Source organism: Metopolophium dirhodum, chromosome 1 (genome assembly GCF_019925205.1).
Source record: "Metopolophium dirhodum isolate CAU chromosome 1, ASM1992520v1, whole genome shotgun sequence".
NCBI lineage: Eukaryota > Metazoa > Arthropoda > Insecta > Hemiptera > Aphididae > Metopolophium > Metopolophium dirhodum.
In genome coordinates, this window is record NC_083560.1 from 115,968,694 (window position 1) to 116,031,351 (window position 62,658).

The following is a 62,658-nucleotide window of genomic DNA, read 5'->3' on the forward strand; positions in this document are numbered from 1 at the left end:
CATTACTTTTGATCTTCAACAATGCTTGCCAACACCATTTTTGGAGACCTCTGTGGCATTCTATAAACGTTTGTACTGGACATATAATTTAACAACACACAATCTCGCATCAGGACAAGCTTCCTTTTATTTGTGGCATGAGGAAGTTGCTCGTAGGGGAGGCAATGAAATTGCATCATGTGTTTTCAAGGACCTTATGAAACTACCAGATACTATAAAAACAGTTACTTTATATTCTGATTCTTGTGCAGGACAAAACAAGAATTCCCACATGGTCAGTATGTTCTTTGCTCTATTATCAAAAAAGAAAACGTTACAAGAAATCAATCACACATTTTTAGAGCCAGGACATACACATATGGAGTGTGATTGTGATCATTCACTTATTGAAAAACAAAAAAAAAAGTCAGAAACCATTGTAGCTCATCCAAGGGATTGGGCTACATTAATAAGTTGTACTAACAAAAAAAACCATTTCATGTAGATGAAATGAAACAAAGTGAAATATATGACTTTGGTAAGATTGTAAAAGGCCCTTTAGTCATGAGAAAGACTAATGAAGATGGCAATAAGTTTATTTGGCACGATGTTTCATGGGTCAGATACTGTGCATCAATGTTGGGTAAGCTATTGTATAAAACCAGTCTAAGTGAAGAAGAGGAATTTAAAACTTTAAATATGATTCGAAGAGGCTCAAAAAATATGGCAAATATTAATATTAATATTTTAGACATTATTAGTATTATTAGTTATTATTAGCCATTAGGCATTGGCGCATAGCTATATTCGTCGCCACTCTGCAGTCCTACTACAGTCTACAGATAAAGGGTACAGATAAACAACTTGTCGGTTCAACAGGTGGAAATACGTCGAATCTGGGTGTCATGTTATACAAATAACCAGCCTATATCAATATAATATTGCTTTAATTTTATTTAATGTCTATATTTATATACCAAATATTTTGTAATTTTATATCCAAAGCTTTCTCATACGAGTATACGATTGTACGAGGCTATTACAATGTTCTATTATTACATTAATAATATTTGTAATACAATAGTTTAATAGACACACATTTTTGACACATTTAGCATTTAGCGTTAACTAATATTTTGTAAATTAAACTAAATTAAAAAAAAAAATCTAACAAAATGGCCAGGCCACCAGGCCATAGTATGGTCCAGGCCATTTGGAAAATTCCCATTTCCAGACCGGCCACTCCGCCCCTGGCATTCACTCAATAATTTATATTGAACGCTAATTCAAATTTTATGTTGTTTGAAAATCAAATATTTGATAACAAATATATTTATATATTATATTGAAAATAATATAACATATATAATTCAGGCACGGATATCCTGCAACAATATATAGTTACTGGCAGGGAGGATTTAATTTTTTTTAAGAAGGCGACACAAAATAATATATAATATTATGTATCCCCAGCACTCTTGAAAGATTTACGGCAAAAACTATAAAGTCACATGGATTTCTAACTATTTTTTTTTTTATGAGAATGTTGGGGGAGAGATGATGTGGGAGATTGATCACTTATAAATAAATAATATATATATTTTGCAGGACAAACTACATGAATTAGTTTTATTAACTCGAGTCGCGAAGTATAGGTAATATAAAACCAATAATGCAGACATATTATGCTGCAGCATAATATTTTATATTGCAGCGTGTAGTCACATTATAATTGGCAGATAGGCCATATATTTGACCCACCAGTAAATATATATATATATGAAAAAAATAAGCCTATTAAAAAAAGAGCCTTATCAAGCAAATAGTGGAGGGGGGGGGGCACCAGAAAATACGCCGGCTTCTTGTATCAGCCCATTATATGCGAGTGCATATTTTAAGGAATCTCACTAGGCGACAAAAAAATATTTTCTCAAAATGAATAATCATAATTTAGTAGTATATGCTAGAAGTATTATTATATATTTACATACTCGTTCCTATAATAATTAATTTCAAAAAAAATAAATCTCAATAGTGCTAGCATTAAATTTCAAAAAATAATAAATAAAAACTTATTATAATATTAAGTAAGGCGTCCTAATTGTTATAGCCGCTATATTATAGGTATAGGTATAATATAATAATAATTATTATTTTACAATTATAAATATATGTGCTCCCTGACACGAGAAAAAAAAATAGGTAAGGAATTTCAATATGATTATGATGATACTTAGCTATTTATATATAATGTACAATGTACATGTCAATTAAATGTTATTAATTTTTGAGGTGGTATTATAGGCAGCGTACATTCATGAATCATTATTCACGTTAACGCGCTTCGTTGCGTAACCGCACTATAATCATAGAAAAATATTGATAACTATTGACACAGAACAAACAGAAGGGAATCCTAAGGCTTATCGAAATACCGTCCGACATTTCTAGATTTTAAACGTGCTACCACGTACCGAGAAATTCTCTTTTTTTAAGTTTTCTGTGGTTTGTGGCTACACTGTTAATCTGCAATTCCACTCATAACAACAACAACAACAACAACACATGGCTAGCACGTCTGTCGATTTTCGTACTCCATCACGGTTACGTTTCGATTTTTTTGCGCTCCTAAGTCCAAACGTTTTTTGTATTTGCTGTTATTTGTTGTTGTTTGCTGTTATTTGTTTTATTTAAAAAAAAAATAAAATTAGTACTGCTTAGATTATTTAAAATTAGTGTACGTAATTTGTTTTGTAATCTTCTGTGTACCTATGCATTTTTATTCATTCATCTACTAAATAATGATAAATAAAATATGTATAGTTTTTGTTTTTCTTAGATTCTGTACTTAGATAAATGGTAAAAATGCAATTTCTTAAAAAAAAATCGGTTTGATTGTTTGAATATAATAATATATTAGAAATTTGAACGAATAAACAGTGCTGTACGATATAAAGAAAAAAAGGGAAATTCCCGGTACGTGGCAGCACGTTTAAATTCTAGAAATGTCGGACGTGGTTTTATCATCTCCCATAAGAGCCTATGTTAAATGAAATATGATTCCCTTCTGTTTGTTCTGTGCTATTGAAACGAATTTCGATCAGCTGATAGGGTTTTACGTTTACCCATGATCTGAAGTCTGGACCTAGGAAACGAGTCCGTAAACCAACATGATGTTAGATCCTTGTTTACCAGTATTCGAAAAACGTTTTCTCTTTCGTTTGCGTGGTATGACGGGTATATAAGACGTGGTATGTTACGCGGGGTCGGCTCGTTTACCATTTGGTACTATAAATATTATTATGGCACTATAATAGCAGTACCTATATTATTATCAGTGATTAGTATAATATATAAGGTCTATGGGGGAAATACAGTTATTAACATTTAAAACTATGTTATTTTTGGACGAGCGACGCCGGACGAGCATTGACGACTGTTTCAATACAGCCGATTGCGGTGTGTAGTGTGCGGATGATACGTAACGGCGACCGTGAATTGTGTTTATCGTTTTGTTCCTGCCTCTTGGACTCTTGGTTACCATTTTTTGACTTTTGGTTTTCGCATGTTATAATTTATACGTATATAATATTGTTCTGTACTTGTGTTTTGTCCGTACGCGTTATTTGCACGGAGCACAACTGCACAACTTAATTTTAAACGGTGTTGGTCGTTGGTGTACTTCGAAGTAAGTATAATTTTTTTATACTAATTTTGTGGGATTGAGTACCACGCTACAATAATACCTGCTGGTTGATATTTCAGATTTCTCCATCTATCCGTACTTTTTCGCATCGTATATTGGTTTTGTTCATCGACTTTTGTATATTACATACGTATATATATGGTTCTGCACTTGATTTTTGTCTGTACGTGCCATATACACAGAGCACAACTCAATTTAAAACGGTGTTGGTGTACTTGGAAGTAAGTATAATTTTTTTATAATCATTTTGTGGGATTGAGTACCACGCTACAATAACCTATTGGTTGATATTTCAGTTGTTTCCATCTACACATAAGCATATAGGTATATGTGCATATATTTATATATTATATTCTCATCTATATGGATAGTAAAGATTGTCTTCATCAGTGCCGCAACTACCGCCTGATGGGCCTTCCTGATGGATGCATCGGGGCCTCAGATTTATATGAACTTTTTTTCGTATATTATAATAAATATGAGCAAAATTTTAAAATATTAAAAAAAAAAACTATTAATCCTTATCAGGCTGAAATATATATGTATGTGTATATGTCTATTTCGTCTGAATAAAAAGGCTATTTTTATACATACTCGAAACACCATATGGGCCAACTCACCAATCACAACAAATTATATGATTATATTATATTGTAGTAATATTAATAAGTATACTTATTATAGCGTTTATTTATAGTGTTTATAAACACTCATCATACAATTATTATGAGAACCGTCAACCGTAACTTGCTCACATTCATCACTCATCAGTAGATTAGATATAATTACAGAAGTTATTCGTTTATAATTATTTATAATCGTTTATATTCGTTTATTTGTTTTAATCATTTATTGTTAACATTTTTTGATTTTTCTAGTGAAATTGATTTCTATTTATTGTTAACGTTTGTTTTCGTACTTTGTTATACCGTTTTGGTACTATAAATTTAGTATTTAATTATATTGTTTTCATTTTAAAATGTCGTCGAGGCATTTTGAAAGCGGTGCTTCTAAAAGAAGAAAAAAAGAATTAAAAAACAAAGAATTAAAGAAATACAGAGGATTAATGAACGGATTTGTATTCAATTCAGGTAATTTTTTAATCACTTATTTAACTATTATATAAGAATATAAGATTAACATTATAATAACTACAATAAAATTATTTCCTCCTCGTTACGCTAAAAATCTAAAATTAGGTACCAGGTACATTTAGAACTAAGAATATTAAAAACTAGTAGGTAATCTCTGTGGCGTCCGCAGGGGGGGGGGGCTAACAGGCTGAAGCCCCCCCCCCCATTGCCCCGTATTATTGTTTTTTGTTTTTATATTTACCTCGAATTAATATAGTTTCTTAAATCGTGTGTTCAGATCTAATAGGTAAAACATTGAAATATTTTATTTATTTAACTTTTAACTTAATGTTTTATCAAAACTGTTATACTTTAAGCAGTTAACCAATAGGATCCCCATAATTCCTCTTGTCTTTTTTAATTTCAAAGTTTTATAAGATAGTAATTATTTATTATCAGTTATTAATAAATTGTAAGAACTGTGATAAACTGATGAAAATAGTTACAATTTCTTATTATTATTTCTTAAGTTTTTAGTTTTCAATATACAACAAGATTAACTTTTCAGGTTTGGAGTTAAATCTAAATGATGAATTTCCAACAGACCGTGGAAAATTTAAAGAAACAATTACCAATACAAATCTAAAAAGACAAATTATAATGTTTGGGCCTTGTAAACCAAATATAAAATTTCCTGATAATTCACCAACATACTTTAATAACTCTGATTCCAAAAGACGTACATTTTCTACAGAATATTATTTTGTTACAAATCCCACTGGCATTAAAATACCAAGATTATGGCTATGCTATTCCGTTGTTCTAAATAAAGCTTACTGCAAAACTTGTTGGCTGTTTGCAGATAGAAAAAATAGCGATAACGGTATAATATTATGGGAAATCCAGGATGCGTGCGATACACGTGTCACACACACACACACACACACATATCCATTCCGAATTTCCACAGTCCGCTGCCGAAATAAAATGTTTGTAGCTTTGTTTATTCGTAACTATATTTCGAAACTTTAGAAGGTTTTTGAAAGTTTAGTTACAACAATAAACAATATTACCTACTGTTACAACTAGTAACGGCCAACTAGAATTGATTTGTACATACAACTAAAATTACTGCTGTCCCTGAGCCAGCTACTTTTAACAGTTACGGTAACCATATTTTTGTAAGTATAACTTATTTTTTTTTTCAGTGCCGCACTGACAGTGAGTGCTGCCGGTGAGGGCCCACCGTGAGCCCGCGGTATACGACCCAGATTTCGGTAGGACCACAGCTGAGGCTTACCACCGATGACGCTCGACTGTGGCGCGGTCGACGGCGGATTGGTTTCGGAGTGGCAGTAGCAGGAGCTACTTTGTGGTTAATAGACCGTACGCTTGGTGTAGGGGAAGATTGCCGAGTGAGTATCTCCTTAGCACCCACTCAGCCTATCGGTGGGGCTATATGCACCGAAGGTTGCCCGTAACCAAAACCGGAAAGCAATGAGAATAGCTTGCGACTCAACCAGGGTGGCGAAGGGCACGTGAACGCCTTATCCGAACGTACCGTACCGGGCGCACTCTCTCCCGACTTCGGTGGGAACGGGAGTTCACCCGGTGCTCGTGGTCCTTAGACGACGCGCGGCCGGTGGCCGGTGGGTGACACCGCCGTACGTCGAACGTAGACCTCCGTGGCTCTCGACTAGCGCACAGCGCTAACGTGTGGTTCACGGTTGTAGCCGAAAGGCATCAAACACGGGAGTCCTCGTGTCCGGAAAGGAAGAAGGTGAAGCATGACCTCTGCCCTCGACTTCCTTATAAGAAGGTTGGTTGCATGAACAATAAAGAAGTGGACGTATTGCTGGACACCGGAAATCATTACTCGTTCGTTAAGGCAAGCGTCGCAATACGGCTTGGCTTACACGTGAGGCCCTCCATGCGTCCACTTTATGGAATTGGTAGTACCACCATGCCGTCGGTGAAAGCCAATGGATAAGCGGAGACGGACGTTGTACTTTACGGTGTTAATTTAGGTAAGGTTTTGTTACTCGTGGTGCCTTACGCAGTTCAGATTCCCGATGTGATCGTTGGGCGGTCATGGTTGGACCTGCCGTCGGTGGCCTACCATAAGGCACACTGATACCTGTATATTTATAACGTTGAGGCGAGTACGGATGGTATGGTGGTAGGAGTCACTAGTCATACCAAAGAGGCAGACTACTTACACGTCGTGGAGGTTGACCGTGACCCACCGGTTCCACAGATGTTGGAGTTGAGCGAATTTAAGTATGTCTACTCGGATGTGACCTTTTAAACCTCGTTAACGAGTATCGGAATTATTTCGCCAAGAACTTAGACGAGCTCGGCTGCACACCGTTGATGTGCGTCGATATACGGGAGGTACCCGGAAGTGGTGTGGTGAGTGGGACCACTTCACCGTATGCAAGTCCTGTGCTATTATAGTCAAGCAAGCGGGCAAGAACAGGTTGTGCGTGGACTATCACTGCCTGAATAAACACATAATACGACAACACTACTCCTTGATAGACATGATGGAGCAGTTGGAGTCGTTGGCCGATAGTCAACAATTTACCCAACTCGATTTGATGAGTGGGTACCAGAAAATCCCGATGACAAGAGAAGCTTCCGAAAAGACAGCTTTCATTACCGCCGATACAACGGGGAAATTTAATAGCATATATGTCACGGGGTTTACCAAGGTCATGCAGTAAGTGCTGGGTCTGCTTCAAGGTCTCCACATACGGAATTACCTCGACTGCATGGTTGTAAGGACTGGACAGAAATGTTGGCAAACTTGGAAAAATACGTGAGGCACAGCAGTCGCTGAAGCCGTCAAAGTGCTCGTTCGGGGCCAAGTGCATAAAGTTCCTTGGCTTACGAAAGAGTGCCAGGATGGTCGCTTGTAAACTATTAATAATATTCTTATTTTAATATCAAATTTTCATAAATGTACTTTTTTCATATCACAATAATAAGTTACCTACCTAATAAACATAAAAGTGATACAAAACAAAATTTGGACTTGATCACTATTTAGTATATTATCATTATTTGTTATTTTAATTAAAACACATTTTGTTTACAGTGCAGAACTTATACCAGTAGCTAGTAATTCGGTTTTACAATGTCATATTAAAGGCCGAAATTTGGAAAGATCGTTAATTATAAATGAACAAGAAACAAATGATAACGTAGAAAAATTGAATCTGTTAAAACCACATTATGTACTTAAGCTTATTTACAATTATAGAGATATGAACTGATTTCTGTTGTGATTGTTGTCAAAAAACTTGGGTCAAAACTATTACAATATGAACCACACTACATCAGAATTCGATCTAAAACATATAAATATTTTTGGGATAATGTTAGACAATACAGAATAACTGGTAGCAGGTGTTATTCGTACAACGATACACATATAACTTGAATCTTCGAAAACCTTCGAACTTAGGTGGGTACCTTCCCATGTAGGAATAAAAGGTAACGAAATGGCCGACAAAGCAGCCTCCCTTGCTTCTTAAGTTCTACGCAACAGCACCATCGACAAAAAACCATCCTATGATATTTTCACGTCTGTCAAAAATTAAATCCTTTTATCATGGCAACACCACTGGGACTCCATTCCACCTACCAACAAACTTAAATCCATAAAAAGTTCTGTAAAACAGTGGTGTATTCCTCCCGACCTCCGTCGACGTCATACTCCAGGAATACCCCACATATGAACTGGTACGCACGTCTCTCAACTTTCATAACATCAAGGAAATCCTCGACGAAGGACAAACTTTGAATATTATCAAGTTCATCACTATATGCAACCACATCAACAAATTCCGATTCATTCAAGCTATCTTGTAAACACAATTAATAATTTAACTGTTAATACGTAATTTTATTTATCTATTGTATACATACTTAAATATCAAATGTTTTGATTTCATCTGTTGCTCTGTTACCATCTGATGCGTTTCTTGCATAAGACGTTTCATTTCATATTGGTAGTCTTGATAGTTATACTGAGGTTCTGACTTACGACTTAGATAATTTGGTATTGATAACGGATATCCGTACACGACTTCATGTTGTTGAAACCCTGTGGAGTTGTGTACTGAAGAATTATAACAGTACATGGCATAAGGAACATATACATCCCAGTTTTGCGGATTTTTTCCAGAGTAGTTCCACAAATATTCACCAAGGGTTCTATGACTTCTCTCTAAACTACCATTACTCTGAGGATGATACGGAGTAGTTGATGTTTGAGAGATCTTCAAGAGTTTACATACGTCTTTAAAAACCTTACTAAGGAATTCGGTTCCACAGTCCGTCACTACAGATTCTGGTTGTTCATGCAGACATACAAATTGAGTAACAGAATTATGTGCGACGGTGTTTATTTCATGATCCTTCATGGCACACACCCAAGTGAACTTTGAAAAATCATCGATCAGAGTTATTTATATACGAATTCCCGTGGTAAGACTTGTTGAGAGGCCCTACGATGTCCATGAATACTTTTTCGAATGGTTTCGAAGCAGAAGTTGTTATCACCATAGGTTCCTTGATGGTGTGGTTTGGAGTTTTATTGATCTGACATACAGGACATTTCTTTATGTATTTCCGAATTTGTGCTCTCATGCCCTGCCATTGGTATTGTTGTGCAATTTTGTTGTATGGGCGCGTTACACCTTGATGTCCACCAAGAGGATTTTCATGAAATTCCTGGATGATCTGTAGTTTGCTATCTGCCGTTAACTCATTGCGGGTGTATATCTGAATATACACAGGAGAGTCACGGAAGATATACCTTAACATATCTCGTACGACTTCCCACTTCAGTCCATCTAGGTCGCAACCTAGACGTGGACAAGTGAGCTGTGTAACTTTATACTTGACACAGATTGACTTGAGGTTCTGCAGACTTTGAAAGAGAATTTCATAACTTGTTTTTTGCCAGAAAAATTCTTTTGTGATTATATAAAACACCTGATGATTGTTCACATTGATTGTTGCAATCTCTGTTGTTTGGCATTTTTGTCGACGAAGTTCATTAACTTTTCCAAATCGGTTTCGGAATTCAAATGCAATTCCTTGATAACCAACATCACCTTTGCCCTTCGATTCTAAGTAAAGGTATTCGTTATCTACTAATTGTAAAGAGGTTCCTTGAGTTTCTGTAGGTTCTGACTGGGTATGATGTCCCAACGAAGTTTTAGCTCTCGGTTAGGCTCTCTCTTTGGTCCTAGTTCCATTTTCTTTAAGCTTTTACATTTTCCTTCAAAAAATTCGGGTGGTCGGCCTTTGAGCGTAGGATGCATCGTATGCAAATGCCGCTGTAGCTTTGCTAGTTTCAAAGCATCGTTACTAAGCACAACAGTACATATCACACACTGAGGTCTTATTTCTCGATTTACTTCAATTTCAGTGAATCCATATTTAATATAAAAGAAATTTGAAAGAAATTAAAAGTTTATAGTTTGGTTTTTTTAAGTGTTATTTTTTTGAAACCTAGTCGGACTTAGTCAAGAGTATGTCACGAAAGAGGAAATATGATGATAGTTATATTAAATATGGATTCACTGAAATTGAAGTAAATCAAGAAATAAGAACTAGGACCAAGTGGGGCGAATGTCGCATTATCACAGCAAGTGCTAACTGCATCATTTGAAATCTCCCAACTAATCAGTAAGTAAAAAAAAGCACACAGTATCGGCGAAACATTAATTAAGCCTAGCTTGCTAATAGCTGCGAACATTTTCGGTGAAGATGCCAAGAAAAAGATTCAAAATATGCCACTGTCCAATAATACAATAAAGGCACAAATTGGAAAAATGTCATGCGATATCGAAGAGCAACTACTAGGTAAAATTAAAAGTTCCCCTTACTTCGATCTTCAATGTGATGAAACTACTGACATTGCGCAATGTTGCCAGTTATTAGTTTTTGTGCGGTTTTTAGACATTGAGGATAAGACCATAAAAGAAGAGTTATTGCTGTCAAGTGTAGGTACTTGAGACAACGTCGAAAGGGATTGATGTAATGCAAATCATTAGAATTTATTTTGAAAATCATGATTTCAAGTGGGAGAAACTAGTTGGCTTTTGTACGGACGGAGCTCCAGCTATGCTAGGATGTCGTTCAGGTCTTGCAACATTAGTGAAAGAAAAAAATCCGTCAACTTTAGTAAAGTTTAATAATTATATATAATAGTACAGTAAAATAATAAAAATTGACATTTTTCGATAAATTTTGTGTATTCTTGTTAATGAGCAAAAAAAAAAAAAGGTCTTAGTTTGCGTAAAATTGAGGTGGTCCGCGACCTATAAAATATTGTCGAAGTGGTCCGTGGTGGTAAAAAGGTTGGGAAACACTGCCTTAGACCGTGTGAATCTGCCTATTCACATATTAATATGCTTACACACTATCATAATATATTATACTATTACTATATCTCATACAGCGTGTAGCATACAGACAGGGGTTCACAACAGCATACTTTACCTAAAGATTTGTCACAATTAAAATGATAATTATTTTTCTCCATTTATTTGAATTTTTTGTTTCACCAATCATTGAATTTAAATCTAACTTTATTTTTTGCTAAACATGTTGAGAATTTTGTGCGTGAAATTTGTGCTAAATTTGCCTTTTGTCAACTCTCGATGCATCTCCATAAAATCCACAAGACATTCCTTCTGCGCAAGAGTAACGTCCTTGCCTTTAATTTATTTTCTCAGTACCTACTCATAGTAATATTTACATATTATTGTTATTTTTGCAGTAGACAATTAAATACGAAATAATATGTTTAAGAAGTAAGCACGTAACAGTGTCAAACAAGTTCAAATTTTAAATTTTGTATCAGCAATCACTGTGATAACAACTGAAAATGTTATTGACAAAACAATGGTTTTATTCGATAATCAAGAAGTATATCGAATAAAATAATATTAGACATTCAATATTCGATAGTTGTTTGAGAATACGATTGATCGAATGTAATGGGTAGAATAAATATTAATGATCGAATATTCACAATTGAAAATTTTATTCAACCACTGCTTTTGATTATTGTTTTTACGATCGCAAATTGTCGTCTTTTTATTATATAATATTAATATTAAAATCACTAAAATTATTATTGTGGTGGGCGCGAATCGCCACTATTTTTATATTCATTATAATTATCATTGTTACGGGCGCTAAACGCCCATATTTTATTTGCATATTGTATTATTTAAGTTACGGGCTCTAGAATTTATTATTTCTACACTGTTGGGCTAGGAAGCCCAAATATTATTATTATATTTTTGTATCATACATTTTGCACAGTTATTTATTATAGCATAGCTACAGGACCAGCTGCCAGTCTGCGCTCCACAATCTGTGAGTTTGTTTTTGTCTTTATATTTATGTTACATCTCTAATAGCAGCCTTGTATCATTATTTTGTTTAGGTACGTATTATCTTTAGCAGCTCAAATAGCTTACCATATATTTTATTATTATACTGTTGTATTGTGGGAGCCTAGCAGTTTAACATTCATATTTTATATCAATTGTAAATTTGTGTTGCTGTGAGATTAGCCTATATTTTGTACCATTACTATTATTACATTTGTGAATTATACAGTAACACAATATACAACCTTTTACCATTTAATAATTAGAGTTACCCCTTATCATTAGTTTTTAAGCACACACACAAACACATATACACACCTTACAGATCACTACACCACATAGCTCGCTAGTATTTGCGCAGTGAACCCAACCAATTCTAGCCAAGCTATAACACCATTACACACAAGCTAGACAGGTCCGTCGGTGTGTGATAAGGTCAGTGCTCAAATTGGAAATATAAAAGAAGGGGTGGTGGTACTAAAGGACTTGGCTACAGAATCTGTTATATTAAAATATTATTACATTAAATGTATCATTTTTTTATTGGCCTTAAGGTCCATCAGTTCTAATATTACTGCTTTGTTTTCAGGTGTAATTTTCCTTTGATTAGGAAGATAACAATATAATACTCGGGAAATTTCATGGTTATAGTCTTCAGTAATTTTAGTAATCTCGAAAGATTTCCCACCATCTGACACTTTCAAGTAAAGCCTCACAGCCTTGGCGCATTGTACTTCAAACATTTTAATATTGTAATTATCTTACTTTTACAACTTATTAATTTAAAAAGAAAGTACTTACAATGTCGTTCGTTGATCAAGGGCGAGTTTTTTTTGTATGTTCCTCCGTGCACTCAACAAAATGTAATGTTATATTATTTTAATATAACAGATGCCATTCTGCTATTGAGATATTTGGAATTAATTGATGCCAATGTCTTGCAGACTTATATGAAAAAAATCTACAAAATTGGTATCTTTGTAGACCTTAAGAGAACTTTCAAATTGTTCAAATGACGTAAATTTGTGTCCTTGCTTCATTTTAAAATAAAACACAAATTGGTAAATTGGAAAAATGGTAACTTGTAAACTGAATAACTGAATAAACTTTTAATTTTAAAATTAACAATCCCTAATAAATGAACTATTATTATAGCTCTAAAGACACAGCGTTTAAGATATTTAGTGATATTTTAGTGATTAATACCAAGTTTGAATTAACAGTTTAAAACTTTTTTTTTGTTTTCTTAATGATAAAGATTCATGTATTTTGCCAACCCTATTAACATTGTTAGTTGCACATGCAAAAATAAAAATAAATATATTATACTAAATGCGGTGTTTGGTAGTAATGTAAATCTTTTTTAAAGTAATTTACCCAATACTGGTTAAATGTTAATATTATATATTAAAAATTAATAATACTAATATTAAATGTATAAAATAAACATAAATTTGAAGAAACATTGTTTATTAGACCAGTGTTTCTTAACCTTTTTGATATCACGGAACACCAGGCAATAATATTTTTTTCATGCGGAACCCCTCTTAAAATATCTTTAAAAAAAGAAGGGTACACAAAACATGGCGATAAGTGTCAACATTCGCAATGCACTAAACCTTAGTGATTAAAATACTAAATACAGCAAAATACAATTAAATTATTTATTTAGAATTTAGATTTTAGATTATATTTAGAAGTAACATTATATTATATATTTTGATTAGATTAAATTTTTATTAGATTGTAATAACAGAAAAAAATAATAATACAATTATTGCATGAAACTTAATGGAATGGTTGCGCTTGAATATGACTGCATATGTTATCAATATCTGGAGTAAGGTTTGTTAATGAAAGTCTTAGCGTCGGCGTCACATTCAATCTATTTCGATATTTAGTCTTGGTTGCAGTGACTGCTGAGAATCCACTTTCACATAAGTATGTTGAAGGAAAAGGAAGTAGGACTCCCAACGCCTTTTCACTTAACACGTTAAGTGCGATGCGGCCGCCGGCGGCCTTACTTAATGGTATTTTTAAAACGTTATCGGGTTTTTAATGTTGACATTCGTGAAATGCTATCAGCATTATCTCGGGAAGTATTTGGTCTAAAAATATGATTCCAACATTAGATTATTCAGTTTATCATGTATGTTATTAATAAAGTATAAAATAAATAAGACCGCCGGCGGCCTAACGGCGCTATGGTAATATTCGTTATCGCCATACGCCACTTGGCAGCCGGCTGTCGTAATAGAATGTTTATGTTATACCGCGGTTCGTGTCAGCAATAAATTACATTTTTGTCATATTTCTGAAATACAATTTTTAAAATGAATACTCGTTCAAAGAGAATCAAACTCTCGGATGAAAATGTTGTAAGGCAGTTACTAGAAGAGAGTGACGATGACAATAGTAGTTTGAGTGACTTCGACGACTCAGATGAGGATGGAAACTACGTACCTGAAGAATCTGAAAATTCATCTAGTGGTGAGTAAAATTACTTATTAATTTAATTCGAGCAGCATTTATAAAGTTTAATATTGTAATAGGTTTTGGGGATTTCATACTAAAGTCATGTCCATTTTAATATTCCAAATACACTATGTAGTGCACTACTATAAAAATAATAAAATAATAATGGTATGACGTGCAATATTTGTAAACCTATCAAAAAATGCATAACAATTGATTATAAAAAAATATTTTAATGTAAACAATAAAATAAATAAATATTATAACAAGTATTAATTTTAATTTATAGAAAAAAGTAATGTCGAAGATTTAGACGAATCCATATTTGCCCAACAACCTATTCCTTCCGTACCAGAATGGTGTGACGTAACTTGCAACAACCAAAAAAATATCGTTTTTAATGGCAATCCCGGGTTAAAAATCGATATTTTGCCTAATGCAACGGTTTGGGATTATTTCAACTTGTTCATTACTGATGAAATAATTGATTTAATGGTAATAGAAACAAACCGAAATGCTGATCAAATACTAAATGGTCGGAGAATAACTAAAGCCAGCCGATATTCAAAATGGACCCCTACTGACTCGGATGAAATTAAATTATTTTTGGGCTTACTTTTATGGATGGGGTTGGTGCCATTGCCCAGTATAAAAAATTATTGGAGCGTTAAAACTAGGTATAAGAATCACGTGGCTAGTAAGATTAAGTCTAGAAATAAATTCGAACTTTTATTGAGGTTTTGGCATTTTTCAAATAATGAGGAAGCTCCGGAGAGTGATAGAATTTTCGAAATCAGAAATTTAGTAGTTAAAATTGTTGATAATTTTCAAAAAACATTGGAACCTGATAGTATGATAGCAGTAGACGAAACAATGGTACCATTTAGAGGACGATTGAAATTTAAACAATATATTCCAGGTAAAGCCCACAAATATGGCGTAAAATTATTTAAACTTTGTGGAACTGACGGATACACATATAATATTCAAATTTATGCAGGAAAAACTCAAACTGAAGGAAAAGGTTTAGGATGTAGAGTCGTTTTAGATTTATGTGACCGGTATTTAAATATTGGTAGAACAATTATTACCGATAATTTTTATACGTCAATAGTTCTAGCAAATGAACTTTTAGCAAAAGATACAAATTTAATTGGTACATTGAGATCAAACAGAGTGAAGTTATCAGAAGTCACAAAAGCAAAATTATTACCTGGTCTAATTGTAGGGAGAGAAAATTCTAATGGAATAGTTGTTGCTAAATGGCGTGACAAACGAGACGTAACAATGCTATCAACATGTCATAATTTGAATATGGTGGACACTGGAAAGAAAAATTGGATTGGACCAACCAAAAGGTATTCAAGAACATATAACACCACCTAGAGGCTCGATATTATTGAAACACAAATTTCAAGAAACATCCGAAAAATGTAGCCGAAACCGTAAAATACGTAAAAGGTGCACTCATTGTTATAAAGAAAATGCTGCAAGAAACGGATCAGTTCAGGCTTGTAAAGATACAAAGAGAGTAACCACTCTCTGTACCAAGTGCGAAGTTTATACATGCTCCGATTGCTTTTTCAAACATCATGCCAAGTAAAAAAGAAGCGAAGGCTGAAGGTAAAAGTATACCGAGTATGATAAAAACAATTTATATTGTAAAAGTATGACCATTTTTTTAGTTTTAATATGTTTGTATACTCAAAATATTAATTATAAGTAATTATCATTTTCATTTTTATACATTTTTTGAAATTTTTAAAGCATTTTGATTAAACAGTAAAATTTATTGTAGAAAGTTAAGAAAAATAAATATTATGTTTAAATTTTCGTTGCAGAGCAAATAATATATCTAACCTATGGTAAATTTTGTCCTCTAAGTCCTAGTGCTATTTTCAAAAGCATAACTACAGCGCCAATCATATAAAACCGGTAGGAATATACATTGGTTTTGAGGCAGCCCGCGGCCGTATGGCCTCCTAGGAATAATATGGTGCGGCAGCCGGCGGCCTAAAAATCGCACAAACATCCATACGACTTTGCGGCAGCCGGCGGCCTCATGGCACTTAACGTGTTAATACCTCATATTCGCTGTGAACTTCTATCCAAAATTTATCTAGAGATGAATCGTTTTTTAAGTTTTTCAACGTGACGTCTGAGGAAAGATCTGCCAACATATCCTCTTCATTCGTAGATAGAGTATTTGTTGAGCTATTGGCACTGAATGGATCTAAAATCCATAAGAAACCATCTCTTGGGTCTTGATTTGAAAGGAAATAATCTTCAAATTTAAGAGACAACATATTCAAATGATTAACAATAATCAGTTTAAGTTGAGTAATACTGTAATCTTCATTATTCTCGTTCACCCCACTCATGAACTCCATTAAGGTGCTGAACATTTCAAAACAGTTGTTTTCAATTCTTGTGATCCACAGCTTAAATTTTTTCTTTTGCCCTTCTATTTTACTGTAACTGTGAAACATGGTTTTCTGTGGTCCTTGAAGAGACAGGTTTAGCTCATTCAAAAGTTGAAATATGTCTGCAAGATATAATTGTCTGCAAGACATAATTTCATGTTCCAATCTATGTCTTTGAAGTACTGAACCAGGTCACAATTTTTGCTTGATAAAAATATTATTATTTCTTCTCTAAGTTCACACAGTCTTTTTAATATCCGACCTCTCGAAAGCCAGCGAACTTCCGCATGCAATAATAGCGTTCTATGTGCGGATCCCATTTCATCACACAACATTGAAAACAGTCGTGAATTAAGAGAGCTGGACTTAATAAAATGTACTGTTTTGACAGCTGTTGTTAGTACTTGATTAAACTCGGCACTCATTCTTTTACTTGCTAGCATTTCTCGGTGTATCATACAATGTGTGCTACTATAAGTTAAAATTTCCGAGCAAATAACGCATTAAGGGCAATCATCTTTATATGTAAATCCGAATCTATACCAAATAAGAGCGCACCGGGCGGCGCACAAAAACCGGTCATATCACGCGCATGTCAGAGAGCGCTACCGTCGTGCGTTCCAGCGCCACCAGGGTCAACCGCTTATACAGAGTGTGTTATATTGTCACACCATTTTAACGGTCTTTAGCGGTAACACGTATTTTTGTTTTTTGTGCGCATTCGCTGTTTATTGAATTTTTCTTGTTGTTGTTTAATTTTCACGTGACACTATGGCAAATGTTTCACCTTCAACGAAAAATCCTATGGGAAAGGTTAGTAAAAACATATACACACATAATGTATTATTATATACGTATTATAGTTTTGTCTGTATATTATACATTACTTAACATGGTTTTTTTTGTTTTTTATTCCAGCCAATTTCATCAGGTCAATGCATCATGATTGTAAATTCATACAAGATGGAATTAAGAAAAAATCCTAATATAACTGTTCGGGAAGCTAGGATTTATATATCGAAACAACTTGGCATCGGACAACGAACAGTTTCAAATGTCATCAGCGAATATAATACTAACAAAACTGTCACCTCTCCGTGCAAAACTCGCATAAGAACATCATTCAAAGATAAGTTTGACGATTTACAGATGAACACAGTACGTTTTCATGTTCATTCATTCTGGTTTAATAAAACTATACCCACATTGGACAAAATACTACAAATTATTAAAGACGACGACACTTTGCCAGATATTTCCAGAATGAATTTACATCGTCTGTTGAAATCCATGGACTTCGTTTACACAAAACGCAGTCGCAATAGTGCCCTTATAGAAAAGGATGAAATTGTTTTGTGGCGTAGACGGTATTTACAAAATATTTGTAAATATCGTGAAGAAGGGCGGCATTTATACTATCTTGACGAAACCTGGGTCAACGCAGGCGACTGTACCAGCAAAACGTGGGTAGACAAAACAATTAAATCGCCTCGTGATGCATTTTTTCAAGGTCTCTCGACGGGGTCTCAGAACCCATCTGGCAAAGGTAAGAGGCTAATTGTTCTCCACATTGGGTCTGAAGATGGGTTTGTGCCAGGTGGCCTATTATGTTTTGAGTAAAAAAAAACGACCGACTACCACGAAGAAATGAATGGTGATACATTTTACGACTGGATGAAAAACGTAATACCACGACTCAAAGAGAATTGTGTCATTATAATGGACAACGCCCCGTATCACTCGGTGAAAAAAGAAAAAATCCCAAATACAACTACAAAAAAAGCAGACATCATAAAATGGTTACAGGACAAGGGCGAAGTAATTGATCGACGTATGGTGATTCCTGAATTACTCGATAGAGTACAAATACTAAGACCACAATACGAAAAGTATTTAATTGACGATCTGGCTGAAACACACAACAGGACAATTTTAAGACTCCCTCCATATCATTGCAAGTTAAATCAAATAGAATTGGCGTGGGCTAACGTGAAAGATCACGTGAAAAAGAACAACACCAGCTACAAGTTGAGTGACGTCAAAACTCTTTTATTGGAAGGTATAGAGAGAGTGGATGAGAGCATGTGGAAAAATTTTATAAGACACACTATGACCGAGGAAGAAAAATTCTACAAAATCGATTTCATAGTAGACGATTTGTTGTCTGCAGAAACAGAAAATCTGACAATGACGGTTGGCGATACGTCTTCGGAGTCTGAATTCACTAGCGATGATGAGTAATATTAAATATATTTTGTGTTTTTTTATTTTTTTTATTTTTAAATTTATTTTTATTTTTGTAAATAACTTTGACAATGTGTAAAAACTGACTGTGTAATTTTGACAATGTGTAAGAATACAAAACAAAATGTGTCCTATTAAATGTTGTTCTTTATAATCTACCCTATCCTATTGATATGAAAAATTAAAATATTATATAATCAAGGTGCATATGAAAAATAAATAATAAAACGTACACAAATAAAAAAAAAATTGCAGTAGTATCGGTAGTAAAAACGTTTGTAAACGTTTGTGTTCAATATTTTTAAAAAAAAAAAAACAATAAAAAGGTCTATTATTTTACTATGTAATACGCGATAGCGCATTGTTACTACAATTTCCTGTATGTACGGCGGCGTCGCCGACGGCGGCAACATCGTCGACGACGCCGATCATAGCCGACTAAGGCGACCAATCACAGAGCTAATAGACCCGTCCAGGGGGGTCCGGATGTCGCTCCGCGATTCATTTGTATGCGCCAGCGCGGTGCGCTCTTATTTGGTACAGACTATAGGTATGAGGGATCGTACTTACGAATTTTCGGTTTCTTCGGTTTTGGTTCCAACGAAGATGTGACATCACTCGTTGATGGTGTTGGTTCCTCAGCAGTAGTAATAACACTAGTATTTGGATTTTTTAAAAAGAAATCCAACTTCTTTTGTTTACTCATATTTTAATAAATTGCCACACACAACTGACGAACAACGGTTAACGGACAACTACGAATGGACGAATACGTACTGAAGTACAATATTGGTAATATTATACTTCGTAAAATAAAATTTTATAATAATATACGATAACATGTGGTTATAAATAATTATTCGATACTGTCATGCCATCGTCGTTGCCCTCATTAACAATTTAATAATATCTCATACAATATATTGTGCACGTCTAACGGGGTTTCCCACTAGCTGCCTCTAGAATTCTAGCTTTTTTCTATTTTTAATATTTTGATAAAAACACAGCACAGCACTTTCGCGGAACCCTCAAGTGATCTTCGCGGAACCCCAGGGTTAGGTTAGGTTAGGTTAAGAAACACTGTATTAGACTGAGTGGGTTTACTTTGTAACGAGACAAGGCACCTGCTAATTAAATATTCTCATAATAGTTAATTCATGTACGCAACCCAGCGCGTACAGTGGTAAAACTTATAAACACGTCACCGCCGCCCGTAGTGAACGTTGACAACGCGCCGAGTACGACTCCGACGCGCCACCAGAGTTATCAACGCATATACATACATTGAATATGCGACGTCGGCACGCACACTAGATCGCACGCGCAGCGGCCCTTATTACGCAGTACCATGTACCAGTAGAATTCTGGTACAAATATAAAGAATACCGCCCGTAGGCGAGTTTATATCATACCATAACCAACAGGGCCGGTGCAACCAGGGCACCTGCACAGGGCCCCGCGCAAATGTAGGGCCCCGCGGAAGCCGGCTCACTCCAGAAAAACTAATCATTACTGACTAAATATTATAAATATTATAAATTTACAATTTAAAATAATTATGGGCATTTTCGTGGTATCGACTTTCGATAATCGATTGCATACTACGGCCAACAAGAGTCCATATGTGAACCAAGCATCGATATAGTAATACGCGACGTCTTGTCTGTTCTCTCCCACCATGGTGCCATTCCCACTATTCGGCATATCGCATAGAGTAATAATATGTAGAGAAGCTTTACCGTATATTACACTACATACTGATTTGAGGCAAGCAAAAGGGCGAGCATCAGTGTCGCCACAAGCTCATTATAAAATTAACGTATAAAGCGGTCCCTACACGATCAATAATATTGCACAATAATCGATATTGCGCAATATTATTGACAGTCTAGTATAGATATTGAAGGATTGTACAATATATTGAAGAAATCAAACTGGGTTGGAAATTTTTTGTACAATACATAATATTATTGAACGTTTGAATATGATATTGTGCAAAATTTAGTATCCTATCATATCGGTTGTGAAGCCACACGTGTTGTGTCGTGTTGCTACAGGTTTATATTTTTCGTTCTATCTTCTATTGATACACTATATCATTTTTCTATAATAATAGACATAAAATATTAGTTGACATAATTCTTAAAGACATAATAAGAATTATGTCAACTAAAATGGAAGAACGTTTGTTTATAATTGAATGTATTAATTTGTATCGAGATCTGCCGGCACTTTGGAATGTCAAAAGTAAGGATTATTCCAATCGTAACAAAAAAAATGATTCCTATGAAACGTTAGTAACGAAATATAAAGAAAAATATCCACAAGCCACTAAGGAAGACGTTAAGAAAAAAATGAATGCATTAAGAACAAATTTGCGTAAAGAATTCAAAAAGGTTAGTACACACAATATATATACATAACTATATTATTATATTTTATTATAGACTTATAGTATCTATTTATATTGATGTCTGATATACAAAATGTTCAAAATTCAAATCTATTTACGTAAGTTTGGATAATAATATAATGTTAGTAAAACAGTATATATAATATATATACATTTATTTATTTATTTATATTTGTTTAATCATAAACACCAATCAAAAACATAAAACAATACCAAAAAGTATACATGATACTCCTCCAAAATAAGCATAGATTGTGTTTAGAATTAGTGAGTTCAAAAAAAGTCTAATAAAAGATTAACAATGATACATGTTTTTAAAAAAAATATTATAATAATATATATTATTATGATAGTGGTAAAATAAAAAAAAATATGTAATTAATAAATAATAATATAAAGTACTTATTTATTATAATAATTTCATATTGTTATATTTAAGTTACTAGGTTAAAAGCTCGAAAAAATCTGGTGCTGGATCGGAAGACATATATGAACCATGTTTATGGTATTATAATGAAATGTTATTTTTACAGGACCAAGAGACACCAAGTGACTCAATAAGTACAATGGAAAGTGATATTGAAAATGACGAAGAAATCAATCATAGCACAGTTGATGTAAGTATTTTATTATTTTATTATCATTACCTATTTACATTTTTTATCAATACACATCAATTATTCATACAATAAATTTGTCTTGCCATGGTATTTTTCCTTCGTTATTAAAGTATTGACAATAAGTATTTCTTATATCTTTAGCTAACTCTGTAGAATTTCTGTTATTTCCATGTTGTAAATTAATTAATGGCTCCTGAGTTCTCCAAAACCCCTCGATAATTCTCCCTTCTTCTTCATACTCCATGTCCATTGAACCTTGGCAAATATATGATGCTGACTTTCTTAAATAATTATGTAGAAAACAACAAGCCAACACAATTTTTTTAGCTTTATCAGTATCTACTTGTATTGGTCTTTGGAACACACCAAAATGCGAATTCAAAATTCCAAAAGCGTTTTCAACAATTCGTCTTGCCCGACTTAGACGATAATTAAAACTTCTCTGTTCCTTGGTCAAATTGGTTTGACTATAAGGCTTAAGTAAATTTTCACTCATAGCAAATGCATCATCTGCTACAAACAAATATGGGAGTGTATAACTTGTATTAGTCAATAAATCTGGTATTGGAATATTTAATGTTTTATTATTTAACATATTTCCAAATTTAGTATAGGGGGAGTCCGGGATACTTGAACAGGGAGGAGACTTGAACCATCGGTCATAACTTTTTTAAATTTCGCGCTAGTGAGATAACAACTGATTTATAATGTGCATTACCGCGTAATAAACTCACCCATGTGGCAACGCTGTATTTTGAAAGTCCGTTCGATTGTTATCAACAAAAATGTATTTTGAGGTTGTCAGAGTAAAAAAAAATTGTTATCGTTGTTTGTTGATTTTTTAAGGTACGTATATACTGTTATTATGAATAGCTTCGCAATTTTGTGTAGTTTTATACAATATTAATTAGTTATATCAATAGGGTTTCCATTTTTGTCCATAATTTATCAAACTGATTAAGGTAGTGGGTGGGATACTTGAACCACAATCTGAGGGGAGACTTGAACCATGGTTCAACTCTCCCGACGTAGTGAAAACGTTTATCACACCACTCTTTTGAATATTAATTTTCAAATTATATTTATTTATAATATCAGTAGGATTATAAAAATTAAGAATTCAGAATAACTATAATTAAATAATTAATATTGTTATTAATATTTAAATAATAGTTCTAGTATAAATTTAGGTAACATTAATTTTTTATCCATTTGTATTCAGACAAAAAAATGCCTTTTAAATACAAACCAAAGGCAAGCGCTAAAAAAAGGAATCCTTTTACCAAACAACAAATGGCCGATGCTATTGCAGATGTTCAAAAAGGAATGTCATTAAGGAAGTCAGCTATGAAGTATGATGTTGATAGAATTACTCTAAGCCGGTACGTACAAAATAAAGAAAAATTAACAAAATTTGATGAAATGGGGAGTCAGTACAAAGCTAATCAGGTATTTACACTTGAAGAAGAAAAGGTGTTGGTTGATTATTTGCTAGAATGCAGCAAAATGCATTATGGCTTATCGAAAGTATCAGCTATGAAGTTAGCGAGTGACTATGCAATAGCAAATCACAAAAATGTACCAGAAAGTTGGATAAAAAATAAATCTACTGGCAAAGATTGGTTTCGAGGATTTCTTAAAAGAAATGCACAACTAAGCTTAAGAACACCAGAAGCGACCAGTCTTTCTAGAGCCACAAATTTTAATAGAAAGAACGTACAAGACTTTTTTGATAATCTAAGAGAGGTAATCGAAAATTATAATTTTGAACCACAGAATATTTACAACTGTGACGAAACCGGATGTACTACGGTGCAGAAGTGTCCCAAAGTAGTTGCTGGTAAGCAGTGTCGTCAAGTTGGTCAAGTAACGTCAGTTGAAAGAGGAACTCTTGTTACTGTCTGTTTTGCTGTGAATGCCATAGGGAATGCTTTACCACCGTTTTTTATCTTCCCACGTGTCAAGTATAATAGTTTTTTTGTCGAAAATGGGCCATTAGGATCAGACGGTGACTCATATCCAAGTGGGTGGATGACAACGAAAAGTTTTGTGAAGTTTATGGTACACTTCATAAAATATTCTAAAGCATCAAAAGAAAATCGAGTTCTTTTAATTCTTGACAATCACGAGAGCCACGTCAGTGCAGATGTAATTCAACTTGCCAAAGATAATGGAATTACCTTACTTACTCTTCCACCCCATTGCAGCAATAAGCTTCAGCCACTGGATATCACTGTGTATGCTTCATTCAAGTCAAAATATAATGCTGCTCTTAATAATTGGATGTTGTCAAATCCTGGTAAAACTGTAAGTATTTACAACATTCCTGCTATTGTATCACAAATTATGTCATCGGCTTTTACACAGGCTAACATTGTCAGTGGCTTCAAAAATTCAGGTATTTATCCCCTTAATTCTGATATATTTGGAGATGACGATTTCTTGTGCTCTGCTGTTACTGACAGAGAAGAAAATTCTACACCTCAGTTACCAGAATTATCAAGTATTTCACCAACAACTTCTTCAAATAACGCGATTACAACATCATCACCTGTTTTTACAGTATCAATCCCTGCACAAGCGTTTCCATCAACATCACATAGTTTATCAATACAACCAACATCACTCACTTCATCTACTCTATCCACGCGAGCCATTGATGTCACACCCAAAATAATAAAGCCGCTTCCTAAAGCTTTACCACGTAAAACCACCCGACGCGGCAGGCAGCCTGGAAAGACTAAAATATTGACGAAAACACCGGATAAACTAGATGTGCCACAAGAATCTTTAAACCAGTGTGAACAATATGGAAAAAAGAAAATTATTAAGAAAAATAAAAATCAGAGGTCGAAAGTACGAAAGCAAGTTTTACAGTCCAGCGATAGTGATAGCGAAAAAGAAGAGGAGTCCCTTATTCAATATGCTGACAGCTCAGACGGGCCTTTAGAGGATCTAATAGAAATAGATGAACACTAGTATTTTTTCGTGTGTAAAGGAGATGAAATTTTAGATATGCGTCTTTGAATTCATTGCAAAAGATATGTTCACGAAGTATGCGTGGGGCTAACTTAAACGATACAGTTCCATTTATTTGTTGTGAATGCGAATAACAAAGTTTTAAATTTAAAATAAAATGTCTTTTGTTAACTATTTATAAAAATATTATAATAAGTATGAACTAAAAGTCTGAAATATGTGATTGTATTACTAAAAATTAAAATATTAATTTGTTGTTTTTAACTATTTAAAAAAAAAATTAACTATAAAAAATATGTTACAATAAGTTTTAAATATAATGAAAAGTGTTTGTTATTAATAAATCTAAAAATTGCTTTTGTTATTGTTACCTATTTATAAAAAGTATTTATAAAAATGTTGTAACAAGTATGAAACTAAAAGTCTGAAGTGATTGTATTAATAAAATACTAATATTAATTTGTTTTTTTAACTATTTTTAAAAAAGTAGGTATTAATTATAAGAAATATGTTGCAATAAGTTTTAAACATAATAAAAAGTGGTCGTTATTAATAAATCGAAAAATTGCTTTTGTTATTGTTACCTATGTATAAAAATGTTTCATAAATAACAAAATATAGTTAATGTTCCTAGAACTAAAATTGCTGTGCCTTAACAAATATAATACCTATTCAAAATTTCATTTATATTTGTTACATTCATGAACTTCTTTGTTATGTTCATGTCTCCCAGTCCCATGGTTCAAGTCACCCGCACAACCGGGAGATTTGATCCACTTTCCAACTTTCAGAAAGATGGATGTAGCACTCATAATTATATATATAGAACAATCTGGAATTTATTATAGGTTACTATGAAGTTATACTTTCTGTAGACATCAATTCCATTTCTCTATGTCGATTACGAAAGAAGTTAAAATTAGTTTTCTACGAAGTGGTTCAACTATCCCGGACTCCCCCTAACTAATAACACCCCCATCTGATATGCGACCGTTTATGCCAACATCAACCATCATAAATTTGTAATCTGCATCAACTACAGCCATTAGCACTATACTAAACGTATTTTTATAATTAAAATAGAATGATCCGCTGTTTGGAGGTTTTCTTATTTCAACATGTTTTCCGTCCAGTGCTCCTACGCAATGTGGAAAATTCCATTTTTGTTCGAAATCTTTTGCTATTTGCACCCATTCTGCTTCCGTTTTTGGAATCTTTAAACAAAAAAGTTATTAATTATTTTTTTATTTAGGAAACTGAAGAATTGTTTACAATTCCAAAAGTAAAAAGAAAACATCAAAAGCATCAGTCGCCACAGGAAGAACTTGTAGGATTAGCTTGTAAGCGTTTACGTCAGACAGAAGATAGTGATGAAATGAAAATAGCTATTGCTTGGGCATCGGAACTTCAAAAAATGAATGCCCAACAACAAATGTTTGCAAAAAAGGCTATCAACGACATTTTATTTGAAGGTCAAATGGGTGCATTACATCGAAATGTTATTCAAATAGTACCAGCTTCAACTAGATCATCAACCCCGTTCTATAGTAATACTCCAACACCCTACAGTCTTTATTCTTCAACAAATAGTGGCCCCCCTTCTATTGAAACAAATGACATGCCATGTACTTATCAGACATTGACTATTGATATTCCAAACAATTATTCTACAATTGAGAATAAAACCTCCACAGCTTCAGATTTTTTTCAAACATTTCAATACCATAAATTTAAAGTTTGTTAAATAAAGTTTAATAACATAAAATAAATGTATGTTTTTTATATCAAAAATGTCAATTGAATACATTTAGTTTGTTAAATAAAGTTTAATAATATAAAATAAATGTATGTTTTCTTACCTTAATATATGTTTTCAAAATAGTAATAATAGCTTGACAAGTTTCTAGTACAATACTACTGATGGACTGTGGTGAAATTGCACTCAAAAATTTCAGGTCTTCGAACGTATTACCAGTGGCAAGGTACCGTAATGTTATAGATAGTCTCTCATTGACAGAAATAGCTTCCCTCATTATCGTATTGTTTTTGGATATGTGGAGTTACAAGCTATAATGAATAATACAATTATTTTACAGTTAAGTAAATTATACTTATAAAATATGGGTAATTCCACGTACTTTCAATAAATTCTCATAAGATGTAGCATCCATTCGTAAAAAATTCCTATAGTCATCTGGTTCAGTCATTCGTAGACAGTTTAATAATTTTTCATGACTATATTGTGCTCTCTGTTTATACCACTCTTTCATCCAACGTCTTCTTTTATTTTGTTTGGGTTTTTTTTGGTTCAATCCAAATGCTACTGCGATGCAAATTAATTCGGTATCGTTAAGATACATATTTAAAACTATAATAATATAGTTATAATATAATTTATAGCAGATGGTAAATGATGTTTTAAACTGACACAACGTAAACAACGTAAACAACACAATTGGTCATACACAGCGGTACTACACCTGACCTGGCCAACGAATTCAACTGAATATTGTGCAATAATATTGAGAGGTTTGGGTGAAATTAATATTGAACAAAATATTGACACAATTTTATTGACTCAATATTATTGAACGTGTAGGGGCCGCTTAACACTTGATGTCTTATCATTGAGTAATAATAATACCGGTAAGATAATAATGATAATAATATTTTCTGTATCATCAGTTTACAGTTTAACAAACATAGTATAGACGTAGTATACCCGTAGTATAGACTCATAGAGATATTAACCGAAGAGTATAAATAGATATGTCGAATGTTGTAATGTCGATTATATTATTTTGGTATCTCAGTACTTATCTGTGCCTACTGATATTATTCTTTCATTTATGATGTATCGGTTATCCGTCATTCGGTGTTGGTGAGTTGTGGCCCGATCCCTAAATAACGTACGAATTGCGGCCCGTGTTTATGAAACAGACGTGCGAGTTGCGGCCCGTGTTTATAAAACAGACGTATGAGTTGCGGCCACATTTTACATTTTATTTAAATTTGTTTTTTTTTGTAAAAATGGGAAAAATGGCAAAATGTATGGTAATTTATGGTAAAATTAATTTTAATATTTATGTAAAATATGTAAAAATGTAAAAAATATTTATTGGTTGGGCAAAAACTTAAAACTTAATGATTTGACGAAATAAAACTGCTCTATTTCTTTTTGTGCTAGCATTGTCATCTGTTGTCTTATAAATGCTTCTTTTTCACATATTTTCTTCGTTTTTATTCCATTGCTTCTACATTTGATATACGTTTCTGATTGAATTTCTACTAACACATCAATAAAATTATAGATGTTAGGATGACTAGAGTAGAACGATGAATTTAGGTGTGAATGAAAACTTTCACAGCCGTTAGTGGTACGGTTACAGCTAGCAGAGAACTGTGCCCAAATATTTGGGGGAAACATAGCATCCGGGGATATATAGTTTTCGAAAACATAGTCGGTAAATTGTACAACCCGATCATCTTTAGCGGGCAGTATTGCTAAAAAGTCATCCGTGAAACAATCAATGACGTTGTCAGAGTCCAAAAATGGCAAACCAAAAAAAAATTTTAAAAAATAACTTTCATCTGTATTTGTGTTATACATTTTCGTGAGTCCTAAACTTTGAATTTTCCTTCACCAACTTTGCCCTAGGTGAAATCGACATCCACTTATTTTAGCATTAGGGAAGACTTCCGCTACAGCACTGTGGATAGCTTGTTCAAAATCTATAACAACTTCAGTAGGAGAGCACGTTAGACCAATGGACATGGAATGGCAAATTAAATGTTGAAATGCACACTTGTACGTGGTATTACACTTGTCGGGTAGTAAAAAAAACACTAGAGGTAAATATACATCATTTTTTAGGCCATGGATGGTAAAAAGTTGATAAAAGTGTTTAGGGCAGCTTTTGAAAGTTCCATCTACGTAAAATTTATTTACATCGCACAGCACTTTTATGTTTTGTATAGTAGAAAAACCAATTATACAATTTTCTTTGTCGTTGATAAACAAAAATGGCTCACCTATATTAGTTTTGATATTCATAGACTCTAAAGCAGCATGTAATTCTTTAATGCATTTTGGCAGAGGGGGGTGTACAAATGAACGGGCACGATGAGCATTGTGTCTAATTAATGATAAATCATTCGTTGTCAAAGTCGATATATCGCCTTTCTTCAATTCTGAACGAATTAATTTTGAAGGTTTGCAAGAAATGTCTTCTATGGCTTTTCTTTTCAGAGAATTACTTAATATTTGCCTATTCAGGACTTTTTCGTCGTTTTTATTGTGGTTATGATTAGTATTACTGTCAACTATTTTATTTAAAGGAGATAATTTTAAAAAGCACTTACAACTTTTGACACTGCAAGGCCACCTCTGTACATCGTGTTTTAGTGTTTTGTGGAAACGAAATTTGTAGCCTTCGTAGAGAATAATTGGTTTTGATTTTTCACTATTTACGAACTCCATAACGCACTTATAATAAACTGTATAACACACTCAAGTGGTGAACAGACTAATATGTACACAGTAATATTTTTCGTTTGAACTATTGACGTTATGGTATCTACTTTAGATAAGATACTGCCGATACTGCCGGCACAAAATTGAAAATAAATAAATTTCCCGGGCCGCAATTAACTTATTGATAAAATATGACCGGGCCGCAATTCACCGATCTTCAACACGTAAATGACATGTCGGGCCGCAACTCACCTATAGCCCCGTCATTTTCATACACGCGTTACGAGAGTACCTATACGGGTTACGAGACAAGCAAATATTATAATATCCATGCAGCCGGCATCCGTCATAGGTAAATAATTTTTTTTATTATCAATAATATATATATTATTAATATGATTTAATTTGTTTAGTTTATGCTACAGTAAATAAATGTATTATATCAGTGGCTTCTCGTGTTTGTGCCAAGTGCACGTGCACTACATACCCAGTTAGAGTGCATATTACCAATTAAATTGTTTTCAACGAATTATTTTGGTCGAGCGTCGGCATTATAATTAATTTTTACTCTCACTCGTTTATTATATTCCGATTACCAACTAAAAATGTTCGTCAATCATAATATTTTTACTTGTGAATACCAGAATACTTATATACAATATACGTATAACGTATTACATATAATATTATAATATTACATATTATTATATTTTTTATGAATGTGCACTATTTCATAAAAAACCCACGAGCCGCCACTGATATTTTAAATTTTCTATAAGAAGTAAACATTTGTTTTTTTTATGTAACTGGAGTGTATTTATGTGTTTGTCACACTTTTATTTATTGTTTTATTTATTCATCCTCTTTATCTAGTTGAATAATTATTTTTACTCAGACTTTTATAATTATATTGACTACAATAAAAAACGTGTATTATATAATTTATGAAGGTATAATTCAACAAAATGTCAAATCGAGATCGTGATAGATTCAGATCATATGATTCGGGTTGTAAAAAAAGAGAAAAGAAAAAATTAAAACAAGATTTTTTAAAAACACAAGAAGGATCATTTAATAAATTTTTAAGTTACAAAAATGATAAGTTTGATAGTCAGAATGATGTAATACTATCTACTAAAAACTCAACAATTCCCCAAGTTAGCTCTGAGGCAGAAAATGTAGAATTAGAAAGAGAAAAATCACTTGAATTATCACCCATTTATTTCAAGTCTCCTAAAGCGTTAGATAAAGATTTTGAGTTACCACTAACAATAATAAGTAATTTTAAAGAATCAAGTTCAAGTAAATTAACTTCAAATGAATCAAATAAAATATTTAGAAAAAAGAACTAAAAAAATTGAAAACTGACAATGGCCGTAAACAGCTCAAAAAGAGTCAAAATATTTTCAAAATTTTATGGTGTATAGAAAATGTTAATATAAACATTCTGTCAAAATTTCATGTCCTTACGGTCATTTGTTTTAGAGTTACACCAAAAACCAAAATCGATTTTCTCGAAAACAGATTTTGCGTAAAAATTCCCGTTTTTCCTTAATTTTTCTTTTGTTTTTCATGTCGCTTTTGAAAACTACTGGGAAATTTTTACTTTTGGCCCCCCAAAAGTACCAACTAGAATCACTTTCCTATCAGAAAAGTTACTGTTGAAGAAAATCCAAGCACTTTTACTGTCCTAAAAGGTGATGACAGACACAAAAATAAAAAAAAAACACACATCATTGTAAAATCAATACATTCATCGCTTCGCTCAGAATCTAAAATTAAAAAAATCCAGACTAATAAACAGTCTCCGCTCAGACTCGCTTTTTTTATACAATGATATTATATCATTGAATTCAAGTTTAATACAATCCATTATACATTGTCCCACTTGTAACCTACCGTACAGCAGAGTGACAATCAGTATTTCTAGCTGAATTTCACAACTTACAAGGCCACAGCTACACAGCAAGTTAGTCAAGGATCTAAGGGCTGTATTAATTGGAATCTATTGAACAATGACCATTAATTTCAATAACCTTTTCAATAGAAAACCTGTACCCTTGTACAAACTCCCTATATATCAAAATTAAATTACAAGAACCTATAATTTAATATAATATATCGAGGTAGAGTTTGTAAGGATTTGGGCTTTTTAGTTCCACATAAACTACCCACGAAGAAAGGGGAACACCTGATAGCCGCACCGCGTGAGACCCGAGGTTCAAGTCGGTTGAATTCACAGACTTTGATACACGCGTGGGGTATTGAAACTCCAAGATTTATTTTGGGGAAAGGGTGAATCGATAAAGACATAATAAGTTATGATTTTAAGGTAATCACGTGGGTGTATTTTACATAAGTTTAAATAATAAATAATTTAATAATAATATTTTCATAATTTCGTTACAATAAGTATAAGGTGGCACATGGCAAATGCACAAAATACAGTATATGGTGGCACAGGGCAAATACAATAAGTATAAGATGGCACATGGCAATGTCGGGATTAATATAATAGGGAGTAAGAATCTGAATAAAATTTAGGAGCCTGTCGCAAACAATTGTTTCAATATTATAATAAAATTCGGTGGCATGAGTCGACGAATTTGCCCACGAAGTTCACGCGTTTTTTTTTTGTTTGGTGCTCGAGTGAGCGGCTTGCGACAGCTAATAATAATAAACAAAATAAGGGGTAGGGAAGGAAAAAGAAAATGAAACTGCGTCTTGCGACGCCTACAAATCGTGCTTTGAAAGGGGGGACCAAGGGGAAAATATAATTACGATAAATGGACGTGACTGCTGCTGACTGTATTGACGTGGGTGACGGGTACTTCGCCCGAACATCGGGCCTGGAGTCGTGTCTCAGCCCATCATGTTGTAGAACAGTGCGTCGATAATAATGTAAAGGTGTCGTTGAACTGATTCAGGGCCGTGGAGCGAAAACTGGTCACGAGGTGATGTATTGCCAAAAAAAAAAAAGGTGGATAAGTGGATGTCGCTCTGCTGTACGGTAGGTTACAAGTGGGTCACTGTAATGGATGGTGTTAAATTTGAATTCAATGATATAATATCATTGTATAAGAAAAACGATTCTGAGCGAAAACGGTCAGTCAGCCTATGATTTTACCAAGTATATTTGATGATATTATTGTGAATAAAGTAATTTATATATAACCTATTTACGTGGAGCCTTGTTTTAAATTTTCAATCCTTAGCCATAAAAGTTAAAAATTTATAAATTTTTAACTACAAAATAATTAATAAATTATAAATTTGATAAATGTTGTCAAAATTTGAACTTTAAATGCTTATAAAAAAAAATTGTGCCTATGTATTTTTAATATTTTTCAACTGCTATTAGAACAATATATCAGGAGCCTTATATTAAATTTTCACGCTTTTTTACCCAACAAATAAAAATTTATTGATATTTATAGAAAAAAAAACTAAAAAAATTGAAAACTGACAATGTCCGTAAACAGCTCAAAAAGAGTCAAAATATTTTCAACATTTTATGGTGTATAGAAAATGCTAATATAAACATTCAGTGAAATTTTCAAGTATCTACAGTCATTCGTTTTTTAATTACAATAAAATAAGAAAATTGCTACATGAGAAATCGAGTAAATATCAAATGTTGTAAAAATATAAATTTCAGACGCTCATAAAAATTTAATTTAAGTTTCTTCTAGACATTTTTTTTTTGATAATGGTAGACAAACTTATGAGTAATCTTATATTACATTTTCAAATCTTAGATTTAAAAAGAAAAATTTTTATGAATTCTCATCAAAATAATTTGCTATTTTTCGTGATTTTTCCGTATTTTGTCAAAATTTGAACTTTAAATGCTTATAATTAAAAACTGTGACTAAGGATTTTTAATTTTTTTCATCTGCCTTTGAAACAATAACCTGGGAGCCTTCTATTAAATTTTCAAGCTTTTTTACTCAACAGATAAAATTTTATTGATATTTATAGAAAAAAAAACTAAAAAAATTGAAAACTGACAATGGCCGTTAACAGCTTAAAAAGAGTCAAAATATTTTGTAAATTGTATGGTGTATAGAAAATGCTAATATAAATATTCAGTCAAAATTTCATGTCCCTACGGTCATTTGTTTTAGAGTTACACCAAAAACCAAAATCGATTTTCTCGAAAACAGATTTTGCGTAAAAATTCCCGTTTTTCCTTAATTTTTCTTTTGTTTTTCATGTCGCTTTTGAAAACTACTGGGAAATTTTTACTTTTGGCCCCCCAAAAGTACCAACTAGAATCACCTTCCTATCAGAAAAGTTACTGTTGAAGAAAATCTAAGCACTTTTACTGTCCTAAAAGGTGATGACAGACACAAAAATAAAAAATTAATAAAAAAAAATAAAAAAAAAAAAAAAATAAATAAAAAAATAAAAAAAAAACACACATCATTGTAGAATCAATACATTCATCGCTTCGCTCAGATTCTAAAATACTTCGGAGGCCGATCGGGGTAGACTTCCGCTTCACAGGCCGTGCGAAAAAATAAAAGTGAATAGACGGTGAGTACGCCGTCAGGCCGTTTGTCTGGTCGGAGCTTTCTTGCCGTGGAGTTGTCGTGGTGGGGTGGATCAGTGTCGTATTGATGCGGGATTTGTTACATTATTGGTGTATCGAGACAGTACCGGCGGACGTGACAAAAGCGCTGGTGGCTATGGTTGGCGGACAACCGTGGCACGTCGACGAAGGGGGAAATGGGGAACAATTATTGCATAACACTGTGGTCATTAGTGCATTAGCGCGCGATATTACGTTTTATTACTAATGGTTATAATAGTAAAGGTGCGTTGACTTGTCAACAACGTTAACAATAGGTGTGTTCGGAGAATAATATTATAATAAAAAAGGCTAAAAATTCCGTGACGTTACAAGTTCCATTCTCAAGTGTTGAGTAATGTAATTGGTGATATGAACAACTACAAAGTTGTTCACTTGGCCAAATGCCCACACACGCATCATACATAGTTCTAGGCTATTATTTAAATAAAACCACATTTTATAGAGACCATTGAGTATTTCAGTGTTTGATTGTATCAATGTATACGATGCACTGACTTCCACTTATTACAACGTGATCCTACCCTATTTTTTAAAATTTGTTTTGGATGTTTTTAAAACAAAATTATAGTAAACTTACTAAGTCCTTTAACCCATACTATAATTTGATTTTATCATTTTAGATAATATATGTACGAAGTTTATACTTGTTTTTTTTTACTTTTTGAAAAATATTATACATTCAAATACCGGTATTTACCGATACCAGATCCGAAACCTTAATTCTGTAATTTTAAGAGCCGTAACCGAAACCGGTACCACCCACTTATTTCTTATAAGATGCAAATTTTTATGAAAGTCATAATCATATTTATTTCACTCAAGTTTGATAAATTAATAATATGATTATAATCATTATTGTGAACATAACATTTGCTATATTATGATCATTGCCAGAGAGAGTGAGAGAACAAATACCTAGTGTGCTAACATCATCTTTAGATCAAATATTAAGAAATTAAATATAATGATTTAATAAGCAATAGGTAATTACATCCTTTAAGTTGTTGATTTTTATTTTTTTCTTGCCAATGTATAAGAGCTTTAGCAACAGAATTAGAAAAAAGTTGTACAGCTAATCTAACATTCATTCTACCTGTTTCCTCGACTGAAATATGGTGTTGTGTTAATTTATGTGCCATTCTAAAATCCACCAACCCTTGAAATATGTTTTTCCTACATATTATTATCAGTTAAACTGTTTAACTCAAGTATTAAGTAGGCATTATTAAATATATGTATTATAGAATTATAATAAATTTTCTTTTTATTTTAGTTGATTGTAATAGACAACAATGAAGTATAAGTACCTATATTAACATAAATATGTAACTACTAAAATAAATTAAAATAACAACACAATTATAAATTATAGATAACTATTGATATTTTAATACATGTTCAAAATGATTACCATCCATATCCAAACAAAGAGACAACCATTTAGTCACTTCACTAGTTGTAGCTTTTTTTCATACTGATGAAGGTATTTTATTACATATTTCAACAATGCTATTTTTCAAATCATTGATATTATTTGACTCCTCTTTATAAACTTCGCCTTTTAAAAATCCCCAAAAATAAAATTCGAGAACATTCATATCTGGAGAACATGGTGGCCAAAGAATTGTTGAGCCTTGAGTTCCTATCCATTTACCACTAAAAATATAATCTAATAAATAAAGCACGTTCAGCTAACTTATAATGAGCTGGTGCACCATCATGTCGCCAAATCATATTAAGGCGTTGATCTAATGAAATATCTTCAATTAACAATGGCAGTTCGTTTTTTAAAAAATTAAAATAACTGTTTCCATTTAAATTATTTTCAAAAAAAGACCTATCAATCTATCATTAATTATGCCACACCATTCATTTATACCCCATCTAATTTGTTTATTACATTCATTAATCCAGTGAGGATTTGTATCGCTCCAATAGTGAGTATTGTGGTGGTTTACGGTTCCATTATTATGGAACCTTGCCTCATCAGTCCATAAAATCTTTTCCAAAATAGTGGGATCATCTTCTAGCTCAGTGGTGGCCAAATTTTTTTTATCTCGGGCCAGAAAAAAAAAAATTTTTTACCGCGGGCCATAAAATTTTTTTTTACTTTTAATTCATCAGAATTTTAGGTATAGGTATATAATTTCATATTTAACGACGTTTTTATTGTACTTAATAATTTTAATGTCTTTATTTAATACTTAACTTAATAATTACTACAAATGAAAAAAAAATTAAATCGGCTTACATTTCCAAAAATTATTTTTAAATAAATTATTAACTACACATATAAAAATAAATATAAAATATACAAAATATCGTTTTACACTTACAAAACATATTTTAAAATGTATTAATTTGTTAATGTGTTATTTAATAAAGCTTTGAATATATCTTCTCCTGTTGTAGTACCACTCAAACTCTCCAACGCTCCCAACTCTTCTGTTATTTCAAAATTTGCATTCACACCTCGTAAAAAAATTAGTAGTTGTGCCGTATCTACCATATCAGTACTCTCATCTAATGCTATTGAAAAATATTGAAAAAGTTTTACTCTGTCTTGCACTTGTTCAAAAAGATTAAGTCCAAGATCTTCTATTCTTCTAGTAATTGTTTGACGTGGCAAACTAACTTGTTCAAACAAACATTTATTCTCAGGACATATTTCATCAACAACAATATGTAACATACACTTCTTCGCAAATTCTCCATCAGAAAACGATTTACTTTCTTTGGCTATTAACTGAGCAACTCGATAACTAGCACGGACAGTAGACACGTTTTGTTCACATTTTTTCTTAAATATATTTTGTTGAAAATTAAGATTTTTTTTTAAGAAATTAAATTTTTCTACTCTTTCTTTTCCTTCTAGATTTTTAAATTTGTCTTTATGTTTAGTTTCATAGTGTCGTTTTATGTTACATTCTTTTAAAACTGCAATAGTTTCTTTACATATTATACACATACCTTTATTTTGCCATTCTATAAAAAAGTAACCGTCTACCCACTGATTTTTAAAAACACGACATTCCGAGTCGATTTTCCGTTTTTTGTTAAACATAATGAACTTTTACAATACACAACGTAATAACAACATTAACTTTATATTAGTTACGTCCTGACCGCATACGAATAACGACTGATCAGCACGATGGCTGTAGAAACTACAATGTAGATAAAATTGGTCGCGCAACGAGCACAGTAATATTACTCGTTGTAGGTACCTACATTGTTGTTTCTACGAAAATAAGATAAGATACGATAATGCTATTTATATTATGTTTATAGAATAATATTAGAATGTATACTGTATTTTTAATTTTTTTTTTTTTTTCGTAAATGTAAAATATTATAGTTCTTTCGCGGGCCAGATATTAAATGATGGCGGGCCGTAGTTTGGCCACCACTGTTCTAGCTGAACCATCATATGAGCAACAAAAGTAATACGACGTTCATAATCTGTTGGCTGGAGTTACTGAACACGAGTCGATAAGTAAGCATGATATTTATACTTTTTAGAAATTCTTTGAACAGCAGAATATGATAAATTTAAATCTTCTAAAAAAATTTAAAATTATTAAAAATGTATATTATATTATATTATATTATTGTTTATTAAAATTTATTTATTTTTTAGGTTTACTTGCTACAACTCTTAATGATATATGCGGGCTTTCAATCAATTTGCATAATACTTCTAATGAATTATTATCAGTTGTCACAGTATTTCGTCTTTTTTTTTGCCATAAATGTACCATTCATACTGAGTTGTTTATTAATTCTATAAAACAGGGGTCAGCATGTAATTTCTATTGGAGTCCTAAAGATTAAATTAATAAATCAATGAGGTCCAGTGAAAAAAATCTTTTTCAAATCTTTATATTTTAAAAACAGCAGTATAAAAATAAAAATAATTATTTAGTTATTACAATTAATTTATATTAAAAATTACAATATTAGGAGTATAAAAAAAAATATATATCTATTACAGTAAAGTATTTAATGCGAAAAATTGCATTTCTTTTCCTTAGCCAGCTTTTTATAATCGGGAACTCGTGGAGAACAGCTGATGCGCAATGTGTCCTCAAGGTGAGAGTCTGTTAATTTTGTCCGATATTTGTTTTTCAAAAAATTAATTTTTGAAAATGATGCCTCATAAATGTATGTCGAACGAAACATCGTAGCCAAGTTGATTGCCAGTTGCTTTAAGTTTGAATACTTGTCAATGGCATCCTTAGCCCAGAATTCTTCAGTTGACGCACTTCTGTACTGCTTCAAGGAAACATCTTTCTGTAGGTCTATTATTTCCATTTGAAGTTTTGACTTAGAAATATTAAATAATTTTTCAGCTACATCGGTCCATTCTCCGTCTGGGAGAACGTCGTAAGGAGTTTTTAAGAATTGTGATAGTTTTCCTATTTCAGAAAAGTCTTTGAATCTAGCATCGAACCCTTCATAAGATCTGACAAAAAACTTAAAAATGTTTCGATGTTTACAATTTCAGAATAATTTTTACATTCAAATATTGTGGGAAAGTGAATGAATTTTTTTTGTTCAATGTTTCGTTCAAATATATTTAGTTTGCGACGGAAAGCAGACACACTTTGTATTAAATCACATAATAATTTCCCTTCTCCTTGTAATTCGACATTAAGCGTATTTAAATATTTCAAAAAGTCATTTAAGAAAGCCATTGCAACTATATTTCGATTGTTTTCTAAGAGCTCCGAATGCTTCTTTGCTTCTTCAGTATCTACATTTTTTAGGAATGTAAATGTAATGTTCCAAAAACGTTCAACTTCTCGACCTTTACTGAGCCAACGAACATGATTGTGTTGTAGTAAATCTGAATAAGCCGAATCACATTGACTCAGAAACTCTTTGAACTGCCTGTGTTGGAGAGAAGAACGCGACCTGATAAAATGTATTAACTTGATCAAACCGAGTTTACTACAAAGCGATGTTTGGTGAGTTATGCATTGATAAGTTAATATTCCGGAATTATTATCCCGGATTCTTTTTAGCAATCCTTTTTCTTTTCCCATCATCGCTGGAGCTCCATCAGTGGAAATTGACACAATTTTATCATAACTCAAATTCGGGTTTTTCATGAAGTCATCAAAACTCTTAAATAAATCTTCTCCACGAGTCTTGCCTTCAAATGTCAATATTGCTAGTAACTCTTCTCTAAACACTTTATTTTCAATGTCAAAGAATCGCACGAAAATTGACATTTGTTCAGAATCAACTAAGTCACAAGATTCATCAAGCGCAATGCAGTAGCACGGTGACTTATGTAAAAGTTCAAATAAGCTTTTTTTGTTTTCGGCTGCCAACATTTCTGTCCTTCTTGTGTTACTCCTTGCCGACAAAGGAATATCTTGGATAGAGGTAAGGATTTTTTCATTTTCTTGAAAAAGTGTAGTGGTCACTTCCAACATACACTCTTTTACTATTTCGGAATCGGAAAACGGTTTTTGGTGCTTATTAAGAACCCAGCACACACGCAACGCTGCTTCAGTTGATTTCTCTTGTTCACTCATACACCGTATAAGTGTAGTCGTACTATTTTTGTAAGATAACATACACGCATGGAGCTTATTTTTACGCATTTCACTGCCTGGAGGAAATTTTGTATGAAAATCTTTATGAATAGTTTCATAATGCCGTTTTAAATTTCCACTTTAATAATAGCGACAGTTGAATTGCAAATTAAACAGACTGGAATGGCTCCAACCCTTTCAGGCAATACAAAACAATATAGCTCAGTCCACTCGTTCATAAACTTCCTATTTTCGCTGTCAATTTTGCGTTTTTTAAATTTAAGTTTTTAACAGTTGTTTTACAATATTAATAATTCACTTACAAGTGTCATTTTAAATGTTTGCCCAACCTTATGTCTAAAATAATAGTAACTATAGTAAAGTAAATTTTAATTAATTTAAAAATAAAATAAAATTGTCTTAAAAATAATATGTGCATCAAAATTTAATTTTCAAAAAGGTATGTCATACTGCCACTCTTTCCTATATTATTTATTTTATGTAAGACTTGTAGATGTAAATATTTTAAAATTTTTATTACAATATTTTAGGTAATCATCCAGTGGCATCAACTAGTGAGAATGTTCATAATTCAGATTTGGTTAATTGTGTAGATGATTTGGATCTTGATGTTATTTCTAATAAATGTGTATCTGATACAATATTTAATGAAGGTAAGAGTAAAATTTGCAATTTTTATAATGATAAATTCATCTATATACAAACATAATATTATTATTTTTATTATTATTTTTTGTTTCCAGAACTTAATGCTAAATATTTCAAAAAACCAGATAAACATAATATGATTCAACATTGGCTTTTCCACCCTCATCAACCAGAAACAAACATTCCATTTACTGCCTTGAAAACATATTTTCGAAAAGATGGAGGAAGACGAATGTGGGTGTCATATAACCATGGAAATTCATCATTACATTGTTGTATATGTTTGGCATATGGAGATGGCAGTGGTAGATTTACAGTTGGTGTTATGAAATGGACACATATATATTTACGAATTGAAGAACATGAAGCATCACTAACTCATAAACAAAATGTTGATGCTCACATTCTGATGAAAAACTGTTCTTCTGTTGATTCACTTATTAAATATGGTCTGAGTTCGATAAGAAAAAAAGAAATTGAAAATAATAGATAGATATTATTAAGAATCATTGAAATCATAAAGTTAATAGGTAAACGTGGACTCAGTTATCGCGGTAAAAAATGTGAGGCAGATTATACATTAAATAACAGCAACTTGATTTAGTTAATTTGATTGTTTGTGAAACTAATGTTTATGCCAATCAAGTACTCAAATCAACTAGAATTTCTAGAAATTCTAGAATGAATAATTGGACAGATACTAATTCCCAGGAAATTCAAGTGTTTTTTGGTATTTTTATATGGATGGGCTTAAATGTTAGACCAGCATTATCTGATTATTGGTCTAATGACCCATTATACAAAAATGATTTTATATCACATCTAATGACACGCAATAGATTTGAGCTATTAATGAGGATGTTACATTTCAATGATAACCAAATACTTAATTCAAATGACAAATTAGTAAAAATCAGACCCTTTCTTACATTGTTGAAAAATAATATTCAGTCAGTTTATTCAGCTGGTGAAAAAATGGTAATTGATGAAAGTATGATTGCCTGGAGAGGTCGTCTTGGGTTTAGGCAATACATTCCAGGAAAAAAACATAAATTTGGTGTCAAAGTTTTTAAACTTTGTACTGGGAATGGTTACACATATGATTTTGAAATATATTCTGGTCGAGAGATAAACACAGTAACAGCTACAGGAAATGTTGGTGAAAAAATTGTGATGAAACTTACCAATAATTTATTAAATGCAGGACGAACATTATACACAGATAACTTTTATACAAGTTGTCTTCTAGCTCGCGTGTTACTTCAAAATAAAACTCATTTAATTGGAACTCTTCGAAAAAATAGGAAATATCTTCCTAAAGATGTTGTAGGGGCTAAAATGAAAAAAAAGTGAGGTTGTTGAAAAACAGTGTGAAGATGGTATAGTAGTTTTGAAATGGAAGGACAAACGTGATGTCCTGATGTTATCAACTTGTCATGGACTAGAACAGGAACAAATGCCAACAAGAAATAAGAGAGCAAGTCCTAATTCTATAACATTAACTCCAAGAATGAAGCCCAAAGTAATCATTGATTAAAATACAGGAAAATGTGGTATCGACAAATCTGATCAAATGGCTTCATATGCTTGTGTAAATAGAAGAGGCGTAAAATGGTACCGAAAAGTTGCATTAGAACTCGTAACTAGAATGGCTATGGTAAACGCTCGTATAATTTTTAAAGAATTAACTAAGTCCAAAATAACAATAACTTCTTTTCGACGTGAAGTTTGTAAATCATTACTTGGAATAGAAACTCAAACTAGACTTCCTCCAACAAAACCAATGATTCATATTCTTCAGCCAAGAACCGGTGGTGGTACAAGTGATCGAAAACAGTGTGTTTTATGTTATGAAAACTTAACAAAATTAAAAAAATTAAGCAGGGATGAAGCAAGGAAAAGGGTTAAAAAAGTCAAAACATTTTGCAATGGATGTCCAAAAAAGCCAACAATGTGTTTTGAGTGTCACATTGCAAAACATAAATAATAATTAATAATTTAATGTTTTAATGACCTTTTTTGTTTTTTAATATTATATTCACTTTGTTGAACTTTATTTTAGTAAGAACTAAAAAGATTTACTTACTATTTGTTTTGTTTGAATATTATAAAAATTGTTAATATAATATTTTTAATTATTAGCTTGTGAAGTTTTAAATATATCATACAATTTGTTTAAACTATTTCAGCAAGGGTAACTGTATTAAATTTATTTTAATTTGATAAATATATGTTATGAAAAATAAAATGATAAATCATTGCCGGTTGGCTCAAATATCTATATTTAAAATCAATTTTTGTTAGAGAAATATTGTTTAAACAAAAAAATGGCTTAGGAAAAAGTTTCTTAAAATTTAATTATATATATAATCCAATTTTAATATTTTTTTTTTTTGCAATTTTTGTATTATGTATAATAATGTATGTACACATTGAAAATGATTATATTATGTATTAGCATGTTGTCAAGAATATTTTTAGCAGAAAAAGTATTAAAAATGAATAATTATCAATGAAAAAAATTGAAAATAAAAAAAAAACATTGTCAGTCATAAATGAGTGACGTGGCCACAATGCTAATATCCATGTCAATCACAAATGACTGACAAAGCGCGAGGATACGAGTTAGGAAAATATTCGAGAATACGAATAGATAACTAAGAGTCAGTCATATATGACTGACATGGCAGTAAGAGTGCTAGCAAATTCTAAAAATAGTGTAGCAAAATGTAGCAAATTCGTAGCAAAATGTTGATACCAATTTTGAGTTGCTTGGAGAAAGTGCCGGTGTTACGTCAAGATAGCACCGGCATGTTTGTTTCTGGATTTCCGGAAAAACCAAATTCTAGCAAATTCTAAAAATAGTGTAGCAAAATGTAGCAAATTCGTAGCAAAATGTTGATACCAATTTTGAGTTGCTTGGAGAAAATGCCAGTGCTGGGAAATTTTACATTTTCCGGGATTCTGGAAAAACCAGGGGGTAGCAAATTCCGAGAACAACGTAGCAAAATGTAGCAAATTCGTAGCAAAATGTTGATACTAATTTTGAGTTGTTTGGAGAAAGTGCCGGTGCCAACTTGACGGACATGAATTTCACAACTTACAAGGCCACAGCTACACAGTATGTTAGTCAAGGATCTAAGGGCTGTATTAATTGGAATCTATTGAACAATGACCATTAATTTCAATAACCTTTTCAATAAAAAACCTGTACCCTTGTACAAATTCCCTATATATCAAAATTAAATTACAAGAACCTATAATTTAATATAATATATCGAGGTAGAGTTCCATTCTCAAGTGTTGAGTAAGCTAATTGGTGATATGAACAACTACAAAGTTGTTCACTTGGCCACATGCCCACATACGCATCATACATAGTTCTAGGCTATTATTTAAATAAAACCACATTTTATAGAGATTTTTCAGTGTTTGATTGTATCAATGTATACGTGCACTGACTTCCACTTATTACAACGTGATCCTACCCTATTTTTTAAAACCTAACCTATACCAGATTTTATATCAAAGCAATTAAATAAGTAAATGCTTGTCTCAAACCCTGTTCATGACATTGAAATAAATAAGTTTACAACTATTTCAGTTTATTAGTACAATATTTATTTGGAAGTATGACACTGAAATACTCAAGGGTCTCTATAAAAGAAATTGATATAAAAGAGTTTGGTTTTTCCGGAAATCCAGAAACAAACATACCGGTGCTATCTTGACGTAGCACCGGCACTTTCTCCAAGCAACTCAAAATTGGTATCAACATTTTGCTACGAATTTGCTACATTTTGCTACACTATTTTTAGAAATTTGGTTTTTCCGGAAATCCAGAAACAAACATGCCGGTGCTATCTTGACGTAGCACCGGCACTTGTTCCAAACAATTCAAAATTGGTATCAACATTTTGCTACGAATTTGCTACATTTTGCTACACTATTTTTAGAAATTTGGTTTTTCCGGAAATCCAGAAACAAACATGCCGGTGCTATCTTGACGTAGCACCGGCACTTGTTCCAAACAATTCAAAATTGGTATCAACATTTTGCTACGAATTTGCTACATTTTGCTACACTATTTTTAGAATTTGCTAGAATTTGGTTTTTCCGGAAATCCAGAAACAAACATGCCGGTGCTATCTTGACGTAACACCGGCACTTTCTCCAAGCAACTCAAAATTGGTATCAACATTTTGCTACGAATTTGCTACATTTTGCTACGAATTTGCTACATTTTGCTACACTATTTTTAGAATTTTCTACCCCCTGGTTTTTCCGGAATCCCGGAAAAGAGAAAATTTCCCAGCACCGGCACTTTCTCCAAACAACTCAAAATTGGTATCAACATTTTGCTACATTTTGCTACACTATTTTTAGAATTTGCTAGAATTTGGTTTTTCCGGAAATCCGGAAACAAACATGCCGGTGCTATCTTGAAATAGCACTGACATTTTCTCCAAACACCTCAAAATTGGTATCAAAATGTTGCTACGAATTTGCTACATTTTGCTACGTTATTCTTGGAATTTGCTACTCCCTGGTTTTTCCAGGGCCATATTCACGTGGGCTCCCCACTTTCCCACTTTGTGCAAATTTTTTTGGACAAATTGTAAACAATTGTAAATTAATTGTAGATAATTTGTAGTCCAATCCCTTATCTGTAATTGATCTGGGAGCTTAGGAATATTATTTTTTTTTTTCAGCCTATGATATTGTAAAAATAGGTACACATAATATGATTTACATATTATTAAATGTTTACAATAAAGTAACTACCTCCTTTAAGCGTAATGCTTGTGATGGTGGTAGTGAGTTACATTACATAATATAATAAACAAAATTACATACAAATAAACCTAATTTCAAATTAACACAAATAAAAAGATAGAATAACATAATACATTTGATAAGTAACTTTTAAAATGTTTTAAAACTTATTCCATATTTTAATTATTATACAATTGAAAAATGTATTTATTTATTATTTTTTTTAGGCTATTAGCGAAAATAACTACGATTGTTACATTACATATTAATAAACAAAATTAAATACAAATGAACGTAATTCTAAATTAACACAAATAAAAAGATAGAGTAATATAATAAATTTTATAAGCAATATTAAAAATATTTCAAAACGTATTCCAATTTTAATTATTAAATTAGTGAAAATAACCACGAGTTAAGTTTTGTTTTAATGCACGTAATACTGAGATTCCCAATCGAATAGTAAATGAGTTTTTTTATATGTAAAGGCATTGAATTGTAATATTTAGGACCTAAATAATCAACGAATTTTTGACCAAAAGCTTTTTTGCAATACAATACTCTGACATCAAAAGCTATCATTTCTCTTTTTTTTCTTATCTTTTCCACAACAAAAAAATTTTCATAATTTTTTATAATATATATAATAGATATCTTTTTATATACACTCTCAACTGGTAACACATTTAACAGCTTAAAATTTTCACCAGTTGAACCTACTAAATTATTTTTACCTCAACAGATTCTGACAATTTTTCTTTGAAATACAATTAGTGGTCTAACCGCGTTTTCATTCAAACCTCCCCATACCAATAAACCATACTGAAATATTGCCTGGAATAATGATAAATAAATTATGCGCATAACATTCACAGGAAGGAAATTCCTTAATTTAAAACAACTAAACGATATTGTACGCATGCGCATTACAATACTCTTAACATGCAAATGCCATCTCATATTCTTGTCAAAAATTAAGCCCAGATATCTTATACTTGCAACCATGCATATTTTATGACACATGCTGTCATTACAATTATCTACCTTCCCACAAAAACAAAGTTTTAAATCATCATGATTGTTCTCATCTAAGTTGATTGAAAAATTTATAAAATTAGTTTTTTTATAATTTATTGAGAGTTTCCTATGATTTAGGTAATTAATCACTTTTTTAAATTCTTTAGCTGCTTTTAAACGAACATCTTCCCACGATTTATCGGAAAACAATAGACATGTGTCATCAGCATAAGTTATAATTCGACCATCAATTTTTATATCACATATTGAATTAATGTATAGTATGAACAATAGCGGGCCCAGGACACTACCTTGTGGTACTCCACAGTTAATACTCAATTCTTCACCAGAGGAGTTCATAATTTGCACAATTTGTTTCCTGTTATTTAAATAACTTATAAACCATTTTAAACTACTATTATTTAAACCAAAACTTGGTAAAATGTTACAAAGTTCAATATGATTGACCGTATCAAAGGCTTTAGCTAGATCTAAAAATATTGCCATTGCTTTATTGTTGTTGTCAAGCGCACCATAAATGAATTTGCTAGCACTGTACAGTGCATTTTCTGTGCCCAACCCGGGTCTAAAACCAAACTGGTTTTTAGACAGTAAATTATTCTTTTCCAAAAACTCTATTAATCTATACTTTATAATATATTATTAAATAGTTTAAACTGTTACTAGGTGCGGCAGAGCCGACTGACGAGTTTAATGAGCTCATTAGCCTGAGATAAGATAAGAGCAGGCCTTAATTAGTGGTATATTTTGAACTGTACGGTAATGCCATTTTTAGTCGTATTCATGGTCTGGACAGGTGTACATCGTGGTTTCGTCGTGCGTGCGTAGTACGAAAATAATCATTCTGTGATCGCTTCAGAGATCGTCTACAACAATGTATTGATGCTAACGGCCGCCATCTTGGATATATAATTTTCAAACAATAATTTTTAAAAATGGGATTAAATACTTATTTTAATATAGCCCTTCAAAACTCGTCAGTCGGCGTAAACAACATATTACAATTTGTAACTCAACAATACAGAATTATGACGATTCAAAAACATTTTAATGATTATTAATATTTTGGATATCATGCATTCATGCCGTATGGTCACGGACAAAGATATTATACAGGAATAAACACGAAGTTATTATTATATAAATAATATTGGTTTGACGGAGTACGGGAGTATATTATTTACGATAGCCACTAAGATATAACGCAGTGTTATTAATTCCCCCGTACACCACCCAATCATCAACATTTGTACAACAGTCCCCCTTCACTCTCCAGCTATGTCTGTCCATAATGCTATACACCTATATATCTAGTCTGCGATCTAAATATAGCAAAAATTTAACTAATAAAACCATTGTGGTATTAAAATAATTTATAAAAACGGAATAGCCAATATTTTATTTATAGAAATTATTTTATTTTAATGTCTATAATATTATTATAATATCATTGTTGAATCTGCATTTACTCGAGTAAGTCGATTCTAAGCAGAAACATTGAATTGTTAACTGTGTTTAATTATTCTTTTTTTGTACCTACTGTGTCGTGTTTAAATAATATTGTTAATATTGTTTAAAATCATAAATAAAAATAATATTTAATAAATACAAAATGGAAACCAAAGTAAGTATATTTCGTTTATGTAAATAATGAAAATCGAATAATCTATTAGTTATTGAAATAATGAAGTAAAAATTATTAATCAATTATTGGGTATCAAATCAACGTATAATCTCAGAAAAGTAAAATTACTCCGCCTGTAGTAGCTAGTCTATGATCACGTTTGGATGAAATCTAGATAATTTGAAATTTTGAGATTTAAAGGTGAGTAAAATATATTTTATCAATTTATTTATACAGCATGTGTTTACTATTCATTCTTAGATTTTCTCTTTCACTAGGTAAACATTTTAGATTCTGATTGTGTAACTATTGATTATATTTTTACTATGACGTGTTTTAGTATCTATCTACACAATTTCTACGTATAGAAATGATAAATCAAATGATCTTGTATTCTTATACTTAAATAACTTTAATGTACTATTTTATTACATATGGTTAAATTAAATAAAAAGTATTATAAAATCAAAAACCACCCAACTTTTAATACCACATTAAAAAATATAAAAACTTAACGAACAATAATAATGTATTATTATTAATATGTATCTTAATTATTAAATTATTTATACCATGAACTAGTGTTTATATACCAATGTCCTATACAGTAAGGCTAAATTGACTCAAAAATATATTAATTTACCACAGATAAATATTATTGAACAACGCAAATAGTTTCAAACATAAAAAAACCTAAAAATCTAAAAAAAAAAACAAGATGTAAAACATCATGAAACATTTTGAAACATACATCAAACTTCAGAACTAAATCCAACCGCTAAATTTTGACTTCGCCATCGTTTTTTAGCATGCTTTATAACTACATACGTTAAATCAACAAATTGAAATAAGGTGTCCGGTAAAACAAAATTTAACTACTGATTTTACCATCATCCTTAACTCGTTAAAATACGTAAAAAACATTAAAACTTAGTATAGGAGATAGGCCCTGGGTGGACAGTAAAGTAGAGTGTTGTACGTATGCGTGGATGCGTCAAATCGCAAACTTTGGAAGGATATAACTTCCAAAATAATGATTTTCTCGATTTAAAAAATACATTTCTGTATATATTTATAGTCAATAATACTATTATTTCATTTTAAACAAATTGATGAAAAATTAATAAATAAAAAGTTCTGTTCAAAAACCAAGATAACTCCAAAAATGGTATGTGTAGTTAAATATTTAGGTAGAATTTGTTTTTTTTTTGTCTGAAAAATGATTTATAAAATCATACTTCAATAAATAAAACAAATTTCTTAAAAATAGAATGAATTATATTGTTTTTTTGTATTAATAGAAATTATGAATAAATAATAAATACAAAGTTCTGGTCAAAAAACAAGATATCTCCAAAATATTTAGGTTAATATTAGCTCTCATCTCAAAGAAATGAAGGAAATCAAATCAATTACAACGGAATCTTTTTTAACCGTTTTTCCGTTACTTTTTCAGGATTTGGTTTTCTGAATAGTAAATTATAAAATACCTAATTAAAAAAAAAAATTATCTATTATTTGGTTATTGCTTCGACGCTTTCAATGTCTTGCACGTAGACAGTTCTGCTCTATATAAAATACATTAATTAATTAAGATTAGAATAAATATATACCCAAATTTATCATGATTTCCTCTGTCACACTATTTTCAAACTTATATTGACATACTATTTTTTATTTAGGATAAACCATTGGTTAAATCTAGATCAATAGGTCGACCAGCAGCAATATCACACGATGAACTATTAGCATTTTATATAATGTATAAAGAACATATTTTCATGAGTGAGTCCTCGACTGAGCTAGTGCCTCCTAGTTATAAAATATGGAAGGATATAGAAAATCAAGTAAATGGAAAATTAAACTCAAAATCATTGTACATGAATTTATCAAAAAATCGGAACAACATTAAAAATAAACTATTGGCAGCTTTGGGTAAACCTAAACTCGATAATTTGAATGTTTTGCGTGAAAGTTCTAGTGAACCAGATAGTAAATCTTCTTTAGAAGATGATATTGATGATATATATTTAGATGGTTCTCAAGAAAAAATATCCTTTAAAATAGTTTTGTCATATGATGAATTTATAAAAGTCAAACCAGAGTTACACGAATATAAGCGGGGTCCATATAGTAAGGTATATTCGACTTTAAAACCTAATTCTTGGACTAGTTTAATATATGAAAAGATCTGGAGTACATCAAAAATGCCATGTAATTATATATTCAAAAAAAACCAAGTTAGAGGAAAAAATTCTGTTCATTTCCTTGACATATTTGGAAGGTGCAAAGATTGTGGGGCAATTCTAAAAGGATGGACATTGAATGAACCAACTTCATTATGTGATTGGGTAATTGAAATATTAGCTTATCGTCCTAAAATTCCAAAATGGAAGCATGTTACAAAAAGGTTTTGCAAAGGTATTGAAAGACGGGAAATTAGTAAAGAACTACTGAATGAAGTGCCATCTAACTGGCGTAGGAAGAAATTAGATGGGTCGGTAAATTTTGGGGATAAATTACCGCCAAATTTATACGAAAATCATGTTCTTAGACAAGCAAAACATGAATATAAAACCAAAAGTCTGGGAATCACTAACAAATGTCCTATTCAGTCCTTGGTTGAGCACAAACATAAAGTTCCACATGCAGGGTCAATCCATACAATCAACCTTTATCAAAAAAAAAATGTCTACAAGAAACTTAAATTAAATTTTTATGAGCGTCTGAAATTTATATTTTTACAACATTTGATATTCACTCGATTTCTCATGTAACAATATTCTTATTTTATTGTAATTAAAAAACGAATGACTGTAGATACTTGAAAATTTCACTGAATGTTTATATTAGCATTTTCTATACACCATAAAATGTTGAAAATAATTTGACTCTTTTTGAACTGTTTACGGACATAGTCAGTTTTCAATTTTTTTAGTTTTTTTTTCTATAAATATCAATAAAATTTTATTTGTTTGTAAAAAAGCGTGAAAATGTAATGCAAGGCTCCTGATATAATGTGACAATTGCAGTTGAAAAATATTAAAAATACATAAGCACAATTTTTTTTTGTAAGCATTTAAAGTTCAAATTTTGACAACATTTATCAAATTTATAATTTATTAATTATTTTGTAGTTAAAAATTTATAAAATGTTTAACTTTTATGGCTAAGGATTGAAAATTTAAAACAAGGCTCCACGTAAATAGATTATATATAAATTACTTTATTCACAATAATAAAATCATAGGCTGACTGACCGTTTTCGCTCAGAATCGTTTTTCTTATACAATGATATTATATCATTGAATTCAAATTTAACACCATCCATTACAGTGACCCACTTGTAACCTACTGTACAGCAGAGCAACATCCACTTATCCAACTTTTTATTATTTATTATAGCCTTTAAGTTGAATTACTATTATAATATTATAATTTTTTATTCGTTGCTACGGTGATAAACAAATTGTTAGAAAATTAAATCACATTTTAAGCGGGTTTTCGTAATTTGTCAGTAGTTTTTCCCATGGCATTAAATAACTATTGAGAAAATCGAAAAATCACCTCTCTAAAGTACCATCTTGGTCCAATTTACTAAAAGATAAGGTACTATATGTTGAAATCGAAGCACTCCATCTGGTAGAAATTTAGTATACAGAATATCAAAAAAAAAAAAAAAAAACCACCATTGTAAAACCACTACCTTCCTCCGCTCAGAATCTAAAAATTAAAATAACCTTATGAACAATTATATTCTGTTTTTAAAAAACAGGTTCAGGTTGACTGTTTGACCATTATTATTTAATATGTATTACCTACCTACATATATTAAATAATTGAATGAAACTAGAACAGAAAAAAACCGAAATTAACCGAAAAATTCTCTTACGACAATTATCGGTTCATGTTTAGGTTCCTAAGAAAATCAAAAAAAATTTTTCGATAAGGTTCCGGATCCAATATTTTCAATAAGTTCCTGTTAAAATAATGGTATTTTTTAATTTCGGTTCCAAGCCCTGATGAAAATAATCACATAAAAGAAGAAAATATAGTTCTTAAGAATAAAATTTTAAAATTATCACAAAGAGTTAATATTCTTGATCAAAAATCGCTGGGTGTCACGTTGAACTTATTGGTGTACCTGAAATTAAAAACGAAATTTGTACTGATATTGTTGCTAAAATTGCGTCAACACTAGGATTGGAAATAAAAGTTAAAATGCTTTTAGCATACCATCAAAGTTCACGGATAAACCTGGGAAGATTTCAGCATGTCAAGTCTGTCAAAGAAAAGCGCACGGTCATGGATCTTTGGGATCTTATGAGGAAAAAGATAATGCTAGCAAAACATATTAATGACAAATGGAATAACAAACAACACGGCAATTTATGTAAATTAACAGATGACATCAACTTTTAGAAACCTGTTTTTCAAGACAATGAATATACTAAAAGAGGTTGGTTACAAATTTATTTGGTTCAAAAATAATAAAATATTTGTAAAAAAAAATGATTGCCTAATGAATGACTACAATTATAGATGATGAAGCATCTATTTCAAAAATTAAACAATTATATATATTTTATTTTTTTCTTTGTGTTAATTTTCATTATTAATAACCATGATAGATTTATATAATTGGGGAAACAGATTAACAAAACGCGCTCTGGTGGAAACAATTTGTACCTTCCAATTCGGGGTGTATAGATATAGTTTTATATCGGTTATTTTACTTTTTATAATAAATGAATTCTGGTATCGAAACTTTATACGCTTTTATAGCTAACAATATACGTTGGTAAATACGATTTATACTAATATTATCAAAACATTCAAATACACTTCACTAAAATCAAAATATATGCGAAATGTCGGGAAAATACATACAATATCCCGACTCCACGTAGGGGGAAACCCGCCTAATCATCAGTACGATAGGCGTTGACAGCGCTGCCAGTGTTAATCTGTCTTCCCAATACTAGCCGATCCCGTGCACTTCGTCGCCCGTTAAATATACCAACTCTATATGACTCAAACTTTGTTCAATTCGTTATTTAATATTCGGTGTATGCGGTATGGTGTTCAAAATTTATCTTAACTTCTCTGTTGCCTGAAATAAAAATTCTGATTCGCAGGATATTATCAGGTAGGCAATCTACCTGCGGTAGATACTGTTGTACGTAACTGTATAATTTAACTCTAAACTATCAAAATTATAAAAAGTTTGTCGTTTTTACTTAATTCCACCTATGGTTAGAAGGATAACCTATTTACGTGGAACCTTATTATAGATTTTCAATTTTTAGGTATAAAAGTTGAACATTTTATATATTTTTAAATTTAAAATTTGATAAATTTTGTCTAAATTCGATCTTTAAATGCTCATAAAAAAAAAATGTAACTAGTATTTTTAATATTTTTTCAACTGTCATTATAACAATATATTATAAGCCTTGTATTACATTTTTTAAATTTTATTGATATTTACGGAAAAATAACTGAAAAAATTGTAAATTGAATATGTTCGTTAACAGCTCAAAATATTTTGAAAATTGTATCGTGTATAGAAAATGCTAATATTAACATTCAGTGATATGATAAACGATAACGACTTGGCCGTGTCGCCGATGAATTATTGGAAGGCTGTGGTACCGATCCGATATATCCCGGTGGATGCACATTATCAATAGTGCGCCTCGTCGGGTATACGTATCTGTGGTATTTGGTGGTAACTTCGTGGTTGATCGTGTTGTAAGTGATCTGACTTCTTTATAGATTGGTTATGGTCAGGGGCGGAGTGGGAACCAAATCCAGGCCGGGAGTTTAAAATTTATCCAGGCCACCTACCAAAAATTTTTTTCTCGCTACGCTCGAATTTTGTTTATCTATTCACCTATTTCATAACTATTATATAAGTAGATTTAATTCTAGTGCAATTTATAACTTGAAAAAAAAATTAATTTTTTTCAATGAGTTAAGTTAATTTTTTTTTTTTTGTTAATTTTTAAATTTAACTGAAGCCTGAAAGCAATTTAATTGAATTAACTTAACTAGCCAGACTTAATTATTTTCATTAAATTGCCCACCTTTTATTAATATACTACTTATACCTGAATGTCTGAAATATAAAATTTGTAGGCATAGTTTAATAGTTGAAACCAACGAAATATTAATAATTAATAATTATATATTGTGTTTTCATGGTTTAGGTATAGTAGGTATAAGGTAATAAGTAATAAATAAATACATAAATTATAAACAATATAATAAAAATTAAAAATGGTTTATACATTTATAATAATAATTTAAATCTTTGGTCCCGGGTAGAAAGTCAATTTTTCACAAAAAAATTTTTTTCCGTAGATTTAAAGCTTGATTTTTGCTGATTTTGTTGGTCCAATTGGCATAAGTCAGTGACGAATATTACTTATATTATTGAAAAAATAAATAGAGCATATCTCAACATGATCGTTTCTACGTTCGGTAGAAAAGGCGTATGTTGACTTATGCCATTTATACCATTTTATTGCTCAGGTACATAAGGCTTAATATGACTTACGCCTTTTGTAGTGTAATATTATATCTCATATAAAAATGGCATAAGTCAATGATAAAAATTAATTTATTACTATAAAAATTTAATATTATAATCGGTATTAATGATTACAGAATTTAATCTCTCATAATAATATTATATGATAAGTTTAAACGGCAGTTATACCAACAGAAAAAAAAATAATATTTGGCCATTGCCGTGGTACTTACATAGAGTTATTTATAAGAAAAAACAATTTATTTTTGTCTATATTTCATTCTTTTGATAGAATGATAATGAGTTTGCGTTCCAATATTAGTTTATTGTTGACACTTGACATTTTTATGGTTAATTTTGATTTATTTAATAACTCTGGTTTTGAACTGAACCTTTTTTTTGAGTTAAAAACAACAAAATGAGGAAAAGAACTATTCAAATGGTCGATATGACTAGTTCTTCAAAGCATTGTAAACCAGGTAATATTATAAATAATAAAATTATAATAATAACAAATTAAATTAATATTAGTGTTATACTTAATAGACAGCAATCAACACTACAACAGGAAAAACAGAATATTCTCAGATGATTCAGGTAAAGTACAAAATACTTAAATCATACTTATCTATTAAATTATAATAATTATTACAATTCAAAAAATTATTATTAACAGATACTTCTGTGGATGACACTGACAATGATAAAGACTTTAATCCAAATTTACAACCATATGTATCAAATGAATCAGATTTATCAGGGCATGAAGATGAAATTCATACATTAATGCAAGACTCATTTATAAGTAATATGGTCAACGAATCCTCTAATAGTGATTTAAATTTTATTTTTACAATTTAAAATATAATTTCATGCTGTAAAGCCAAAATTAAATTATGATGATAATAATATTATGATCACACCATTTTGAGTAGGTACCTATTATGAAAAAGAAAATTATTGAAAATGTACTTATGTATTTTTAATTATTGATAATAGGTTTTCTACAAGATAATTTAGAAGGAGGAACTTTAACACTTTTAAACAACTTAAGTGAGTATAAAAATAGTTTTATTAAGATACAATATATCAAGCACAATAATAATAAAGAGAGTAGTTAATTTGAAATAGTTATATAAAGTTATGAAAAATGATTTAAAAAGTTATGAAACATAATATTTTAGTAAAAATATTTTATTTAAAAGTAATAATAATAGTTCTACTATTATTATACTTATTTTTAGTATTTTGCTATTATAAAAAATGTAAAAATAAATGTTAAAAGTATTTGAATAATATTTAAAATACTTAATTTAATGGTATTTAAGTACTTGATTGGTCTTAGTCAAGTCTTGATCAGTATGTTTCAGTAATTTTTTTAACATTAAAATTAGGTCCAGACCAACCAATAGTATTATGTGATGATACCAGAGTATCTCCTGAAGAAACTATTCAGGCTGACATAGGTAAATATAAATAATTATAAATATGTTTTGTAAAACTGAATTTAAGTAATCTCAATTTATTAGATTAGTTTTTATATCATATCAAAATTAATTTATTAGATTATGAAGTACATGATGGCTCATTGCAAGAGGCACCATTCCATAATACTACAGGTAGGTATTTAAATAATTATAATATTAAATAAACTACAAACTATAATTTAATGAATTATCATATTTTTTAGATAGTGAAGATGACATAGTGACACAAGCTAATGAACATATTAATACTGATAAACCTTTTGGAAGAAAAATTAGAAAGTTACGCACAACAAACCGTCAAAAAGGATTACCTTATGTTACTGCAAAAGGTAAAAGTATACCTGGTCGTTCTAATGAAAAGCCTTTACAAGAATGTCGCTTGAATTGTAAAAGTTGGTTAGAACCTCATAAAAATACTATTTTTTAATGAGTATTGGAGTCTTGGTTGTAATACAAGAAGACTAGACTATATCGCTGCAGCAGTAACTAAAACAAAAACTGTAGTTACAAGAAAAAGAGTCGACACATCATTAAAAGAAAGAAATGTTACTTATCATTACTACTTTACTATTGATGGTAATCGTAAAAAATGTTGCAAAAAATGTTTTTTAATCACTTTAGACGAGAAAGAAAAATTTGTTAGAACAGTTCTAGAAAACAAGTACACAAATTTTCAGTTACAGGTATAGCAAAAAAAGATCAACGAGGACTTGGACCTTCACCAAATAAAAAAACTGAAGCTGCTATCATAGATGTACATAAACATATTCTTTCATTCCCAGCATACGAAAGCCATTATACACGTAAAACAAATAATAAAAAGTATTTAGCATCTCATCTTAATCTTAAAAAAAATGTACGAATTATACCGGTTGACAACATCTGAACCAGTTGGAAGAACAATATATGAAAGAGAATTTAAAACTACCAATTTATCTTTTAAAGTGAGAAAAGCCGACACCTGTCACAAATGTGATTCGTTTAAAATGAGAATTTAAATGGAACAAAATGCTGAAATCAAAATAAATTTAATTAATGAGCGTGATAAGCATATTAAAAATGCTGATGACGCTTACAGTTTCAAACGCCTGGACAAAGAAAAATCAAAATTGGATTCAACAAATATTTGCATTACTTTTGATCTTCAACAATGCTTGCCAACACCATTTTTGGAGACCTCTGTGGCATTCTATAAACGTTTGTACTGGACATATAATTTAACAACACACAATCTCGCATCAGGACAAGCTTCCTTTTATTTGTGGCATGAGGAAGTTGCTCGTAGGGGAGGCAATGAAATTGCATCATGTGTTTTCAAGGACCTTATGAAACTACCAGATACTATAAAAACAGTTACTTTATATTCTGATTCTTGTGCAGGACAAAACAAGAATTCCCACATGGTCAGTATGTTCTTTGCTCTATTATCAAAAAAGAAAACGTTACAAGAAATCAATCACACATTTTTAGAGCCAGGACATACACATATGGAGTGTGATTGTGATCATTCACTTATTGAAAAACAAAAAAAAAAGTCAGAAACCATTGTAGCTCATCCAAGGGATTGGGCTACATTAATAAGTTGTACTAACAAAAAAAAACCATTTCATGTAGATGAAATGAAACAAAGTGAAATATATGACTTTGGTAAGATTGTAAAAGGCCCTTTAGTCATGAGAAAGACTAATGAAGATGGCAATAAGTTTATTTGGCACGATGTTTCATGGGTCAGATACTGTGCATCAATGTTGGGTAAGCTATTGTATAAAACCAGTCTAAGTGAAGAAGAGGAATTTAAAACTTTAAATATGATTCGAAGAGGCTCAAAAAATATGGCAACTATTATATCATTAGATCCAGCTTATGATGGGCCACATAGGCGTAGTTAGGGGGGGGGGGGCTTGGGGGGGCTTAGACCCCCCAGTTGGAATAATAGCCCCCCCAAAAAACTTAAAACTTAAGGCCACCTATATTTAAAAAATATTCAAATAAATAATTTTTTCGATATTTAAATATTGATAAAAATAATTCTTTATTTTTTTATGTCACTTTATCCATTACATTTCTTATAAGTTATAATATAATTCAATAATGTGTTGTTTTTGTCGGTCGATATTATGTCGTTAAGGTTAAATTGTGCTTATTTTATTAAAATACGTCCATACGTCATATTCTATTCATTATTTTATTGTGTTATTATTATTATTATTTACAAAAATCACAGAACAATAAAATGCAATAGCGATAACTGATAAGAATATAAGATAAACGCTACAAGCACGTGATGGAAACGAAATGTACCGAATACCTATCACTAATTTTATCGTTCTTTGCTAGGGTTATTGCTATTACGAACTTTTGAATGATACAATTATTGTAATTCAATCAGTTTAGTGTTTACCAAAATGGAAAAAAATAAATTATTTAGTATTTTCTGTAAACCTAAACAGTCTGTAGACATTTCACTCATTTCAGTGACATCAATAAATACTACAAACATAATTGTTGATGTTGAAGATGATGCATCTGTAGATGATGCTATGCCTGTGAAGGCTGTACATGAACCCACACAAGATGTACAATGTGATATTAATGACATTTTAGATTTAGGTGATATTGACTCGGGCCCAGCAACACCTATATTAGACGTAAGTTTTATAATATATACAATTTATATAATTATATATAATATTATGTATAGCTTGCCTAAAACCTCGCCTAAAACTTATTGGCTTTTGCTGTTTGCTTATTACAATATCTATTATTTAGGCGTATCCTAAAACTTGTTTTGGATCACAAAATCGCGCTTTTACTTCAGCATTATTTAAACAATTCGATTGGCTTGAGTATAGCATTTCAAAAGATAGTGTATTTTGCTATGCATGCCGTACATTTGGTACAAACAAATGTAAATCTGAAGAAACATTTATAACTAAAGGTTTTAACAATTGGAAAAAAGTAAGTGTTTATATTTTTAAAGTATCTGCATACTTTATTCATCTATCCTACTGGGTGCTGAAATCACGTTCGGGACTATATCATAAATGAAGTTAAAAAAGCTCAATTTTACTCTATTATGTGTGATGAAGCAAGGTAATAGCTCCTGATGACTTGATATTTAATTTTATAACTACTTTATATATTTTAGATGCCACAAAGAAGAACAGATGTCGGTTTGTGTTAGGTACACCAAAAATTTTGAAGTTTTTGAAAGGTTTATTGGCTTTCTTAATGTGTCCGAAAAACAAGACGCTGAGTCACTAAGTGATATATGATTCTCAAAGTAAAACTAATATTAAGGATTATTGGAAAACTCACGCTTATTATATAATAATAGATGATGTTGTGAGTAATATGAAAACCTGATTTTCATCAGAAAGTTTACAGTTGGCAGTGGCTATTGATTACTTTTTTGATCTTGACTATGAAAAGAGCTTATTTTTTATTCAACAATATAAAGTGAGTAAAAAATTAAATTTACATTAGCTATTTTTTTATTTCAATTGCTTTAAATTTGACGATTTCAATTACTTATAACTTAATAAAAATATTAATTGTTTATAATTTTTAAGAATAATGTGTCATAATTATTATTTTAGGATTTACTGAAGGTTGATTTAGCATCGCTTAAAGCGGAATTAATGGTAGCTAAAAACTGCCTGGAAAAATACGAGGGTTCAGAAACTAGAAACCAAATAAGTTCATTTCAAAAATGTATTAAAGTTGAAACATTTACGAATCTATACAAACTTCTGAACTTGGCTTTAAGTATACCAATTTCTTCAGCATCTTGTGAACGGTCTTTTTCGACTATGAGAAGAATCAGTACTTATATACGCTCTACCATGAATCATGATCGTTTTTCCTCTTTAGCTATTATTAATATTGAAAGAGATGTATCGAATAATATAAATGCTGAAGATATTTTAGAGATATATTCTAAAGAAAATAGACGGTTAATGTTATAACAGTAAAAAAAAAAAAAAAATAGAATATTTTAATAAAACCTTTGATTGTCACACGTTATTTGTATTTTTTATGTAAATTTGCAGATGTACCGGTTGGGGGGGGGGGGGGTTGCTAAATCCTTTCCCTGGAAGGGCTAAAGCCCCCCCAAAAAAATTGACCACCCTACGCCTATATTGGGCCATTACCCATTTCAAAAGAAAAAAAAAAAGATTTAATTGATTTACTACCATTAATACCGAATATTTATCATGCATTTTATAAGAATTTAAAGGACGATCAAAATGAAGATGCTTCATATGACCCAGACTTGAGTGAAAGTGATTAATAATGTGATTCATTAAACAATTTTTAATTTTATTATGTTGTAATATTTTAAAAATATAACATTTTTTTTTTTCAATTATTATATTTTATACTGTTTTAATTTTATTTAATGTATTAGTTTAGTGTACTTGATGAGTCACTTGAAGTTCGTTTAAGTTCTTAATATTTTTTTTCAATTATTATAATATTATTTTATACTGTTTTTATTTCTTTAAAATGTTGAATTAGTTTAGTGTACTTGATGAGTCACTTGAAGTTTGTTGAAGTTCTTAATATTTTTTTTTTTTGAATTATAATGTTTTGTATTAATTGTATTTCTATAATATTGTAGGTGCCAACTGCCAATATTGTATAAGTGTAGGTACTTTATGAGTGAGTACCTATCTGAGAGTTGTAAAAGTAATACATTTTTTTTTTCATAAAAATAATAAATGAATATACTATAATTATTGGTTATTAGTTTATTACTATATTCTATGTATTAGACATTAGTGTACCTGTTCAGTGATATTTTTATCTGATAATTTATTTATTTGAAAAGTCATGTACAAAAGACATAAGTCAAAATAAGTGAACTCAAAAGGGCATAAGTCGTGGACAAGAAGGGCATAAGTCAGTAAAAGAGAAATCAAAAGGGCATAAGTCGTGGACAAAAAGGCTTAAGTCAAAACTAGTGAAATCAAAAGGGCATAACTACAGTTATCTCGTTAAATATTCATAGTATCAAGAATTTTAATGGTTACATGTATTAGGAATGTAATATATACAAAATAAAAATACCTTAAATATCTAAGAATATAATGAACTTACACGTAGGAATTTTCAAACATTGTTACTGCTGTCTCAAAAAGTTGGTCAAATTGACTTATGCCCTTTCTACCCGGGACCAAAGAAATAATAGTTTAGATTTCTCACCAACTGCATTTATGATAATATTATTATCAATTTCCATGAGAATTTTATTTTCAATGGCCATTAGCATAAAAGACTCAAAATGTTCATTGGTCATTGAATTTCTCAGCCGGTTTTTTAAATATTTCAATGTTGAGAATGACCTTTCACAAGAAACTTGCGTAACAGGGAGGGTTAAAATATATTGATATGCTATAGTTAATGTCGGGTAAGCATTTGCAAATAAATTATATTTAATTAAAACATTATAACAACATATTACACAGTTCTTAGGTAGGTGTACCTTTTAGAAAAAATGAATCTAATTGATTACATTTTTCAGCACATTTTGCAAGTAATTTTTTGTTTTTTTCGCGATCTCTTCCTGCCACCCCTTTCCTTTTTTTATTCATAATTACAATATAATATCGTACGATCAATAATATAAAACTTAAATTTTCATTAGATAGCAAACAAATTAACATGTTAACAACAGCTGGATTAATAAAAGGAAAAACGTGGATAAACGACACTGTCGACACCCTCAACAACAAGTGAACAGTGTACAAATATCAAACACTAATGACTTATTTGTTTGGGCTTATTATAGATATTATTTATAAAAATAACAATGACCAAAGTAAAGGGACCAATAATACAAAATTAATATGTATTATCATTAATATTGATTATATTATTATAAATACTAATATTTTAGACATTATTAGTATTATTAGTTATTATTAGCCATTAGGCATTGGCGCATAGCTATATTCGTCGCCACTCTGCAGTCCTACTACAGTCTACAGATAAAGGGTACAGATAAACAACTTGTCGGTTCAACAGGTGGAAATACGTCGAATCTGGGTGTCATGTTATACAAATAACCAGCCTATATCAATATAATATTGCTTTAATTTTATTTAATGTCTATATTTATATACCAAATATTTTGTAATTTTATATCCAAAGCTTTCTCATACGAGTATACGATTGTACGAGGCTATTACAATGTTCTATTATTACATTAATAATATTTGTAATACAATAGTTTAATAGACACACATTTTTGACACATTTAGCATTTAGCGTTAACTAATATTTTGTAAATTAAACTAAATTAAAAAAAAAAATCTAACAAAATGGCCAGGCCACCAGGCCATAGTATGGTCCAGGCCATTTGGAAAATTCCCATTTCCAGACCGGCCACTCCGCCCCTGGTTATGGTATGATGTAAACTCGCCTACGGGTGGTATTCATCATATTTGTACCAGAATTCGACTGGTACATGGTACTGCGCAATAAGGGCCGCTGCGCGCGCGATCTAGTGTGCGTGCCGACGTCGCATATTCAATGTATGTATATGCGTTGATAACTCTGGTGGCGCGTCGGAGT

General features: G+C 31.2%; 5 protein-coding genes and 1 pseudogene across 5 annotated transcripts; 5 read left to right on the plus strand and 1 right to left on the minus strand.

Annotated features, from left to right (window-relative positions):
- The first annotated feature begins 17,848 nt into the window (after window positions 1-17,848).
- LOC132952427 (uncharacterized) lies at window positions 17,849-18,697 on the plus strand. Its single transcript, XM_061024728.1, has 2 exons — window positions 17,849-17,890; window positions 17,996-18,697. The coding sequence occupies exons 1-2, from the start codon at window positions 17,849-17,851 to the stop codon at window positions 18,695-18,697; spliced, it is 744 nt and encodes a 247-aa protein (XP_060880711.1).
- Window positions 18,698-18,724: 27 nt separating this feature from the next.
- LOC132952438 (uncharacterized) lies at window positions 18,725-19,318 on the plus strand. Its single transcript, XM_061024738.1, has one exon. The coding sequence runs from the start codon at window positions 18,725-18,727 to the stop codon at window positions 19,316-19,318; it is 594 nt and encodes a 197-aa protein (XP_060880721.1).
- Window positions 19,319-35,873: 16,555 nt separating this feature from the next.
- LOC132952444 (general transcription factor II-I repeat domain-containing protein 2B-like) lies at window positions 35,874-39,950 on the minus strand. The gene is made up of 4 exons (XM_061024748.1): window positions 39,011-39,950; window positions 37,262-37,341; window positions 36,820-37,204; window positions 35,874-36,046 (listed from the first exon to the last, which is right to left on the minus strand). The coding sequence occupies exons 1-4, from the start codon at window positions 39,948-39,950 to the stop codon at window positions 35,874-35,876; spliced, it is 1,578 nt and encodes a 525-aa protein (XP_060880731.1).
- Window positions 39,951-41,300: 1,350 nt separating this feature from the next.
- LOC132952449 (piggyBac transposable element-derived protein 4-like) lies at window positions 41,301-41,972 on the plus strand. Its single transcript, XM_061024757.1, has one exon. It carries the CDS (start codon window positions 41,301-41,303, stop codon window positions 41,970-41,972), a length of 672 nt encoding a protein of 223 aa, XP_060880740.1.
- Window positions 41,973-42,192: 220 nt separating this feature from the next.
- Window positions 42,193-42,606, plus strand: LOC132952456 (uncharacterized). The gene has a single exon (XM_061024770.1). It carries the CDS (start codon window positions 42,193-42,195, stop codon window positions 42,604-42,606), a length of 414 nt encoding a protein of 137 aa, XP_060880753.1.
- Window positions 42,607-58,484: 15,878 nt separating this feature from the next.
- LOC132952465 (uncharacterized) lies at window positions 58,485-60,149 on the plus strand (annotated as a pseudogene).
- Window positions 60,150-62,658: the final 2,509 nt, after the last annotated feature.

Bases quoted from the DNA above. Each gene is read 5' to 3' on its own strand.
- LOC132952427 (XM_061024728.1), top strand. From the start codon at position 17,849: ATGGCAAATGTTTCACCTTCAACGAAAAATCCTATGGGAAAG. The intron at 17,891-17,995 runs GTTAGTAAAAAC...TTTTTATTCCAG, and splicing joins CGAAAAATCCTATGGGAAAG to CCAATTTCATCAGGTCAATG.
- LOC132952438 (XM_061024738.1), top strand. From the start codon at position 18,725: ATGAATGGTGATACATTTTACGACTGGATGAAAAACGTAATACCACGA.
- LOC132952444 (XM_061024748.1), bottom strand. From the start codon at position 39,950: ATGAGTGAACAAGAGAAATCAACTGAAGCAGCGTTGCGTGTGTGCTGG. The intron at 37,342-39,010 runs GTGTGTCTGCTT...AAACTATTGCAG, and splicing joins ATTATGTGATTTAATACAAA to TTTTAAAAGAATGTAACATA. The intron at 37,205-37,261 runs GTAGAAAAATTT...AATATATTTAAG, and splicing joins ATCTAGAAGGAAAAGAAAGA to AAAAAATGTGAACAAAACGT.
- LOC132952449 (XM_061024757.1), top strand. From the start codon at position 41,301: ATGAATAATTGGACAGATACTAATTCCCAGGAAATTCAAGTGTTTTTT.
- LOC132952456 (XM_061024770.1), top strand. From the start codon at position 42,193: ATGGCTTCATATGCTTGTGTAAATAGAAGAGGCGTAAAATGGTACCGA.